Below are 72089 nucleotides of genomic sequence, written 5' to 3' on the forward strand. Positions count from 1 at the left end.
GTCTGTGTGTCTCATAACTATGTAAGATACGTCCTTATCTCGATGGTGGCCAAGGACCTCTTCAGACAAAGGGCTAAGCAGTGCTCTTGGTTTCCTTGCCAACCGGGACCTTTAGCTGGTCACTATTAAGGATCTATGCTCTTGACTATGGCCTTGATCCTGAATATCATGATCATGGATGAATGACAACACACATTTAGGTAAACATCAACCTCTTTAGACAGCAACAAAAATATAAACTCATCAGCCAGAGGTCTGTTTGCACTGTTCTTATTGTAATAGCTTCCCAATTGCTGTGTTTATACTGTTGCCAAACAAAGAAAAAACAACAGATGATAGATCTGCCCAGCATACAGACAATCACTAATTAGCATAATCCAGTCTACTGCATGTACACAGTAACCTATCATAATCACCAGTGTTAGAATCAGGTAAGGTTTGGTGTACTCTTGTCTGTCAAGTTGCCAAGCAGTATATTTGACACAGAGGAAGGGGCTATACTGGAGAAACTCCATAACTACAACCAAATGATGACAAGAGGAGGCACGAAGTACAACCAGAAAACAAATCACACTGTATTATTGTGATAAAAATCACTCATGTAAATAGACTATTGATGTACTTACTGTATCAATATTGACATGAAATGTGGACTACAAACTGACAGGCTACTGCCATTTAATAAAACTGTTTTCATTATTATTGTTTACAAAAGGAGGCATCTCCATATATTCTAAACCTATATGAAATCTAGCATTTAAAACATGCCTAAATAGCCCATCAAAGGCAAAGTAGGCAGTCCATCATGAAGCTCAGCTGTGCAAGGCCTGACTGACAACCAGATTGAACAGGCAAGTTATTTGGAAATGAAAACAAGCAAGTCACTACCCTACCCTCTGATTGTAAAGATACATCATTTTCTATATTCAGAAGCACAAACATAATTGCGCCAAATTGTTTGACATTGTCAATATATAGTGGGTTGGTTACAACTCCTTATGCATATTTGAATGGATTAACAACGATTTTGGAATGAATGTTCATGGAAAGCACTGGCCACGCCAGGCCTCTTGTCCACAGAATGAAATAGCCGACTCGTAACTAAACCCATTCACCTCGTATTTATTTCTGAATCCACTTGCACTTTTTAATCATCACCCAAAGATACATTTGTAACAGACAATTGATACATTGTGAGTCAATTGATCATGAGAATGTTTAGCTGGAACACTGGTTTCAGTCTGTGTTTCAGATTAAAATGGGGAGAAAGTGAATACATACCATCGCATTCTCCCTGAATCTGTCAGGCCAGCGCTTGCCGCAGCCCTCGCCGCCTGATATACATGGACAAGAAACAGAAATGTAGCTCGTTTGATTCCGAAACAGACACAAATAACTATACATATGTTGTTATTGTTAGCTTGACAGATTAATTGTAAGTCTATATCCCTATTTTGATGATTTCCAATTCCATTGATATTTTCGTTGTCTTTGTGATAATACAACTACTAACGTAAAAACAATGATCTTCCTGTTTTTTTTCTCTCCTCGGGAGAATAAAAGCTTGTTTCACCGTCTTCTCCTTGGTTCACCACGTTGCTTTTGTCCAATTATTATGTCCATTGTTGTGCCAACATTATGCTGGATCGATCATGCACGGGACACTGGTCGAGGTTGCTGCAATTACCGTACAAGGATTATTCTAAACTGGCTTCATGCAATAAATTGGTAATGTCCTTATCAATTTAACAAGAGATTGCGTGTGTGTGAAAGTGTTTTTTCCCCAGCTTCCCAATAATGGCGGCGGCCCTCCTCCCTGAGCTAATTCTCCTCTCCTTTTCTCGGAAAATGGGGAGCTACGGAGACAGACGCGGCAAAGACTCGCCCAGCGGTGCACACACACAACTGCAGAACGTCGCTATTTACAAAGGCGAGACGCTGCTGTCATGCCGACACGCGCAATCACCATCACTGCTACAAAGGTGACATTAGCCAATGTATGTCAAGGGTGATAATGGCTGTGATATATCTCTGTGCATTCCTGCTTTTCACAAACTAACCAATATATTTTTAATAGAGTTCTATTTTGTCTGAACAAAATGACATCACCTGCTTTGGTAGGCCTTATGTCTTTGTCTTCGTCTTATTCTTTTATTATTGTGTCCTGCTTTAAATTCACACAATGCGTCATAGTAATATTTGTTCAAATTATTATTATTAGGCTCATCCTTGTTCTGAGACCAGTCCCAAAAGAGATTAAAATACTTTCAAGTAAAAGTGAAAGGATAGGCCAACTTTTTAACATTGTCTAAAAAATAATATTTCCTATCCAACATTGTACAATATACTGTATCTTGGAGTTTCCACTAGCTTCTAGAGACTATAGCCACAAAGTCAGATCCCCCTCCACAAAGTCAAAATTGGCAAAACATTTTTTTTTTTTTTTTTTTGGTCTTAATTAAGGTTAGCAGCGTGGTTAAGATTAGGGTTATGTTTAAAATCAATTTTTAACAATATAAATTGTAGAAATGGGCGGGGTTTATGACTTTGTGGGTAAAGAACTGGTTTTAATGACGACCCTATCTTGTGGGCTTCTATAAATCTGATGCCGTAAAGGCTATTGCCGCCCCCTGGTGTAGCCTACTGTTGTGTACGTATATTTGTACAAATAAATACAGGTTTTACACGTCTATGGATGGGGCCAGTGCTACTGCAATATATATATGTAATAATTTAGCCCGAATACGCGTTGAATATATGCAATAGATACATTTGAAGTTCAGCCACAGCAGCACACGTCACACCAACATTATATATTGGATAATTGATGACGTACTTAAAAAACATTTGCGCACGGGGAGGCAAGCGTTGGAACGACAGGACAAGACACCATGGTGACAGTTCGTCTCCTGACACTTTTCTAATGCGGTTGTTTGAGTGGATTACGGAGCTCGTGTGGGATTTCATAAATAACGGGAACATAAATTAAGTATACAGCTTTAAGGTAAGCTTTAATTCAAGCATTTTCTTATCTTTGGCTATAGCATTTCTTCAATTAGCTGAAATATTACATTTATGGATAAGGTGATCAAGGCTACTCAAAGGAGGAACTCATCATGGTATTTTGTAGCTGAGTGCAACCTTTGCAGCTAACGTTAGCTTTATAATAATAGTTAACTAAATTACCCTTTATATATATATAAAAGACCAAGTCCGTTGTATGGCATGAACAGCTCAAATAAGCAAAGAGAAACCACAGTCCATCATTACTTTAAGACATGAAGGTCAGTCAATACGGAAGAATTTGGAGTTTCTTCAAGTGCAGTCACAAAAACCATCAAGCGCTATGATGAAACTGGCTCTCATGAGGACCGCCACAGGAATGGAAGACCCAGAGTTACCTCTGCTGCAGAGGATAAGTTCATTAGAGTTACCAGCCTCAGAAATTGCAGCCCAAATAAATGCTTCACAGAGTTCAAGTAACAGACACATCTCAACATTAACTGTTCAGAGGAGCCTGTGTGAATCAGGCCTTCATGGTTGAATTGCTGCAAAGAAACCACTACTAAAGGACACCAATAATAAGAAGAGACTTGCTTGGGCCAAGAAACACGAGCAATGGACATTAGACCGGTGGAAATTTGTCCTTTGGTCTGATGAGTCCAAATTGGAGATTTGGAGACCGCCGTGTCTTTGTGAGACGAAGAGTAGGTGAACGGATGATCTCCGCATGTGTATTTCCCACCGTGAAGCATGGAGGAGATGTTATGGTGTGGGGTTGCTTTGCTGCTGACACTGTCAGTGATTTATTTAGAATTCAAGGCACACTTAACCAGCATGGCTGCCACAGCATTCTGCAGCGATACGCCATCCCATCTGGTTTGGGCTTAGTGGGACTATCATTTGTTTTCAACAGGACAATGACCCAACACACCTCCAGGCGGTGTAAGGGCTATTTCACCAAGAAGGAGAGTGATGGAGTGCTGCATCAGATGACCTGGCCTCCACAATCCCCCGACCTAAACCAAATTGAGATGGTTTGGGATGAGTCCGAGCGCAGAGTGAAGGAAAAGCAACTAACAAGTGCTCAGCATATGTGGGAACTCCTTTAAGACTGTTGGAAAAACATTCCAGGTGAAGCTGGTTGAGAGAATGCCAAGACTGCAAAGCTGTCATCAAGACAAAGGGTGGCTATTTGAAGAATCTCAAATATGAAATATTCTTTGATTTGTGTAACACTTTTTTGGTTACTACATGAATCCATATGTGTTATTTCGTAGTTTTGATGTCTTCACTGTTATTCTACAATGTAGAAAATACATAGCGTAGGGGTTGGTAACGTTAGGCTCCCAAGTGGCGCAGCGGTCTAAGGCACTGCATCTCAGTACTAGATGTGTTACTACAGACCCTAGTTTGATTCCAGGCTGTATCACAACTGCCTGTGATTGGGAGTCCCATAGGGTGGCGCACAATTGGCCCAGCGTCGTCCGGGTTAGGGAGCGTTTGGCCAGGGTAGGCCGTAATTGTAAATAAGAATTTGTTCTTAACTGACTTGCCTAGTTAAATAAAGGTTAAATGAACAATATATATATTTTTTTATATCTGTCAGTCTACTAATTAACCTATACAAATAGGCCCTATTATATATCAAAATCAAATTTGCTATCCTATACTTGTAACTTGTAGGCCTCATGTGCTGCACCAGAATCACATGTTCTCTTCTGCTTTATCATAGTTTGAACGATGTGCGTAATTCCAGGCCATTTAATACAGTATAATACAATACAGTACAGTAATACAGTTCACACTAAAAAAGATTAGCCTACTGGAGCTAGTTTAATTTATTTACCCAAGAGAGCATATAGCTAGCTACATATATGAGTTTTTATGTTTTTATGTTGTGCGTAATGTGCAGTAGCCTACAGTATATCATATATGTATTGGATAATGGCACAATCATTTTGGCTTTTTTGGGCTTGGGATCATTAAATGTCGTTAATGTAGGGTTCATAAAATGTATTTAATGTATGGCTCATCAGGCTCAGGTAGCATCAGGTTTCATATCCAGACATATTCATATGCTTTATAATGCTTTTGAATGACATTTCCGGTTTTGGTGGGAAATACCGGGTTACCCGGGAGAAATACACGGGAAAATATTCAACCCTAGTGTGGACTCTGCTAGCCTCCTCTGTTAGATCAGATTGACCTTGGAATGAGCCTCCCTCCTCACTGGAAGATGATATGTGTTCTCTTTCTGTGGTGCATGAGGGAACATCATTATCTGACATATTTCAGTCAGCTGCGGAATGTCACCAAAAATGCAACTGTAATGCCAAGGTCAAACTCCTTTACAAAATTCCTCAGTTTCTTATTAGCTTATTAAATATGACCATGCACTCTGTTGTGTGAACTAAAGTTACTAAACTGCAATGCATAGGGTCACTCAGTTGCTTTTTGTCTCTAGGCCTACAGTTCATCTGTTGTTGTTGTGTGGTTTGTTGCTTGTGTTTGCATGAGCCATGTCCTATTTTTGGGCATACCACACAGTGTCTCTATTGATGCCCAGGTACCTGATCTGAGCTCACTTCCTCCTCTCCTCTATGCCACTTTCTGTTTAAAGGCCAACCATGGTGGTTTCCCAGAACCACAACCCCACAATGCACTTTCAACTTCAAGCATAAATTATTTCCTGCGTTTTCATAAATTTCAGCATTTCATGCACTCATTTGAGACAATTTCCACACTGCCACGTAGGGCTGCACGATATGGACAAATAATCTAGGCCTTATTTTTAACTAAATGTTGGAATTGCGATTTTACTTGCAATATAGATCAAAACACTTGGGTGAACTGTTGGTATCTTGGAAATATGTCTAATTCAATAGTTAGACTATAAATTATAGTGGGCACTTTGAATACAGGGTTGTTTGACATGACAACGATTTAAAATGCCAGGGAGGAGTTATTGCGACAGGGTAGGAACCAAAGTGTTAGTCAGTGTTTCCCAGGGGACCCTATAATCTTTGGTTATGTTAAATCTTTCTTCATGTAGCCAACATATTCATGCTTCGCCTATTATTCTATGTCAGAAGATACTGTTGCACAAACAACATGCTGATTTAGACCTACACCATCACTGGTATCATGCTGTATTAGCTAGCTACGCTTGCTCTGACTCAGTACATTTATTAACTAGCTAGCCAGTTAACTAGCGATTAGCAGCTAACACAATTTAGCTAAAACTTGCTAAGAAAAGACTGTTTGCAGATGTAAGAAACACAAACTAATAGAGTAATTATAGAACGCTTGTGGATTTATATTAAGAAGCAAAGTGAAAACAGCATCATTGTCATCAACATTGTTGCATGTGCTGCATTGACCGTATAGACTGAATGGAAGTGTCTCATGGTCAAGCAACAACAAATGCGCTCTTTGAGTGACGGGTCGGGACTAGGTCTGCGTGGAAAGCGCCATGGATAGAGAGTGGAGAGGGATGACTCAAGTTGCGGTTTAAACTACAAAAATGTACGTTACACATGGCATATCACATTTAACAAACCAAGCATTAAAATACCTTTTTATAGAAGGTAAAGTAAAAACCCAAACCGGTCCATGCACTGTATACCAGTATATAGTAAAATATGGTATACCACCCAGCCCTAAAGGACGTAGGCCTTTGTAAAGAGTGGGTGAGGTTTCAGAGGAACTGTTCCAGTGTTTTGTCAGGGAGAGGGGGCCTGAGACTGCTGAGGGTGAGTGAAGGTAAGGAGGGGGAGTAAAGGAGAGGGAGAAAAAGATGGTGGCTGTGGGAATCAAACACAGATGGACAGCAAGCAGGAGAAGGTGTGTGATACTATAGACTCATAGACTAGACCAGGGATTCCCAACCAGATTCCTTGGTCTATCCACAAGGGGTACTTGAGAACACTCATGAGACCACATGCTTACTGATAAAATGTACATGAGGGGGTACTTCAGGGGTACTCCGGGAAGAGCAAAATTCAGTTGGTGGTACAGTAAGCAAAAAAGGTTGGGAACCAGTGGACTAGACAGAGCCACATACATAGGTTGCTGTTTAGACAACATCACAATGACAGGGGCTCCAGAGTGGCGCCGCGGTCTAAGGCACTGCATCTCAGTGTTAGAGGTGTCACTACAGGCCCTGGTTTGATTCCAGGCTGTATCACAACCGGCCGTGATTGGGAGTCCCATAGGGCGGCGCACAATTGGTCCTGAGTTTTCCGGGTTAGGGTTTGGCCGGGGTAGGCCGTAATTGTAAAATAAGAATTTATTCTTCACTGACTTGCCTAGTTAAATAAATGTTTAAAAAAATACCAACTTTCTGTTAATACACCTATTACTTTTTTTTCTGGACAAAGCACTTCTCCCACAGAACACTGTTTAAGCGTCCGTGCTTTATAACACTAACAGACTGGGTGAAATGGAGTATAGGTGGCAGCATAAACAGGGATAGAAAAGGAGAGAGGAAAAAAAGAGAAGTCTGGCAAGAGTTGTCGTGTAGATAACGATGAGTTTATTGCTCTGTTCCAGGGATTATACCTGATACTCATTAGACTACCTCTTTTACGCTGTCACCACACATGCATTTTGTGTGTGTACCTGTGTGTATGTGTGTGTTTTTGTTACTGATGTGGTACTGAAGTCCATCTGGTCTTCCTATGAATATTTGATGTATAAACTGTGTGTGTGTGTACATGTGTGAGGGTGAATGCATACCTGTGTGTGCGTACATACCTGCATGTGTTACGCGTGGATGTATGTGCACATGTGCACATGCTTTTGTGTGTGTGGGAATGACATCCAGTGTAATAATCCCCCCTGGCCTCGCTCAGACTTCCCTGCCCCAAATATCATTATCATTCCTCCATGCCTCATCATGACAGTGATGGAAAATGCACCAGCTAAAACACAATGAGGGGAAAGAGCATAACAAACTATCGGCATAGGCCTAAAGCCTATCAATGCTGTTGCATGTAGCTTTTGTCAGAATGTCTAGTCGTTGGAGATTTAGCCAAGGCTACAGTATCATGCACAATGTTGCTGTTTTTGAGTTGGTAATGCAATTAACTGTAATTTCATAAATTAGAGTCAGTCTATGCTACTATGAGAAGGACTGAATATGGTAGGGAAGTTATTTAGGCTCTATTTGTAAAAAAGTGTTGGGATGCCTTTAAAAAAAGTATTTTATACCATTTGTAAAAACACATCCAAAGATGTTGTTTTTTGTTATTGAGTGAAAAGGGGTGGAGAGCATAGCATGCACTGTGGATCTTTTAGGATAGGTCTGGGTGGAGAGATATTGGATCTCACTGTTCTGCACACTGCTCTTATGTGACTCTGTTCAGAGTGGGAGAGAGAGAGGCTCCGTCTGGAAAACATTATTCAAATTCCACAAGGCTGGATTTCTGATGATGTTGGCAAAGAGAGAGAGGGGACTATGGGGGGAGGGGGGGGGGGGTTAAATGATAGTAACTGGAAATCAGAACAGAGGTGGAGGCGGACAATGGGGAGTGCCATCCTCAAACTGAGACCAGTGACCTTGGCCTTACCAACCCTGTCAGGGGGTGAAGCCACTGTAGGGTGAAAGAGACTGTCAAATAAGTGCACTGCTGCTCCACTCCGTGTGTACTGTACATGAGGGGTTAGGGGATATAGTTATCACTAACACACACAAAACAAATGTGTGAACATATAGCCGTAGCCTACAAACATATGGCATAGAAGGGGTAGCAGAGTAGGGGTAGCAGGGTAATGATATAAGAGAAATGTCTGTGCTGGTGTTATAAGAGAGTGATGCATCTTGTGTTTAATGGACTGTTTTTTTTTTTTTTCATGGACGGGAAGAGCCAAAGGAGAGGGTTGGGTATGAAATGAATCTCGTTGGTGTGACAGTTCTATTGCTGTCATCTCCTACAAATCTGTCTCAGCTTGTGGGAGAAGAGAAGACGGGAGGGAGGGAGGGAAATAGTGCTCTCAGGCCTCAGTCATGTGATTTTTGTAACTTTTTTATATAGTTTCAGAGCGATTACATGTTTTGTCAACATCCATGGGCTGTTTGGATATTTTTCCAAACCTTTTGAAGTCTTCCTTTTCTTTGCCCTCTATTCTTTGGTCTGGCTCAGACAGCATACTTTCCCTCGTATTTTTCTTTCTCTCCCTCTTTCTTTTTTGGAAGTTTCTCCGGTCCAAATGTGTGACGCGTAAGTGGAGTTACAGCCCGTGTTTCAGATCGGTGGTTTAAGAACTTGCGGACTAGTGGAGAAGAGGATGTTTTCTTGACCTGTCAATGGGACTAAAGGGCTGACGGTGTAAACAAGTTGAACTGCTGGTATTTAGGCTTGATGCTGTGTGTTTTGTCATAGGGTAGCAGGAGGGACTGAGAGAACAGAGAGAGAGAGAGAGAGGGAGGGAGAGCGGGGTGTGAGGGTGTGTATGTGTGTGTTTGGAAGAGAGAACCAGACTTACAGAAACAGAGACAGTATACTGTACTGTGTGCGAGAGAGAGAAGAAGGAGAGAGGAACTGTAATCTGAATCTATTGCACATGGACAGAGAGACTAACTAGAACACGTAGGGAGTCTTCCTGACGAGGAGGGAGGACCAGTGACTCCAGAGGCACCAACGACCAGAGAGCGAGATCACCAAACACTAAGCTAGGACAGGATGAGGTACCAAGGCAGGGTAAGATCCTTTTCCCTTCTCTACATGCTGCTCATAACATGTCATAGATGTCTGTTTGTGTGTGTGTGTGTGTGTTGCAGAACACACAGAGCAGATGTGTACAGAACATATTGAACATTCCTCTGAAAACCAAGGTAATGTAAGCTCATGTTGGGTTGCCCTCACAGCGACCACAGAGGAAAGGGAGACACGTTCAGTCATTCATCAATCACAAATCATGTGCTCAGCATGAGTCAGGGTGTACAGTACAAGTCAAAAGTTTGGACACACCTACTCATTCAATGGTTTTTCTTTATTTGTACTATTTTCTACATTGTAGAATAACAGTGAAGACATCAAAACTATGAAATAACACATATGGAATCATGTAGTAACCAAAAAAGTGTTTTTGGAAGAAGCGGACCACGGTGCAGCGTGGTGAGCGTACATTACTTTTATTTTAGAATGACGCCAACAAAAACAATAAACCATACAAAACCGACCGTGAAACTGAAGGGCTATAGTGCCACAAACAAAGACAACTACCCACAACGAAAGGAGGGAAATAGGGCTACCTAAGTATGGTTCCCAATCAGTGACAACGATAGACAGCTGTCCCTGATTGAGAACCATACTCGCCCAAAACATAGAAACACAAAATCATAGAAAACAAAACATAGAATGCCCACCCCAAATCACACCCTGACCAAACCAAATAGAGACATAAAAATATATTTTATATTTGAGAATCTTCAAAGTAGCCACCCTTTGCCTTGATGACAGCTTTGCACACACTTGGCATTCTCTCAACTAGCTTCACCTGGAATGCTTTTCCAACAGTCTCGAAGGATTTTCCACATATGCTGAGCACTTGTTAGCTGCTTTTCCTTCACTTTGCGGTCCAACTCATCCCAAACCATCTCAATTGAGTTGAGGTCGGGTGATTGTGGAGGCCAGGTCATCTGATGCAGCACCATCACTTTCTTTCTTGGTCAAATAGCTCTTACTCAGCCGGGAAGTGTGTTGGGTCATTGTCCTGTTGAAAACAAATGATAGTCCCACTAAGTGCATGGCGTATTGCTGCAGAATGCTGTGTTAGCCATGCTGGTTAAGTGTGCCTTGAATTCTAAATAAATCACTGACAGTGTCACCAGTAAAGCACCATCACATCTCCTCCTCCATGCTTCACGGTGGGAACCACACATGCGGAGATCATCCGTTCACCTACTCTTCATCTCACAAAGAAATGGTGGTTGTAACAAAAATTCTCAAATTTGGACTCATCAAACCAAAGGACAGATCTTTACCGGTCTAATGTCCATTGCTCGTGTTTCTTGACCCAAGCAAGTCTCTACTTCTTATTGGTGTCCTTTAGTAGTGGTTTCTTTGCAGCAATTCGACCATGAAGGCCTGATTCATGCAGTCTACTCAGAACAGTTGATGTTGAGATGTGTCTGTTACTTGAATTCTATGAAGCATTTATTTGGGCTGCAATTTCTGAGTTGCAGTTAACTCTAATGAACTTATCCTCTGCAGCAGAGGTAACTCTGGGTTTTCCTTTCCTGTGGCGGTCCTCATGAGACCCAGTTTCATCATAGTGCTTGATGGTTTTTGCGACTGGACTTGAAGAAACTTTCAAAGTTCTTGAAATTTTCCGGATTGACTGACCTTCATGTCTTAAAGTAATGATGGACTGTCCTTTTTCTTTGCTTATTTGACCTGTTCTTGCCCTAATATGGACTTTTACCAAATAGGGCTATCTTCTGTATACCAACCCTACCATGTCACAACACAAGTGATTGGCTCAAACGCATTAAGAACGAAAGAAATTCCACACATTAACTTAACTTCTTTGAGATAGAGGGCAGTATTTTCACGTCCGGATGAAAAGCGTGCCCAAAGTAAACTGCCTGTTTCTCAGGCCCAGAAGCTAGAATATGCTTATAATTAGATTTAGATATAAAATACTCTAAAGTTTCTAAAACTTTTAAAATTATGTCTGTGAGTATAACAGAACTGATATGACACTGTTTTCAATGGCTTGAACTTTAATTATAAGCCCAAGTCCTCCCAAATTGCAGTTCCTAGGGCTTCCACTAGATGTCAACAGTCTTTAGAAAGAGTTTTAGGCTGGTTTTTAGAAAATTGACCCGGAAATTGTAGTTTTTCTAGGTGGCTCCCATTTTGGCTTTAAGTGAGTCCAAGCGCGTGGAGGAAAGCGTGTTCTTTCTTGTTTATCTCCGGTAAAGACAATAACGAATAACTTGTATGGAAAAGTTTATTAGTAAAGTTTGGGATTCATTTTGTATGCATTTTGACGGAGGGAAACTGAGTGGATTATTGACTGATGCGCGCCAGCTAAACTGAGTTTTTATAGATATAAAAAAGGACATTATCGAACAAAAGGACCATTTGTGATGTTTATGGGACATTTTGGAGTGCCAACAGAAGAAGATCTTCAAAGGTAAGGCATGAATTATATAGTTATTTCTGAGTTTTGTGTCGCGTCTGGCGGGTTGAAAAATGATTGTCATGTGTTTGTTTGATGGGATGCTGTCCTCAGATAATCGCATGGTATGCTTTCGCCGTAAAGTATTTTTGAAATCTGACACCTTGGCTGGATTAACAAGAAGTTAAGCTTTATTTTGACATATTGCATGTGTATTTTCAAGAATGTTAAAAATTTACAATTCTGTAGTTTGAATTTGGCGCCCTGCACTTTCACTGGATGTTGGTCAGGTGGGACGGTAGCGTCCCATCTAGCCTAGAGAGGTTAATTAAGGCACACCTGTTAATTGAAATGCATTCCAGGTGACTATCTCATGAAGCTGGTTGAGAGAATGCCAAGAGTGCAAATCTGTCATCAAGGCAAAGGGTGGCTACTTTGACAAATCTAAACTCTAAAATATATTTGGATTTGTTTAACACTTTTTTTGGTTGCTACATCATTCCATATGTGTTATTTCATAGTTTTGATGTCTTCACTTTCCTGGGACTGATTGTAGGCTCTCCAGGGACATACTGTAGCTGGTATTTTTCCACACTGTCCAGTGCTAGCACATCCATGATAGAGAGCCAGCTGTGGGGATGATGTGTGTCCACCCATAGTAGGTTTGTCTGGGGACAGAGGAGAGGGGCACCTTATAAGGAAGAGACTGAGGGGAATCAGCCCAACTGAGCTGGCTTAAGGGGACCAGAGCCAAGTCCAGCTGAAGCCTCTCTGCTGCCTCTCATAGATCCACATCCACAACCCTTTTGGCTCCATAGGACTACAATACCCTCAACCCTCACTACTATAGGGGTTGTTCAATGTAATTTCAGCAAGCCATGACACCCACCATCTCAGATTGTTCTTAAATAGTTTCTGTAGTAGAAACAGATAAGATAAGCATTCTGGAAACATTATTTTGTTGAAATATAATTTGATCTCTGAGAAATTAAGAAAATTGATTGCACCCAAATTGGCCATTTTAATTTATAGGATTCATATAATATTAAATAATAATAGTACCTAACATCTGATTTGGACCAAACTGTTTTCTAACAATGACTAAGACATGAGGAATCCAAAGAGATGGTCAAAAGCCAACCACAGACCCCCACCCAACGCCATGGTTCCCCAACTGGTGTCGTGGACAATCGGTTCAAATATAACGCTGACAAGAACTTGTGAAATCAAACATGCTTTTAATACAATTGTATAGCAATCTGGAATGTCCCGCGGAACACACCATTTCCCAGAGCCCTAGCTCTTCTATTTATACACACATAGTATTATGTCCATCCCTTATGCAAATGAAGTTTCTCTTCTTAAGTCATTCACCACCATTATCTTTTAGTTCAAGCTTCCTACTTGTTCACGCCCAATAACGCCCATATCTGCTTTCAATTAGTTTATAATGGTGGCCGGACCCTCTATCTTAGTGTGTCAGCAGATTCTGTGTCTCTTCCTTTCATTCATTTGTCAATGTACTCTTTGTTCTGCCTTTATTGGAATCAGCCGATTCTATCCTATAAGCCTTCTTTTTAGAAGGAGCTGACTATGGGTCTTTTTATCATTAGTGTGTCAGGTCAGCAGACCATGTGTCTCTCCCTTTCATTACTGTGTCAATCTACTCTTTGTTCTGTTCTCCCCTATCCTTAGTGTGTCCAATTGTCTTAGGCGCCTATGTGTCTCCCTGTCTTCCTGTAGTCTATTCTTAATGTTCAGCTATCTTATACGTCTATGTGTTATATTTGTGTCTCATTTACTCCTACACTGGCGGTTTAATTTGGCCCACCAAGTTTTCTGAGCAACATAATTTTTTGAATTTTCATTGTTGGACATAAAATACTTTAAAAACACCAGGAAATCAGCTCCAAGTGATTTTAATTTTGGCAATCTGTTCCCAAGTAATCCCACGCATAATAGAGAGACACGTGATTGTATACAAATGTAAGCAAGGTTTGAAATTATTATGTTTTAGTCAAATATTATATAATATATCTGTTTGGGCTTCTTGCGGTCAATTTGCAGTCTGCAAATGATTTGTAATTATGTTCTGGCCCCCCAAGCATCCACTCAACAACAAAATCGATCTGCAGCTGAATCTACGGTGCCTTCGGAAAGTCTTCAGACTCCTTGATAATGACGAAGCAATTACAGGATTTTAGAACTTTTTGCTAATTTATAAATTAAAAAAATGAAAATATCACATCTACATAAGTATTCAGACCCTTTACTCAGTCTTTTGTTCATCACTACATGACAGTATGTTTTTCTTAGTATAGCTCAATTCTTGTTTTGTCTATTTGAATGAAAACACCCCTCTCTTTCTCTGAGTACCCATCGACCCTCCCTGACTCACAGTGATGCCCTCTGCCTCGTACTCCTCCTGCTCAGACTTGAGGGTGAGCTCAATGAACAGCTGCTGCAGCTTCTCATTGCAATAGTTGATGCAGAACTGCTCAAAACTACAGGGAGATGGTTAGGGTAAAAAATATGGCACAAAACAACTGTGCTACAATGTTTTTTATTTATTTATTAACCTTTATTTAACCAGGGAAACCCATTGATAAAGGGGTCTCATTTCCAATGGTTCTCTGAGAACAACAGTTCAAGCAATGTGAGCAACACATTTAAGCATGATCACCACAAAATTAGTTACAGAGCTTCAAATAAATTATATTACATTCAAAGAGCAGTAGAAACAAATATACAGTGCATTCAGAAAGTATTCAGACCCCTTGACTTTTTCCAAATGTTGTTACATTACAGCCTTATTCAAAAGTTGATTACATAGTTTTCCCCCTCATTTATCTACACACAATACCTCATAATGACGAATCAAAAACAGTTTTTTAGAACATTTTAGAAAATATCTGAAATATCACATTTACATAAGTATTCAAACCCTTTACTCAGTACTTTTTTGAAGCACCTTTGGCAGCGATTACAGCCTTAAGTCTTCTGGGGTATGTCGCTACAAGCTTGGCACACCTGTACTTAGGGAGTTTCTCCCATTTCTTCTCTGCAGATCCTCTCAAGCTCTGTCAGGTTTGATGGGGTGCGTCGCTACACAGCTATTTTCAGGTCTCTTTTCACATTGAACTTAATGTATTGGGCTCCCGAGTGGCGCAGCGGTCTAAGGCACTGCATCTCAGTGCTAGATGCATCATTACAGACCCTGGTTCGATTCCAGGCTGTATCACAACCGGCCGTGATTGGGAGTCCCATAGGACGGTGCACAATTGGCCCAGCATTGTCCGGGTTAGGGTTTGGATGGGGTAGGCCGTCATTGTAAATAAGAATTTGTTCTTAACTGACTTGCCTAGTTAAATAAAGGATAAATAAATAAAAGTATTGAGAACGCCTGTGACACTCATCTTTCTCCATTGACCGTAATGTATTGAGAGAAATGTCAGCTACCTTTTTGCAGAAATGTCCCAGAATGAGGCTTTCAGGCTGATAATGGGCTGAATCTGGGTGAACTATCCATCTAGTGGTCAGAACCTGGTAATATCAGAATGTAGGATGGGACATAAACCGAACAACTTCAATTACAAATTTCTCTGAACGGGGGGGTACATCACCAAATTAACAGAGAATGTCCATTGGTGGCTTCTGATTTCTTTTTTGGATTCCTCATGTCTAACTTATAGTCAAAATCAGATGTTATAGTACGTACTATATTTACTGAATATTATATGAATCCTATAAATTAAAATTACCAATTTGGGTGCAATCAATTAGCTTAATTTCTTAGAGATCAAATTATATTTCAACAAAATAGTGTTGCAGGAATACTAATCTTATCTCTTTTTAACAACAACAAAAACTATTTCAGAACAATCTGAGATGGAGGGTGTCGAAATCCTATTTCTTGTGCTTTTTGAGGTGGAACAACCCTTAAGGCATTAAAGAATCAATGTGCATTATTTTAAAATGACAATTGACCAGGTAAAGAGGTATGCTTAGAATATAATCTATGCAGAAAAAGATACGTAATGTTGACATGGAATTGGGCATAATGATTATGGCTCTATATTGCAGGAAAAATCTGTTTCAGGTGTTTGAAAAATGCAAAATTCTTAGAATTTCCCCCCTCCGGACTTCCCTCGAAAATAATGGGTGCATGATGCCCCTGACCTAGAGGCTTGTGCTTTTCTGATGAGTACCTACTGCACTTATCTTCTCACTGAGGGCCACAGGACAACAGCAACTAGGCCTACACTACTTGAGAGTCCACTCACAACCCTTTAAAGAGGCAGAAGAAGGATGTGAGCTAAAGCATTAGAGTTGAGATAAACACACAAAAGACACAGTCAATGGAGTTCCTTGAAGACCTGACCCTAAACCTGACCCCAAAATACTTCAGTTGTATCCTTCGGAAAATCTGACTGCTTCGCTAATCGCTATGTATTCATGTGTGTGTGAGAAAGAATTCCTCTGTTTTACTGGCTGCAGGAAGGCCACCTGCAGAAGTGAGTGGGAGAACAATACACTGAGTTAGAGGGGGGCTGGGTTGGAGCGCAGAGTGGAAGTGTCTCCGGCCTTCCTCTGCTCAAAGTTCTTGGCTACACTCCACTGTTGTCCTTGTGTTGTTTCAAGGATTTTCCACCATTAAGCGTTCAGAGATAACGACCAGTTAATTACCTTAACGAGCCCCTAACGACACCCCTGACAGGGCTGTGTGTTCCCAAAGCACCTGGCCCCATTGTTCCTCTCCCTTTGTGTGTGTTTGTGCGTGTGCGTGTGCGTGCTTGTATGTGTGTATGTTTGTGGGTGGGGGTCCGTGCATGTGTGAATGTGTGTGTTAGGGGGGGCTGGCTTACTCTGTTCAAAAGATACAGAGAGTGATCAAACAAACTAGAGGGTATTGGTTGTAGTAGTACTGTGCTGGAATATAGGATGTAGCCTAGCCTTGAAATTCTGGTCTGTACTGCTGGATTATAGTACAGTCATAGCTGGATAATCCACAGTAGGTATATTTTGATTTGTGTGTCTGTTCCCTTGGGATTTTTTTCTGATGGACATGACGGTGAACTTCTCTGGATATTAATTCCTGTCATGTTTGCCATCAGTGTACCAGTGTTTACATGTACAAACACCTCTTTAGCAGTATTGGTCAGAACCTGACTGGAGCTATGGCCTGTATTTACTGTATATACATCCCAATACGCTATCTCACAATCACACAATAGAGGAGTTTAGAGACACTGTTTATATTAGCGATTCTTGAAATGTCATCATTGTTTGATTTGTGTTCTGCATGTCTGAATGTCCTGTGTGTGCTTTCATCTGGTTGATGTGGTTGTTCTTTGACAAGCCTCTTGTGGAGGTGTTTTTGCAGTGCTGTGGTGTTGTCAGTATACACTCAATCCCAACTCGACCCTCTGCCCAACCCTCCATGCACTTGTGTTGATCTAAGAGGTTATGTAAGCGATATGGGGAAAATTACTCCAGGCCTATCAGGCCTATCAAGGGGAAAGGTGAGGATTTTAACATATTGTTTATACCTGTCAAATTCTATCGTGTCTAGATGAAGTGCATATTGGTAGGGCCAAGGGGTCAATTTGGGTTATGTGTATCTGGGGAAAGAGCAGCAGGCAATGAAGCCCCCCCCCCTTTTCTCACCCCATCCCTCTATCTCTCTCAATTCAATTTTCAATTCAATTAACTTTATTGACATGGCAAGTTCATTATTACTTACATTGTCAAAGTATCTCTCTCTCCCAACTCTCTCTCTCTCTCTCCCAACTCTCTCTCTCTCTCTCTCCCAACTCTCTCTCTCTCTCTCTCTCTCCCAACTCTCTCTCTCTCTCTCTCTCTCTCTCTCTCTCTCTCTCTCTCTCTCTCTCTCTCTCTCTCTCTCTCTCTCTCTCTCTCTCTCTCTCTCTCTCTCTCTCTCTCTCTCTCTTTCTAGGAGGTGGGAGGTGAGGGCAGAGTTCATCTAGTTATGGAGAGTACTCTGACAGCACGTGACAGGGTGGGGGTACAGGACTTTGTCCTGCTGGAGAACTACACCAGCGAGGCGGCCTTCATCGAAAACCTGCGCCGACGTTTTGGGGAGAACCTCATCTATGTAAAGAATCATATCATTATGGAAATATTGGTCCTATAAAAATGATTGTTACATGCTTCGTAAACAGCAGGTGTAAACTAACCGCCCCCCCCCCCCCCAAGTTTTTGGGGAATAATATAAAAATATAAAAAATAACACGAGAAAGGAATAAATACACAATGAGTATTCAGACCCATTGAATTTTTCCACATTTTGTTATGTTACAGCCTTATTTTAAAATGGATAAAATCGTTTTTCCCCTCATCAATCTACACACAATACCCCATAATGACAAAGCAAAAACAGGTTTATAGAAATGTTAGCAAATTTATTTCAAATTAAAAACGGGAACATCACATTTACATAAGTATTCAGACCCTTTACTCAGTACTTTGTTAGCCTCGAGCCTTCTTGGGTATTTCATTTTTATTTGATTTTTTTAACCTTTATTTAACTAGGCATGTCAGTTAAGAACAAATTATTATTTACAATGATGGCCTAAGAACAGTGGGTTAACTGCCTTATTCAGGGGCAGAACTACAGATTTTTACCTTATCAGCTCGGGGATTCGATCTAGCAACCTTTCAGTTACTGGTCCAACGCTCTAACCACTAGGCTACCTGCCGGTATGACGCTACAAGCTTGAAAAACCTGTATTTGGGGAGTTTCTCCCATTCTTCTCTGCAGATCCTCTCAAGCTCAATCAGGTTGGATGGGGAGCGTCGCTGCACAGCTATTTTCAGGTCTCTCCAGAGATGTTCGATGGGGTTCAAGTCCGGGCTCTAGCTGGGTCACTCAAGGACATTCAGAGACGTGTCCCGAAGCTGCTCCTGCGTTGTCTTGGCTGCGTACTTGGGTCGTTGGCCTGTTGGAAGGTGAACCTTCGCTCCAGTCTGAGGTCCTGAGCGCTCTGGAGCAGGTTTTCATCAAGGATCTCCCTGTAGTTTGCTCCATTCATCTTTCCCTCCATCCTGACTAGTCTCCCAGTCTCCACTGAAAAACATTCCCAGAGCATGATGCTGCCACCACCATGCTTCACCGTAGGGATGGTGCTAGGTTTCCTCCAGATGTGACGCTTGGCATTCAGGCCAAAGAGTTCAATCTTGGTTTCATCAGATCAGAGAATCTTGTTTCTCATTGTCTGAGAGTCCTTTAGGTGCCTTTTGGCAAACTCTAAGCGGGCTGTCATGTGCTTTTTACTGAGGATTCGCTTCCGTCTGGCCACTCTACCATAGAGGCCTGATTAATGGAGTGCTGCAGAGATGGGAGAACCTTCCAGAAGGACAACCCTCTCCACAGAGGAAATCTAGAGCTCTGAGTGACCATCGGGTTCTTTGTCACTTCCCTTACCAAGGCCCTTCTCCCCCGATTGCTCAGTTTGGCCGGGGGGCCAGCTCTAGGAAGTCTTGGTTGTTCCATACTTCTTCCATTTAAGAATGATGGAGGCCACTATGATCTTGGGGACCTTCAATGCTGCAGAATTTTTTTTGTACCCGTCTCCAGATCTGTGCCTTAACACAATCCTGTCTTGGAACTCTATGGACAATTCCTTCGACCTCATGGCTTGGTTCTTGCTCTGATATGCACTGTCAACTGTGGTACCTTATATAGACCGGTGTGTGCCTTTCCGAATCATGTCCAATCAATTGAATTTACCACAGATGGACTCCAATCAAGTTGTAGCAACATCTCAAGGGTGATCAATGGAAACCGGATGCACCCTGAGCTCAATTTTGAGTAACATAGCAAAGGATCTGACTATGTAAATAAGGTATTTCTGTTTTTTATTTTTAATACATTTGCAAAAAAAAATAAAATAAAAAAGTTTTTGCTTTGTCTTTATGGGTTATTGTGTGAAGATTGATGAGGAACATTTTTTATTTAATCAATTTTAGAATAAGACTAACATAACAACATTTTGTAAAAGTCAAGGGGTCTGAATACTTTCCGAATGCACTGTATGTACATATGGGTAGGGATAAAGTGACTAGGCAACAGGATAGATCATAAACAGTAACAGCAGCGTATGTGATAAGTCAAAGGACTTAGTGCAAAAAGGATCAATGCAGATAAATCGTTAACCAATAGCTAACCTGACTAACTAACTATTTAGCGGTCTTGTGGTTTGGGGTTAGAAGCTGTCCAGGGTCCTGTTGGTTTCAGACTTGGTGCATCGGTACTGCTTGCCGTATGGTAGCAGAGAGAACAGTCTATGGTGGCTGGAGTCTTAGAAAATGTTTAGGGCCTTTCTTAGACACCTCCTGGTATAGAGGTCCTGGATGGCAGATAGCTCGGCCCTAGTGATGTACTGGGCCATACGCACTACCCTCTGTAGCGCCTGCAGTCGGATGCTAAGCGGTTGCCATACCAAGCAGTGACTTTTTGAGGATCTCAGGGCCCATGCCGAATCTTTTCAGCATTCTGAGGGGGAAGATGTGTTGTCGTGCCCTCTAAACGACTGATCCTACATAGCTTCACATAATGTTTGGTTAAGGTTGATTTTATGTCAGTGTTTGAGGGGTTGGTGACGGCAGTGTGCGGGTCTTGTCTCCCTGTATCAGACCTACATAGGGTCAGTGTTGGTGTCAGTGAACCCCAACAAGGACCTGGAGATCTACTCCAAGGCGCACATGGAGCGCTACCGAGGGGTCAGCTTCTATGAGATATCACCCCACATGTGAGTCACCCTCTGACCCCTGACCCCTGATCCTGAACCTCCCTCTGACCAAGCAGGACCAGCATGTATGTGTAGATGTCTTTATGTACATACAGTAGGCCTACATATGAATCTGCATTGGGTACAATACATTTACAGTATGTATTGTGTGTTTGCTATATGATCGTGATCCACTGTATGTGAAAACACTAGTATGAGCTGGATCATTAGCTAATATCATGTTTATATCCCACCCCTCTGTTTCTCTATCCTGTAGCTATGCATTGTCAGACAACATGTACCGGGCCATGCGGACTGAGAGGAGGGACCAGTGTATCCTGATCTCTGGGGAGAGCGGAGCAGGGAAGACCGAGGCCTCCAAGAAGATCCTCCAGTACTATGCCACTACCTGCCCTGTCACTGACCACATGAGTACGCTCCGGGACCGCCTGCTGCAGTCCAACCCTGTTCTGGAGGTAAGGTATACCCCCCGCCCCCTCCCAAGATCCCCTGCCAAGGATCTCTTCCCATGAGCACCTCTAAGGCTCTGGAGGAGGAAGGACATTTATAGCAGGGGTACTGAGACTGGTGTAACATCAATGCGAGAAATGAATGGCCCACTATAAAATCATGTTGCTTCAAACAAGTAAATCTATTTGTGGATGAGGGAAATCATGTTGATACATTGCATATTTTGAACCAATCTCCGACAAAGCCATAACAATAGATACATCCTGCTGTGAACATGCTATTACTGTACTGTTAATGTTTCCTATCTCTCAGCTGTGTTTGATCTTATCTCCGTTGTTCCCCTCACTCACTTCTCTCTCTCTACAGGCTTTTGGTAATGCCAAAACACTGCGTAATGACAATTCCAGCCGGTTTGGCAAATACATGGATGTCCAGTTTGACTTCAGGGTAAGCCTTTTGTTCTTCCTTCCTTTGGCTCCTGGGTTAAGGGATTTTCCTCACATAAGTCTACTATCGCTGATACTCATGCCATACCACCATACTGTCTCTACAACACACCATTCCATCAAAAGATTGTGCATAACTAAAACATGTTGCATTCAGGTCTTACCATACAGCATGCCTTACTATGAGTCTTAAGTCATGAGGGCATAATTCAGCTAAAAGACGATTTATGGTCATTCCGCATCTGCATTGGCCGTACAGCATTTACTGCGATGCGGCCTCTGCAGAAGTCAGGGCATTCATACTTCTTGCGCTTTGCGGAGCAGAGCTGTTGTGAAGGAAGTATGGAGCCTCCAGACCGCATTATCGGATCAAGCATAAATCGGCTTTAAAGCAGCTCTAGTAGGACCACACTCAGCAGTACCTTGACTGTCCCTGTTCCTAATCTCCCCTAGGGGGCGCCGATAGGAGGCCACATCCTCAACTACCTGCTGGAGAAGTCCCGTGTTGTGCACCAGAACCACGGCGAGAGGAACTTCCATATTTTCTACCAGCTGCTCGAGGGAGGAGAACAAGACCTTCTCAGCAAGCTGGGACTGGAGAGAAACGCCCAGAAATACCAATACCTGGTCAAGGTGTGTGTTTGTGCTTGCGCACGTGTGTCTGTGTGTGCGCGCAGTTATTTGATCAGTGATGTCCTGTTCCTCTCAGGGTTGCTGTCCTAGGGTGAGCTCCATCAATGATAAGAATGACTGGAGAACAGTGAGGAAGGCACTGAACGTCATCGGCTTCCATGAGGATGAGGTGGAGGTTAGAGACATTTTAGTGTATAATAATACTGCATACCGTTTTTCACTGCAAACAAATTTCACTCAACCCAAAGTTTCACCATGAAGAATGAGAAGGTCATGGTTTAAATGTCTGTTCACTCTCCCTCTTTAGGATCTGTTGAATATAATCGCCAGTGTCCTCCATCTTGGGAACACTCAGTTTGGAGAAGGGAAGAATGGGGAAAACCAGATCACCACTGAGCCACAGCTCAAATACCTGTCCAAGGTTGGAACTATGAAGATGAACGATACCCTCCTCCCCCAACACACACACACACACACACACACACACACACACACACACACACACACACATTCCCCATTCTAAAGGCAGATGTTGATGTTGTCCTGCTTGTTCTGCAGCTGCTAGGTGTGGATGGAGCAGCACTGAGAGAGGCTCTCACTCATAAGAAAATCACTGCCAAAGGGGAGGAGGTGAGTGTCTATGGCGGGCTGTTTCACTTGATTCAGAACTATGTCTGGTAATATAATTTAATATCCCACTTACAAACAAGTGATACAGTATGCCTTTGATGTGTATGGCATGCATATTTAGATTTTGGTTTTAAAGAGAGGGTACTGATACAGTTCAGCTGAGCCCAGAGGATAACACTAAAGTTAACATTAAAGTATTTTGCATCACTAATGTGTGTGTGTGTGTGTGTGTGTGTGTCCCAGATGATAAGCCCGTTGAGTTTTGAGCAGGCTGTGGAAGCTCGTGATGCCTTGGCCAAAGCGGTGTATGGCCGTGCCTTCACCTGGCTGGTGGTGAAGATCAACCAGTCTCTGGCATTCAAGGTCTCACACAAACATCACTCACGATAGCTAGCTAGCAAAACAATTAGCTTTTTTGCTCATAGTTACTGCTCCTCTTTTTGCTAGCTACATAATGCTGCTTCCTACCTCCAAAACTGAGTGTATTGTGTGCTGTCTATCTGCAGGATGATGTGTACAACAGCAGTAAAGGCTCATCATCAGTCATAGGACTGCTGGATATCTATGGCTTTGAGGTCTTCCAGCACAATAGGTACCAGAACAAATGTTAGCTAATTTATTCAGTGCATGAAGATGTGTTGTATAGCAATGTACTGTACATTATGTAATTGTTTGGCTATGACTCAATTCAAGAATCCCTCAGTGATCTTAAATGAGTTCTAAATGTCGATAAAACCAGGTTTATGTTTTTCTCCAGGTCTCGTAAAATGTATCCTAAAGACCTGCGTATCTGTACCTTGAGAGGCGCCCAAATTGAGCTTGTCCCCCATTATAAGTATCTAACGTAAACTAACTGCATTCCGTACAAATGTGCGCAACCGCGACATTCAAACGAGGCTGCAAAGAAAACGAATGGGACTGTAGCGACTGTGTTGACTTCAAAATCTGGGGTGTGAACTACGTTTCTATTCAAGCGTTGATCGACATGGTAATGGCTCTATAGTATTGGAGAAAAGTTGAAAAAACTGACCCTCCGTTACATCGTGACGTGTAATGCCGTAACGTACAGCACGCATAAAGCAACTATTTCTGTCTTACAATCTCTCTCCACCAGGTGTAGCACTTCTCTCATCGTTTAAACACAAGAAATGGACAGTGACGAGGGTAAGGGGGGATACCGTCATTTTTTGCGACATCACTGTAAGCGATCATGACTTTCAAAGCCGCTGTTTACTTCTGAAGATCACTTTAGCACCGCCCTAAAAACCCGATTCAAATTCGACACAAACCTTCAAATAGGTATGTAATTGTCACGCCCTGACCATAGAGAGCCCTTGGTCAGGGCGTGACTAGGGGGGTGTTCTAGTTTTCCTATTTCTATGTTGGTGTACTTGGTATGGTTCCCAATTAGAAGCAGCTGATTATCGTTGTCTCTGATTGGGGATCATACTTAAGTTCTCCATTGTTCCCACCTGGGTTGTGGGATATTGTTTGTGTATGTGTTGGTAGCACCACTGAGGTTACGTTTCGTTGCTTGTTTATAGTTTTTTTGGAGAAGTTTCACTGCAAATAATGATGTGGAACTCAATACACGCTGTGCCTTGGTCCCGTCCTTATTACGAACGTGACAGAATATCCCAACCACGAAAGGACCAAGCAGCGTACAACGGAGGGAAAAGTGAGTTGGACCTGGGAAGAGATAATGAGTGGATGCGAGACCCTTCCTTGGCGGGAGTCGCAGAGGACTCAGGAAGGACAGCAACGACCCCGGGGGCCGCAGCCACAGAAACCCCAAGATTTTTTTTGGGGGGGGGGGGGGGGGGGGGAGGCACGAGGGGTGGCCCGGCTGAGCAGCGGAGAGTGCCAGAGCCCGAATGGGAGTCGATGGAGGAGTGCAATGAGGGATACCGTAGAGAAGATTTAGCGAGGAGTATGCTGCAGCGCAGGCGTGCTGAAGAGCTGGTCATCAGTCCGGTGCCATCTGTGCCAGCTCCTCGCACTCGCCCTGAAGAGCCAGAGACCGTCAGGGAGGCGATGGAGAAGTTGGGAGAGAGAGAGAGGAGAGGTGTGTTCTGCTCAACATTCGACCTGAAGAACCTTTCAGCAGTCTGGTGAAGTCTGTGCCGGCTCCACGCATCTGGCCTCCAGTGCGCCTCCCCAGCCCGGTACGTCCTGTGCCAGCTCCCCGCACTCGCCCTGAAGTGCGTGTCACCAGTCCGGTGCCACCTGTGCCGACTCCACGCACCAGGCCGCCAGTGCGTCACCCCAGCCCGGTACGTCCTGTGCCAGCTCCCCGCACTCGCACTGAAGTGCGTGTCACCAGTCCGGTGCCACCTGTGCCGGCTCCACGCACCAGGCCTCCAGGGCGCCTCCCCAGTCCGGTACGTCCTGTGCCAGCTCCCCGCACTCTCCCTGAAGTGCGTGTCAACAGTCCGGTGCCGGCTCCATGCACCAGGCCTCCAGTGCGTCTCCCCAGCCCGGTTCGTCCGGTGCCAGCTCCCCGAACCTGCCCTGAAGTGCGTGTCACCAGTCCGGTGCCACCTGTGCGGCTCCACGCACCAGGCCTCCAGGGCGCCTCCCCAGTCCCGCTCCAAGGCCGGAGCCTTCCTCTGCGCCAGTGCCCAGTCCAGGCACGGCGTCCAGTCCCGCTCCATGGCAGGAGCCTTCTTCTGCACCGGTGCCCAGTCCAGGCACGGCTTCCAGTCCCGCTCCATAGCAGGAGCCTTCCTCTGCGCCGGTGCCCAATCCAGGCACGGCGTCCAGTCCCGCTCCAAGGCTGGAGCTTTCCTCTGCGCCGATGCCCAGTCCAGGCACGGTATCCAGTCCTGCTCCAGGGCAGGAGCCTTCCTCTGCGCCGGTGCCCAGTCCAGGCACGGCGTCCAGTCCAGCTCCAAGGCCGGAGCCCTCCTCTGCGCCGGTGCCCAGTCCAGGCACGGCGTCCAACCCAGCTCCATGGCCGGAGCCTTCCTCTGCGACGGTGCCCAGTCCGGGCGCGGCGTCCAACCCAGCTCCATGGCCGGAGCCTTCCTCGGTGCCCAGTCCGGGCGCGGCGTCCAACCCAGCTCCATGGCCGGGGCCCTCTGCGCCGATGCCCAGTCCAGGCACGGCGTTCAGCCCGGCGCCATGGCCGGATCCGGGGTCTGGGCGGGGGCTACAACCCGCACCGGAGCCGACACTAGTCACCCCCCTGCCCTCCCCATTTGGTTTCAGGTTTTGCGGCCGGAGTCCGCACCTTTGGGGGGGGTACTGTCACGCCCTGACCATAGAGAGCCCTTGGTTCTCTATGGTGTTGTAGGTCAGGGCGTGACTAGGGGGGTGTTCTAGTTTTCCTATTTCTGTGTTGGTGTACTTGGTATGGTTCCCAATTAGAGGCAGCTGATTATCGTTGTCTCTGATTGGGGATCATACTTAAGTTCTCCATTGTTCCCACCTGGGTTGTGGGATATTGTTTGTGTATGTGCTGGTGGCACCACTGAGGTTACGAGGTTGTTTATTTTTTTAGAAGTTTCACTGCAAATAAAGATGTGGAACTCAACACACACTGCGCCTTGGTCCCGTCCTTATTACGAACGTGACAGTAGTGACACATTATATAAACTCTTTATATTGTTTTATTTACATTTTAGAGGCGATAAGTTGGACAGATCGAGTGAAAAAAAAAAACAGTTTTCCCACACATCATGACTTTCAAAGCCGCTGTTTACTTCTGAAGATCACTTTAGCACCGCCCTAAAAACCCGATTCAAATTCGACACAAACCTTCAAATAGGTATGTAATTGTCCTCTCCTCTCCTTCTCACTATCACGCATTAGTTTCGCTTCCCCACCCGCCACTTTTAAAAAGACCCGAAGGAGCTCATTGCCTTCTTGAATTATGCAGAAACGGGCAGCGTGGAGGTCATTAATTTTGTTGGAAAGGGGAAAAAGTGTGCTTTACAATGGTATTGACATTACAGTTGATCTGGAAGTATTACGTTTTTGGGGCGCTAAAATAAGGTCAATTGTACGGACCAAGGTGATGTACAAAAGTGAGTGAGTTTACGTTAGGTATTTGGATTGACGGTAAACTGTCCTTTAAAACACACATTGATAAACTGACTAAAAAAATGCGAGTAGGGATTTGGTTTCCTGTATAGAAATAAATCCTGTTTCTCTTTTGAAAATAGGAGGAAGATTGTTCAAGCAACACTCCCAGAAATTGACTATGGCGACTCAATCTAGATGCACGCGCAGATTCTGTTTTAAAACCTGTTTAAAGTCTACCACTCAGCCTTGTGTTTTATCACTAGCACGTATCACCACGTCTGTAATTTAAGTCCTTTCTGAATCTGCTATGTCGGTCATTTTTACATCGGAGAAGAGTAATAATTCCAGCCGCAAAACACCTACTGTTTTTCGACTAACTCCAAGGTCCTCTGATAATACTATTCCTGTGCGAATCGACATCCCTGTCTTTTGAAAATGTCTGAGTTTGACAGGTGTTGCCTGCGGTTTGAGCAACAAAACAATAATTGATTCGATAAATTGATGCTTTAAACGAAGTGCTGCGTATAGCGTATATATGAAGGTCTACATGTATGTGTCAACTTTCACAGTGAATGATTTTGTTTATACGTTTTGTGCCATTGAATTGAACATCGGCAAATGCGTCAGTAAATACATATTGTTCCTATTTAATACAACCCTTGCTCTTAATAGATCGCAAAGCAGCATTACAACTGAGCTAAACTTTTGGATTTACCAGTTCACTTTCTCATCCATAACCTAAAAACACATCTCAAGTGCAAGTGTGCTGTTTAGCTCACATCTGCAGGCTGGGGGCATTTAGGATGTCTTCTACTGCAGATCGCTAAAATATCCTAATCTGATTATAATCACATTTCCGCAATTAAAATATTATGGCGACATTTTGTTGTGTTACAGACAGAATTCAAAATGTATTAAAAAGATTTACCTCATCCATCTACACACAATACCCCAAAGTGAAAACATGTTTTTTTAGAAATGTTTGCTAATTTATTAAAAATAAGAAACAGAAATACCTTATTTACATAAATATTCAGACCCTTTGCTATGAGACTCGAAATTAAACTCAGGTGCATCCTGTTTCCATTGATCATCCTTGATGTTTCTACAACTTGATTGGAGTCCACCTGTGGTAAATTCAATTGATTGGACATGATTTGGAAAGGCACACACCTGTCTATATAAGGTTCCACAGTTGACAGTGCATGTCAGAGTAAAAACCAAGCCATGGGGTCAAAGGAATTGTCCGTAGAGCTCCGAAACAGTTTTGTGTCGAGGCACAGATATGGGGACGGGTACCAAAACATTTCTGCAGAATTGAAGGTCCTCAAGAACACAGTGGCCTTCATTCTTAAATGGGAGAAGTTTAGAACCACCAAGACTCTTCCTATAGCTGGTCGCTCGGCCAAACTGAGCAATCGGGGGAGAAGGGCCTTGGTCAGGGAGGTGACCAAGAATCGGATGGTCACTCTGACAGAGCTCCAGAGTTCCTCTGTGGAGATGGGAGAACCTTCCAGAAGGACAACCATCTCTGCAGCACTCCATCAATCAGGCCTTTATGGTAGAGTGCCAGACATTAGCCACTCCTCAGTAAATGGCATGACAGCCCGCTTAGAGTTTGCCAAAAGGCACCTAAAGACTCAGACCATGAGAAACAAGATTATCTGGTCTGATGAAACCAAGATTGAACTCTTTGGCCTGAATGCCAAGCGTCACATCTGAAGGAAACCTGGCACCCACCCTGGATGTTTTTCAATGGCAGGGACTGGGAGACTAGTCAGGATCAAGGCAAAGATGAACTGAGCAAAGTACAGAGAGATCCTTGATGAAAACCTGCTCCAGAGCGCTCAGGACCTCAGACTAGGGTGAAGGTTCCAACAGGACAACAACCTTCCAACAGGACAACGACCCTAAGCACTCAGCCAAGACAACGCAGGAGTGGCTTCGGGACAAGTCTCTGAATGTCCTTGAGTGACCCAGCTAGAGCCCGAACTTGAAACCTGTCTAACATCTCTGGAGAGACCTGAAAATAGCTGTGCAGCAACTCTCCTCATCCAACCTGACAGAGCTTGAGAGGATCTGTAGAGAATGGGAGAAACTCCCCAAATACAGGTGTGCCAAACTTTGTAGCGTCATACCCCAGAAGACTTTTGGCTGTAATCGCTGCCAAAGGTGCTTCAACAAAGTACTGAGTAAAGGGTCTGAATACTTATGTAAATGTGATATTTCAGATATTTTCTAAAATGTTCTAAAAAAACTGTTTTTGATTCGTCATTAGGAGGTATTGTATGTAGATAAATGAGGGGGAAAACTATGTAATCAACTTTTGAATAAGGCTGTAACGTAACAAAATTTGGGAAAAAGTCAAGGGGTCTGAATACTTTCTGAATGCACTGTATATTTGTTTCTACTGCCCTTTTGAATGTAATATAATTTATTTGAAGCTCTGTAACTAATTTTGTGGTGATCATGCTTAAATATGTTGCTCACATTGCTTGAACTGTTGTTCTCAGAGAACCATTGGAAATGAGACCCCTTTATCAATGGGTTTCCCTGGTTAAATAAAGGTTAATAAATAAATAAAAAACATTGTAGCACAGTTGTTTTGTGCCATATTTTTTACCCTAACCATCTCCCTGTAGTTTTGAGCAGTTCTGCATCAACTATTGCAATGAGAAGCTGCAGCAGCTGTTCATTGAGCTCACCCTCAAGTCTGAGCAGGAGGAGTACGAGGCAGAGGGCATCACTGTGAGTCAGGGAGGGTCGATGGGTACTCAGAGAAAGAGAGGGGTGTTTTCATTCAAATAGACAAAACAAGAATTGAGGTATACTAAGAAAAACATACTGTCATGTAGTGATGAAGGTGTAGTTCGGTAATGATACTGTATATTTCAGTGGGAGCCGGTGAAGTACTTCGACAACAAGATCATCTGTGACCTGGTAGAGGAAAAGCACAAAGGCTTGATCTCCATCCTGGTGAGAATAACTGCCATTCACTTCAGTTTAGTAGTGTATCTGACTCACTTTAGCCTTTCACCTCTCTCTAATATCGCTCTCCTTCTGTACTCTTCCTGTCTCTAGTTGAATGTTAAGGTATAAATGTGTTTTAGGATGAGGAGTGTTTGAGACCAGGGGAGCCCAGCGATATCTCCTTCCTCGAGAAGCTTGAGGACACTTTGGGAGGCCATGCCCATTTTGTCACGTGAGTCTCTTTTACACACACACACACACATGCACAAAACACATGGGTGTCTTCACAGTTTGTTTGTGTATTTGCACCATGTTCCAAATATGTTTTTGTGTGTATATTTGTGGTTCTGTATCTAAGATATGATTTGTCTGTCAGTCACAAGTTGGCGAATGGGAAGACTCGCAAGGCAGTGAGCAGAGAGGAGTTCAAACTGATTCATTATGCAGGAGAGGTCAACTACAGTGTCAATGGTGAGCTAGCTAATCAATCTGGCAATAGTGTAACTGCAGAAAATAATTAACTGATTTCATCCTCACACATACTGTTTGTAATATTTTGTGTTCATCTGCATCAAAGGGTTTCTGGACAAGAACAAGGACCTTCTCTACAGAAACCTGAAAGAGGCGAGGCTGGAGCAACAATAGAGAAATGAGAACACACAGACCACACACTCACACTCACACTCACCACACAATTACTACAGGTTTCCCATGATCTCTCTCGGAATTCTCACACATGGTTTATGTGTGTACACTACAGTAGGTATAGAGTGTGGTGGATGTTTTGGTGTGTTGTGTTTACATGGTTCTGTGGTGTGCTTTCTCTGTCCAGGTCATATGCCAGTCAGATAGCCAGGTCCTGAGTCAGTGCTTCCACAGAGAGGAAGTGACTGACCAAAAACGCCCAGAAACGGTGAGATGTACACACACACACACACACACAGATGCAAGCAAGCTCACACACACACACACACACACACACACACACACACACACACACACACACACACACACACACAGTTTGATATGTCACCTCTCTGCTTCCCTCTGTAGGCTGCCACTCAGTTTAAGAACAGCCTGGCCAAACTTATAGAGATACTGATGTCCAAGGAGCCATCCTATGTGCGCTGTATCAAACCCAACGATGCCAAGCAGTCAGGTAATCATACACCCTGTGAAGTCAATCAGTCCAATCAATCAATCAGTCAATTAAATATTCTCACTCTCCCCAGGGAGGTTTGATGAGGCTTTAGTCAGACACCAGGTCAAGTATCTGGGTCTGATGGAGAACCTGAGGGTCAGGAGAGCTGGGTTTGCCTACCGCCGACACTACGAAACCTTCCTACAGAGGTGTGTGTGTGTGTGTGTGTGTGTGTGTGTGTGTGTGTGTGTGTGTGTGTGTCTATATTATGCCACTCTGTTTACATGTTTCTATAACCACAGTTTCTATATTAACTATATACATTTCTGTAACCACAGTTTCTATATTAACTATATACATTTCTGTAACCACAGTTTCTATATTAACTATATACATTTCTGTAACCACAGTTTCTGTATTAACTATATACATTTCTGTAACCACAGTTTCTGTATTAACTATATACATTTCTGTAACCACAGTTTCTGTATTAACTATATACATTTCTGTAACCACAGGTACAAGTCTCTGTGTCCCGGGACGTGGCCTAACTGGCAGGGCAGACTGGCTGATGGAGTAGCCACTCTGGTCCAACACCTCGGCTACAAACCAGAGGAATACAAACTGGGCAAGTAGGTACACAGAGAGAGAGAGGGAAGTAAGGGGACATACATTTCCCTTAGTCATGTTGTGAGGAGAAACATGAGACAGTATGTTGTTGATGTATAATTCCCTATCTCTTTGCAGGACCAAGATCTTCATCCGCTTCCCTAAGACTCTGTTCAGCACTGAAGATTCCCTGGAAGCCAGGAGGCCTGCCCTCGGTGAGACTATACAGCAGGGAAGATGATGACAAGGCCATTTGGGGGAAATTAATGTAATTCATGTAATTAGCTAGGAGAATAACATAGATCATGATAAACAGCAGAGTAGCAGTAGCAGTGGAAAACAGGGAAGTGCCCACTTGGTCAACTAAGCAGCAGCATGAGGATGGATAATACAGTAAGCTAATGTAATTATACTGAACAAAAATATAAACACAACTTGCAACAATTTCAAAGATTTTACTGAGTTACTGTTCATATAAGGAAATTAGTCAATTGAAATTAATTAATTAGGCCCTAATCTATGGATTTCACATGACTGGGCAGGGGTGCAGCCATGGCTCCCACCCACGTAGGGAGCCAGGCCCAGCAAATCAGAATGAGTTTATCCCGAGTTTATTACAGACAGAAATAGCTCAGAATCTCCTTAGCACACCTCCCCCCTATCCCCCCTCAGACAATTCCGCAGGTGAAGAAGCCGGATGTGGAGGTTCTGGGCTGTCGTGGTTTCAGGTGGTCTGTGGATGTGAGGCCGATTGGAGGCAGCTTATGGTAGAGAAATTAACATTAAATTCTCTGGCAACAGCTCGGTTGGACATTCCTGCAGTCAACATGCCAATTGCATGCTCCCTCAAAACTTGAGACATCTGTGGCATTGTGTTGTGTGAGAAAACTGCAAACTTTAAAGTGGCCTTTTATTGTCCGAAGCACAAGATGCACCTGTGTAATGATCATGCTGTTTAATCAGCTTCTTGATATACCCACCTGTCAGGTGGAATGGATTATCTTGGCAAAGGAGAAATACTCACTAACACTAACAAATGTGTGCACAATTGTATTTGAATGAAACATGGGACCAACACTTTACATGTTGCATTTATATTTTTGTTCAGTGTAGGATCCAATTAAACATTTATGTTCTGTGGTCCAACCATTTTGTCTCCTCTGTTCCTGTTCTCTGCTCTAGTTCTCACCCTACAGACCTCATGGAGGGGTTACAGAGAGAGGGCCAAGTACCTCCGCATCAGACAGGCAGGTGAGGGTCTGGATCAAAGAGCTGACACTATTTCTCTGCTTCTCAATTACTGCCTCCTGAAGCAGTTACTCTGTAGCCACTTTCTTGATATCTGCTGAATCTATGAATGAAGTAATGCAGAGGATATTACTTTGTTGTTTGTTCTTATGAGCTCTGCACAGTTGTAGCTTGTTGTGGTGTGTCTGTGACATGACTGATTGTGTCCTCTATCCATCTATCTATCTATTAGTTCTAGTGATCCAGTCTGCGTGGAGAGGGATGAAATCCCGCCAGAGGGCCAGGCGTCGCAGACACGCTGTGGACATCATACGCAAGTTCATCAAAGGCTTCATCTACCGCCACTACGAGCGTTGTCCAGAAAACGAGTACTTCCTGGACCATCAGCGTTTCTCCTTCCTGATGATGCTGTTTAGGAACCCACCTAAGAGTGTCCTGGACAAAAGCTGGCCCATCCCCCCACCTAGCCTCACTGAGGTACTGCAACCAGCCCAACAACACTCCACACAATACGCACTGAGGGACATTAAGCGTAAGCCAAGGGGTGATGGTGCAATGCATCTGACTGTTGTACATTCAATGTGTCAATGTTTTATTTGTATCTGTCCCTATGTCTGTGTAGGCGTCAGAGCACCTGTGCAGGCTGTGTATGCAGAACATGATGCGGGCCTACTGCAGGAGGATCCAGCCAGAGTGGAAAAAACAGGTAGGCTACTGTCTGTTACTGTCACTCACCTGACGGGAACACATAGAAAGGATATTTCTGTCCTCTTTCTATTCGTTTTTTAAATCTCACACACTCTCTCTGTCTCTCTCTCTCTCTCGCTCTGTGTATCTCTGTCTCTGTGTCTCTCTGTCTCTGTGTCTCTCTGTCTCTGTGTCTCTCTGTCTCTGTGTCTCTCTGTCATTGTGTCTCTCTGTGTCTCTCTGTCTCTGTCCACATTTCTCCATTCTCCATCTCTCTCACTCTACAGGCATCTCTTCTGTTCTCTTTCTATAGATGGAGCAGAAGGTGGTAGCCAGTCAGATATTCAAGGACCAGAAGGACAGCTATCCCCAGAGTGTCCCTAAGCTGTTTGTGGCCTCCAGACTAAGTAGGGTCCACTCACTAACACAGTGTGCACACACTTCCAAACTTCACAGACCACGTACTTCACAAACACGCCACTGACAGATGTTCTCTCCTGTATACAGACAGTGAGGAGTTCAACCTCAAAGTGATACAGACTCTGGGCAATGACAAAGTGAAGGTGAGTAATATGATATTGTAATACTATCCCCCTGTCGTGTTTGTGAGACAGTGTTTGCGACCTCTGTCTTACCTCTGTCACTCTGCTGTTGTTGGCTGAGTAGTTTAATCCTGCTAATTGTCTGTTTGCTGTGTACATCATCTTTACAATGTCATGTATTGCTTTGAATCAGTATTGATACAGTTAGACTTCAAACTTTGGGTTTTTATGACAACCCCTCCCTCTTTCTGTCTCTCCCTCTCTCTCTGTCATTCTCTCTCTTTCTCTCTCAATCCCCCTCTTTTTCTATCTGTCTGTGTCAGTATGGAATTGCGGTGACTAAGTATGATAGGAGGGGTTACAAGGCACGGCCTCGCCAGCTGCTCCTCACATCCTCCTTTGCCATGCTGGTGACCGAAGCCAAGCTGAAGCAGAGGATCGACTATGCAGCCCTGAGGAGTGAGTCTCTGCTGGGGGCCATAGGGGATTGAGGGGCTAGGGGTGGTCAGCCAGGGGGGGGGGGGTTATAACCTTGGTTATAAGGTAGTTGTAGTGTATGTGTCCACTGTATAACACGGTTCTTCTTTTTCCAGGCATCTCTGTGAGTTCTCTCAGTGATGGGTTCATGGTTCTCCACGTGCCCAGTGAGGACGACAAGCAGAAGGTAACAGGATGACCTCATCCTGGTTATTCTATCTAGCAGTTGTCATGGCGACTTACTGCCATGCCATAAAGTACAGTACCTAACCTCTGACCCCTTGTCTGCCCTGTAGAGTGATATGGTGCTCCAGTGCGATCATTTGATCGAGGTGGTGACCAAGCTGGCCACTATGGCGGACAAGAAGATCAAGGTCAACATGAGCCAGGACAGGTGAGTTTGGCTCCTCTGATCATCTGGACACTGGATAGCTTCATCAGAGTATCTTTGAGAGCCTGCTGACATTTGTCAACCCATTCCAACTGTCACCCACTGTTAGTGATCATGATAGTGTTCTCTCTCACCCCCTACCCCTTCCCTCCTTTCCTCTGGTACTCTCCTCCTGTCTGTTCCTGTGTGCAGTATTAAGTTTGCAGTGGCTCAGGGGAAAGAGGGGGTCATTGACTTCACCAGTGGACCAGAGCTGAAGGTGGCCAAAGGCAAGAAAGGACACCTGCTAGTGGTGAGTAAGGGGACGGAAGAGACCCATTATTATGAGGACAGCAGGGCTGAGGAAGGGAGGATGAGAAAGGGGGATAGAGGAGAAGAGAGGACTTGTAGATGGAGCATGAGGAGGACTGGGATTGTAAAATGGAAAGCAGTAGAGTTTAAAGATAGCCACCTCTTTCATCTTTATATTTTCATTGGAAGTTTTGACCAATAATCCACATTAGGTAATAACAATGACGCCATTTGTAAATTGACTTGTTTTGCAGACGGCTCCTAAACTCAACCCATGATGATGATGGGAAGGAATGACCGCCTCGCTGTAATCGACAGCGAACCAATCATTCCACAGGATGATTTCCTGCCATAGCCAATCAGATTATAGCCACACAGAAGTTGTATTTCTTCTTTAAATGTGAGACCATAGCCATACACTCACTGCAAAAAATATAATGATTATTTTCTCTTTTAACACAATTGCACTTATTAATCTGCATTTTTATATAGTTATTGATTTAGTTATTGACGACATATCATATATAATGGATTCAGAGGTTTTGCCGGCATTCATAATACTTTGATGTTTATTAGCAATAGTCGTATTAAATGAAACCACACATTTTAAATCTTATGCTTCATCTTTATTTTGTAGTCCTGTTTACAATATATTAGCTCTTGTATGTAATAAAAATACAAAACAATATTTATATTTCCATAGTAACAACAATAAACAGCATTTTCAAATAAATAAGTAATAAATAAGTAAATAAATAGGCAAATATGCATTGAAGTCAGTGAGGGCTGTGGAAAAAGGGGATGTTGGGTTGTGTTTCTCAACACTCTTCCGGTTCTCGGCTGTTAGTCAGAGAGAGTGAGAGACAGAAAAGATGGAAACTCAGGGAGAAACCCAGAGGAGAGTAAGGCTGTACAACTTACAGTAATACTCTATGTAACAAAGTGAACATAGCATCTCTCAAAGATAAGAAATCATGATCTTAGGGTAAATACCAGAAATTAAACTCCATTGAAGTCTTTCTGTCAAAAGTAATACTGAATTATTTATAAATATGAATAATATGAATATCATTATTATTGGTATTAGCTGTATTAACTTGTTACTGCTTAAATAAACGGTGTGCATTGACAACATAAAATCCTGTTGTGTTATGATTCATAACAATACGTAAATTCTCACATCCAATATTATCCCTCGTCCACAAAATAAGTTAAAAGCCACTCTGACCACAACTTTTCCAGGCTAGTGCAGTACTATTACGCATTATGAATATGAATCCATGCACACCGTGTTTATCTGCCACTGGGCTGGGCACTTGGAGGACCACTGTGTTTGGTCTTCAAGAGGATGAAGTCTCTGGCCAGCTTGGTGAGGTAGCGCTCCAGGTCCCTGAGGATGACGTAGCCCTCCAGGCGGCTGGTCCACAGGGACTTTGATAGGGCCTGGTGGCTGGAGGAAGGGCTCACTGCACGGGTCAGGGTTGGGGGAGAGGTGGGGCTCACACTGGAACTGTTCACACACCTCAACTGTAAAGACCACAGAGAGGTTTATCAGACTGAGCTCGTAACAATATTCTCCTCACGGTGGATATACAGTAGCTGCTGAGTGATGGGTAGCTATGTGAACACCTAATTTAGTGTGCAAAGACAATAAGTATACACACAATGTGTGAACACCTCAAATGTGTATCTGTGCATGTGTTCGTTCATTCGTTTATATGGTGGGCATTGTACCTGAAAGTTGACTTTTGTCATGAGATCCCGCAGGTCTGTCTGAATGCGGTGTATACCCTGGGGTATGGTGGTTTTAGCCTTCCCCCTTGTCCCCATCCAGTGGGCTGCTCTCTGTTCCACCTTATCCACCTCCATCTCCTTTCTCTTCATATCCAGGTGAGCCCAGAAAGTGTGCAGGTCTTGAGAGGCAGCACTCAGACGCTCCCAGTCCTGTACAGATCGTAACATTATACACAATGTCCCTCCTGCTCCATCGTACCTTTTTAAAGCATTAAACCACCACAGGTTAACAGTGATTCATACACAGGTCACACACAAACCTTCATCTGAAGCCAGTGGTAGAAGTCTGTAGAGAGTGATGGTATGGTCTGTAACTCCAGATCTCTGTCCTCAAACTGCTTGTCATCCAACAGCTCCTCTTTCTGACAAGACAAATGAGGGTACATTATGATAACAGCCTGTAGTAGGTGAGGATAGCTGTTGTCTCTGGGCATATAAGTGCTAGCAGACTAGCCACCAGTAACAGAGGAATAACAGAGGAGTTAACTCACATATCTCATGAGCAGCTGCTGAACCCGGGCGTGGGTGCACCTGGTGGATTTGAGGGAGTATGAGTAGGCCTGGAGTAGGCCTGGAGTGGAAGCACAACATGGGTACACACAGCTCAGGGTGAGGAAGAACAGGGGAAACAGAACGCACCACCAAACAGCCATCTGGAAGAGACAGGGAGAGGATGAATGTATGCTGAACTGCACAATCATGTCAACATTTATTCTAATCAATATTCATTACATGTTGGCTACTTGTGGAAATCTCTGTAATGGCTCTATTCAATCTGTATTGCAGGAGTTCAGCTTTATAGCGTGATTGAAATTTAAAGGCAATGTTCTGGCTTTAATGGAGACTGCACTGACAGATGGTAAACGCTACATATTTCGTCTCAATAGGAAATTACCTTTACATTTCTATAGCGCAATCTGTAACGCTTCAGCAATACAAATTGAATAAAGCCCTAAATATGTATTACTTTACAACAACAACACAAAGACAGTACAAATTGTAGATCCTTGACAATCTAGTACCTACTATGGAAAACTGTAGAATTTGACAAGCTCCAAAAATCCTTGCTTTCTAACCTAGTATCATTCTCCCATCGCACTAACACAGACTTCTTAGTATCTAAGCCTTATAGCGATAAAGGAGTATACCACAGGTGGTCCAGCTATGGAACACCTGTAAAGCTCAACACTAGTTCAGAGAGTGAGCTCGAGAGAGAGAGAGAGAGAGACAGAGCAGACTTACCTTTTAGCGATAACAATCTGTGATTGACATACATCCTAGCTGCATCCTTTGATATTTATATACGTCCTTAGTTTCTCTTGTGGCCTGGAGTTTTTCTCAGCAGCTTGAGTAGGGGTTCCTGCATGGATGATTCATCTCAATTGCCAATTCTGTTTAGAAGTTTGTAAGCACATAATTGCTAAATTATTCCGTTTTCACTATCATTTTGAGATAGAAGGGCCTAATATGATGTCTAATTTTGCTAATAAATCTTATCTTGATCAAACTCTACTTTTTACAGTGTAATTGTAATCTAGCCTAATTAGTCATTATATATGATATTCTGATGAGTTTAGTGAACTACATTTTATTTTTGCATCTGATTTATTAGACCATTGGATCAGTATTGGGTTTAAAGACCTACAATCCCTCCTTTACTCTTTACATTAGTAGTGGGCCAAATTATTTTAAACGGGGCGTATAATTAGTTTATACACTGTTAGTTACTTGTTAATCTTTTATAAATAATTAATATACAGTTATAAAACAATGATTGAAATTGTGTGATTTGTCATTTAGCTGGTTGCCAAATACTGTCATATAACCAAAATAACAATCACACAAATTCAACCATTGGATTCCTAGCTGTTTATTACTGATGTATAAACTACAGGTATCTGCTGAAATAAAGGAAACAACAACATGTGTCTTAATAGGGTGTTGGGGCACCACGAGCCAGAACAGCTTCAATGGTGTTTTGTTGATGATGGTGGAAAATGCTGTCTCAGGCACTGCTCCAGAATCTCCCGTAAGTGCTCAATTGGATTGAGATCTGGTAATGAAGACGACCATGGCATATGGTTTACATAGTTTTCATGCTCGTCAAACCACTGCGCTTTGGAAGGGGGCATTGTCATCCTATGGAGGCATAGCCATGGCAGCCAAAATAATGGCCTGCCCAGCATTTTTATACATGGCTCTAAGCATGATGGGATGTTAATTGTTTAAATAATTCAGGAACCACACCTATGTGGAAGCACCTGCTTTCAATATTCTTTGTATCCCTCATTTACTCAAGTCTTTCCATTATTTTGGCATTTACCTGTAGCTCAGTATTTGAATCATTTTATTTTATACAGTCATTATTGCTCATCTTTATCAACGGTGTTAATCATTTCGGACCCCAATGTCTTTATATATTCATATATGTGACACGCCCTGACGAATCCCGTCGGTAGTCTGAAAACACGCATTGGAAATAAGCTAAAGTAGAAATATCAAAATCTGGTCAAAAATATTTAATGCATAAATACCTACATCAACATGTAATCTTGAATTTTGTCACATTTTATATGCATACAGCACCTCTTATAATGGGGCATACATTATGGGTTTGGCTATAGGATAGCACTAGCTGAGACGTTGACAATAACAAGTTTACCAGAAACAGCTGATTCCACATGCAAATTGTTGTTTTAATCCAAATTAAGAGTTAAAGGTAAATTAAACTAATCCATTTATTTTTCAGAAACCTTTATAATAGTATACCTTATACTATGTATAGTGTTTAAAAAAAATTGTGAACTTGGATGGACGGATGACCAAGACGTAGGGGGGTGGCTATAGAAGAAGAGGATGAAACAGCATTATTATCTAAATTACAGTATTTTGTTACAGTAATAGAGAACTAATCACAGCCTAAAATAATCGTGGAAACTAAAGCTCCATTGGGCAATTACATTTTTTATTCACTTTGTGTAACGGCTGTCGAAGTCGTTCTCCTCCTCAGACGAGGAGGAGCATGGATCGAACCAACACGCAGAGTGGAAAGTGGTCATCTTTTAATGAACGTAGACTGAACACTTACACATACAAAAACAACAAACGTGACAAAACCGAAAACAGTCCCGTGTGGTACGAACACTGACACGAGATACAAACACCCACAAAACACACGTGAAACCCAGGCTGCCTAAGTATGATTCTCAATCAGGGACAACGATTGACAGCTGTCTCTGATTGAGAATCATACCCGGCCGAACACAAACATCCCAACATAGAAAATAACACATAGACAACCCACCCCAACTCACGCCCTGACCAACTAAATAAATACAAGAAAAAGGAAAAACAGGTCAGGAACGTGACACTTTGATGTTACTGCACAGCCCACCAAGGTAGTTGTAGAGTATGAAAAACATATCACATTTTTGCCCACCTGAAATAATATCTCAAAATGCAATTGATAGTAATTTTGAAAGTGAATAATTGTGAAAGCACTGTTCTCATTCAGGATGCCGTACTTTAAGTCTGGCAGCACAGTTAATACAATGGTAAACCTAGGCGTACAGAGGCCCATTATCAGCAACCATCACTCTTGTGTTCCAATGGCATGTTGTGTTAGCTAATCCAAGTTTATCATTTTAAAAGGCTAATTGATCATTAGAAAACCCTTTTGCAATTATGTTAGCACAGCTGAAACTGACAACTGGCCTTCTTTAGACTAGTTGAGTATCTGGAGCATCAGCATTTGTGGGTTTGATTACAGGCTCAAAATGGCCAGAAACAAAGTACTTTCTTCTAAAACTCATCAGTCTATTCTTGTTCTGAGAAATGAAGGCTATTCCATGCGAGAAATTGCCAAGAAACTGAAGATCTCGTACAACGCTGTGTACTACTCCCTTCACAGAACAGCGCAAACTGGCTCTAACCAGAATAGAAAGAGGAGTGAGAGGCCCCAGTGAACAACTGAGAAAGAGGACAACTACATTAGAGTGTCTAGTTTGAGAAACAGATCCTCAACTAGCAGCTTCATTAAATAGTACCCGCAAAACACCCGTCTCAACGTCAACAGTGAAGAGGCGACTCCGGGATGCTGGCCTTTTGAACGGTAGTGTATATTTTTGTATAATTAACAACAAAAGTGTAGAAAGCACCTATAGATGTTATCAACCATTTTTTACAGCTTACCTGATGCTGCACGGTATGAGATGATAAGTCACAAGACAACATTTCACAAAGACAGCCAGCGTTCTTGCATTCACACACACACACTGTGTCAGTCATTATGATGCGTACTCAGTCTGGTCGTTGCACCATATAAATTATGTACATTACAGGGAAAAGGTGTGCAGGGAAAATGTGGTAATCATACAGTGAAGGGATCAAAGGTCACTCAATAACCCTTGTGCCTAGACAAGAATGACCCACCACTGCACAATCATTGCTGCAAATGCAGCAGTTTACTGTTTTTGGTGTTCTGTCTTGCCATTTATTTATACAATTTGACAGTTGAGATTTTTGGAAAATAAACATTTCAGGCAGTTTTAAAATATACTCTTGATGATAAAAAATATATTTGTAGGTTGTTGTATCATAGTGCCGTCTTGAGAGAGCATTGCGTCACATTTGTGTGTCATAGACAGTCTGAGTAATAGTGGTCTCCCTCTTTTCGCTTTCTCTCTCCATCTACTTTCTCAATTACGAGCGAGCGATAGAGAGAGAGAGAGAGAGAAGGATAGGGCTGAGTCATTTTCTGGATTGCGGAAGCAGGCCGTTTCATCACAGTCTTATGCAGAGAGTGGCAGGTGATAAAAAGAGCAGAGAGGAGTTTCTGTCCTGCCAATCTCCTGGTGATCCCCCAGAATCAGCAGCCTGCAGGGGGACTGCCATGGGAATGTCTCAGAGTACATCATCAGTACCATTTTTACCACCTTTACCACCACTGTCATGACCATCATGACTATCCATCCCACTTTCTGTTATCAAGAAACATAGTAGAGATATGATATGGCACTCTGGCATTACCCTAAAGCCAATGGTCATAAATAGTCATAATCAAGATTCAAATGAGAGTTAAAAGATATATTAAGCAGCCGCTTAATCGATTTAGTGATCAGTCAAAACCAGCCAAGTATGGGCACAGCTTTGGTACTATCTGAGTGTGTATCTGTCGTGTCACTGTTGTGGCACTACTGGCCCGTGCACACAGGTCAGATTCAGACCTGGAGAGAGGAAGTGGACAGTCAGGACAACAGTGCTGATGGACAGATACAGTATCTACTTCCTCTCCTTGCGGAGCAGAACACTCTCACAGTGATGCGGTATCGGGAGGGGCTGAGTGGGAGTGTGTGGATGTGTGTGTTGTGTGGAAGAAGATCTTTATGAGTCACATACATACATACTACCCCTTTCAAATCACACACATGACTCACCAGATGGGCTTCCCTCATTCTTATGACTTCCGCCTGTGCTCTCTCAGTTTGAAGGAACACTGACAGAGATTCCCCCTGTCTCGGTCACTTTTAGTTTCAAAACATCTATTTTAATTTCATTACCTTTCCTTACCATTTTTCAAATCAAATCAAAAATCAAATCAAATTTTATTGGTCACATATACATGGTTAGCAGATGTTATTGCGAATGTAGCAAAATGCTTGTGCTTCTAGTTCCAACAGTGCAGCAATATCTAACATGTAATCTAACAATTCCACAACAACTACCTAATACATACAAATCTAAGTAAAGGAATGGAATAAGAATATATACACTACCTGTCAAAAGTTTTAGAACACCTACTCAGTCAAGGGTTTTTCTTTATTTTGACTGTTTACTACATTGTTGAATAATAGTGAAGACATCAAAACTATGAAATAACACACAGGGAATCATGTAGTAACCAAAAATGTGTTAAACAAATCAAAATAGATTTTATATTTGAGATTCTTCAAATAGCCACCAATTGCCTTGATGACAGCTTTGCACACTCTTGGCATTCTCTCAACCAGCTTCACCTGGAATGGTTTTCCAACAGTCTTGAAGGAGTTCCCACATATTCTGAGCACTTATTGGCAGTTTTTCCTTCACCTTGCGGTCTGATACATTCCAAACCATCTCAATTTGGTTGAGGTCGGGGGATTGTGGAAGCCAGGTCATTTGATGCAGCACTCCATCACTCTCCTTCTTGGTAAAATAGCCCTTACACAGCCTGGAGGTGTGTTGGGTCATTGTCCTGTTGAAAAACAAATGATAGTCCCACTAAGCGCAAACCAGATGGGATGGTGTATCGCTGCAGAATGCTGTGGTAGCCATGCTGGTTAAGTGTGCCTTGAATTCTAAATAAATCACAGACAATGTCACCAGCAAAGCACCCCCACACCATCACACCTCCTCATCCATGCTTTACAGTGGGAAATACACATGCGGATATCATCCGTTCACCCACACGCATCTCACAAAGACACGGTGGTTGGAACCAAAAATCTCAAATTTGGACTCCAGACCAAAGGATAAATGTACACCGGTCTAACGTCCATTGCTTGTGTTTCTTGGCCCAAGCAAGTCTCTTCTTATTGCTGTCCTTTAGTAGTGGTTTCTTTGCAGAAATTCGACCATGAAGGCCTGATTCACACAGTCTCACACAGTCTTTCATCTTATTCAAATGATTGTTCAGTTCACTTACAGGTTACAGGTTGACCTTAAAATAAGGGACAGGTTGTTGTTTTTTTTACCTTCAAATGAATCACTAAAAACATTAAATAAATAATAATCTTTAGAAATGACTGTCAAATCAACAAAATAACTAGGACTTTACAATCATGGTGAAAACTTGGAGAAATGTTGGGGTTAAGTAGGTTGAAATCTCCCTTGAAGTCACAGATGGTGCACGGAGAGACTTGTCAACATGTTGAATTTTGGCAATTTAGCAAGTCATTATTCATATAAAAAAAATGATTTATTGAATTCTCCACTCCATTGAATATAACATGTTTTTAACATTCAATATTGGTGCACAATTTGTACTTAAAATATCAAAAGGATGCCAAAGGCACTCATTTCATGGAACAACTCAACTATTACAGTGTATCCAGATTTTTATCCTGAAGCATGTGGATGTCCATGCATGTCAGATCACTGATTATAGACCAGTCAACATGCTGTGTTACCTGAGCTGTGGAGCAGTGAAATATGATGTATATCAAGGTAATATCTCACCATTTTACCACTTTTTCAACAAATCCCTTTTAAGTTGAAGATTTAGTGGAATGTAACCTATTCAGCAATGTGATCATATTCATCCTCTCAAAGGAAAGACACATCTGTTGTCTTATAGAGTTTGCTGTAGAGCAACAGAGGACAGACAGCAGAAGACAGTGGGCCAACCTCATTTCACTCCTACAGAAAGTGAGTCATGTGGCAGACAGGCATCGAGGCATTAAGTTACTGTTCGATTGAACGTTAGAATGGGCAGAACAAGTGACCTAAGCAACTTTGAGCCTGGTATAATCGTCAGTGCCAGGAGCGCCGGTTCCAGTATCTCAGAAACGTCCGGCATCCTAGGCTTTTCATGCACGAGCACGACAGTGTCAAATCACACACATGACTCACCAGTAGGGCTACCCTCATTCTGTTTGAAGGAACACTGACAGAGATTCCCCTCTCGGTCACTTTTAGTTTCAATACATCTGTTTTAGTTTAGTTTAGGTTTCATTCCCATTTTTGGTAAGCAAGAGAGCACTGACGATACCATGGAACACCAAAACGCTTGCTCTGCTCATTTGCAATGTACGGACAGTACCTGACCCCAGCAATCCCTTTCCTTATATCTCTATCTCCCACTGTACATCTGTACCCTGCCACATTATTTGCACTAGAGAAGCCCTAAAGACAGTAAAAAATAATAAACTGTCAATATTCAGTGTGATTACGTACTCAAACCTGTAGTATCGGTGATCTATAGTGCCAGTCAAAAGTTTGGACACACCTACTCATTCAAGGATTTTTCTTTATTTGTACTATTTTTTACATTGTAGAGTAATAGTGAAGACATCAAAACTATGAAATAACACATATGTAATGACCAAAAAAGTGTGTAACAAATCAAAATCTATTTTATATTTGAGCCACCTTTTGCCTTGATGACAATTTTGCACACTCTTGGCATTCTCTCAACCAGCTTCATGAGGTAGTCACCTGGAATGCATTTCAATTAAACCATCTCAATTGGGTTGAGGTCGGGTGATTGTGGAGGCCAGGTCATTTGATACAGCACTCCATCACTCTCCTTGGTCAAATTGCCCTTACACAGCCTGGAGGTTTGTTTTGGGTCATTGTCCTGTTGAAAAAACAATGATAGTCCCACTGAGCCCAAACCAGATGCGATGGCGTATCACTGCAGAAGGCTGTGGTAGCCATGCTGGTTAAGTGTGCCTTGAATTCTAAATAAATCACAGACAGTGTCACCAGCAAAGCACCCCCACATCATCACACCTCCTCCTCCATGCTTCACGGGGGGAACCACACATGCAGAGATCATCTGCATACATACTCTGCGTCTCACAAAGATACGGCCTTTGGAACCAAAAATCTAAAATTTGGACTTGTCAGACCAAAGGACATATTTCCACCAGTCTAATGTCCATTGCTCGTGTTTCTTGGCCTAAGCAAGTCTCTACTTCTTATTGGTCTCCTTTAGTAGTGGTTTCTTTGCAGCAATTCGACCATAAAGGCCTGATTCACACAGTCTCCTCTGAACAGTTGATGTTGAGATGTATCTGTTACTTGAACAAGACAGCTGATAGGATCAAACGCATTAAAAAGGAAAGAAATTCCTCAAATTAACTTTTATTTTCTTCCTTTTTCATGGTATCCAATTGGTAGTTACAGTCTTGTCTCATCGTTGCAACTCCAGTATGGACTCGGGAGAGGCGAAGGTCGAGAGCCGTGCGTCCTCTGAAACACAACCCAACCAAGCCACACTGCTTCTTGACACAATGCCCACTTAACCCGGAAGCCAGCCGCCCCAATGTGTTGGAGGAAACACCATACACCACCGTATCACTGCGCCCGGCCCGCCACAGGAGTCACTAGTGCGCGATGGGACAAGGATACCCCTGCCGGCCAAACCTCTCCCCTAACCCGGACGACACTGGGCCAATTGTGCGTTGCCCCATGGGTCTCCCGGTTGCGGCCGGCTGCGACAGAACCTGGACTCGAACCCAGAATCTCTAGTGGCACCGCTATCACTGTGATGCAGTGCCTTAGACCACTGCGCCACTCAGGAGGCCCAAATTAACTTAAATTCCACACATTAATTTTTAAGGAACACCTGTTAATTGGAATGCATTACAGGTGACTACCTCGTGATGCTGGTTGTGAGAATGCCAAGAGTGTGCAAAGCTGTCATCAAGGCAAAGGGTGGCTACTTTAAAGAATCTCAAATAAAAAATATATTTTGATTTGTTTAACACTTTTTTGGTTACTACATAATTCCATGTGTTATTTCATAGTTTTGATGTCTTCACTATTATTCTACAATGTAGAAAATATAAAAAAATAAGTAAAAACCTTGAATAAGTCGGTGTGTCCAAACTTTTGACTGGTACTGTGTCTGCCTATATTAGTTACTATGCTGTTACTAAGCAGTAATGAATTACGGCACTGTTATGTTATGACACCTAATAGGAAGTGCACATGCTACTAATGTAAGGCATGAGATATATTTACTAAACAGCACTAAACTGTACTCCCGTCTCCTGCCTGGTAATTTTCTCCACAACACAAATATTACAGTGGCAATGAGGTGATTAAGCTTCTTAAACGGACATTGCTTGATGGGAAGAATGTTGCGTGAGTAATTAAACTCAATATAATGATGTAAATCGTCCGTTGTTTCCTACAGTAGAAGACTGCTTATGCTAAGCACTGCTAGCAGGAACAGTGTTCAAGAGCTGCCAAATAGCAAGCCTATGGGAGTCCAGAATAGCGACAATGTCCTCTGCTGGTGATCATAAGAACTGTCATTGAACCCATTGAAAATAGACAATCTCAGTGGAGAAATAGTGTAAAAATAATAAAGATGAAACGTAACACAGTGTGCACATTATTACAAATGAGCGCAGATAATGAAAACATTTCAGAAACTTCTGAAATGGAGAAAGTGAAGAATTAGATGACATTTCTGAAAATGAAGGAATACAAGGAATGTGGAAACTGAACAATTAACTGTGAAAATGGCAACCATTGGTCGAGTACCAGAGTTTGAGGCTGTCACGCCCTGACCTTAGTATTCTTTGTTAGTGTTCTTCGTGTTCAGTCGTCTTGTATTAAAATTTTGTATTCACATCCCGCTGCGCTTTGGTCTCCTCACTACGACGTTCGTGACAGAATAACCCACCAAACAAGGACCAAGCAGCGTGAAAGGGAGGAACAGCACTTGGTGGAAAATTGGACCCGGGAGAAGGATGAGTGAGTAACAACCTGGAAGGAGATAGAGAGATGGTCGATCGATCCAGGGAGAGTGCCAATGGAATTCAATGGAACCGTGCGAGGGGGGATACAGGAGAATGGAGGAACGGCGACGATATAAAGGTACGCGGCTTGCACGGAAGCCCGAGAGGCAGCCCCAAGATTCTTTTGGGGGGTGGCACACGAGGCGATTGGCTGAGTCAGGTAGGAGACCTGAGCCAACTCCTCGTGCTTACCGTGGGAAGAGTGTTACTGGTCAGGCATCTGTTATGCGATGGAGCGCACGGTGTCTCCAGTGTGCTATTCTAGCCCGGTGCGCTCTATTCCAGCTCCTCGCATTGGCCGAGCTAGAATGAGCGTCCAGCCAGGAAGGAGGGTGCCGGCTCAGCGATCCTGGTCTCCAGTGTACCTCCTTGGACCAGGATATCCTGCGCCGGTTTTGCGTACGTGCAATTGCAGGGCGGAAATAAACATCCGGCCAGGTCGGGTTGTGTCAGCTATAAACTCCAGACCTCCAGTGCGTCTCCACGGTCCCGTGTATCCTGTTTCTCCTCCCCGCACTCGCCCTGAGGTGCGTGTACTCAGCCCGGTACCACCAGTTCCGGCACCACGCACCAGGCCTACAGTGCACCTCCAGGGTCCAGTATGCCCTGTTCCTCCTCCCCGCACTCGCCCTGAGGTGCGTGTACTCAGCCCGGTACCACCAGTTCCGGCACCACGCACCAGGCCTACAGTGCGCCTCCAGGGTCCAGTATGCCCTATTCCTCCTCCCCGCACTCGCCCTGAGGTGCGTGTACTCAGCCCGGTACCACCAGTTCCGGCACCACGCACCAGGCCTACAGTGCGCCTCGACAGTCAGGAGCTGCCAGAGCCGCCCGTCAGTCAGGAGCCGCCAGAGCCGCCCGTCAGTCAGGAGCCGCCAGAGCCGCCCTCCCGTCCGGAGCCGCCAGAGTCGCCCTCCCGTCCGGAGCCGCCAGAGTCGCCCTCCCGTCCGGAGCCGCCAGAGTCGCCCTCCCATCCGGAGCCGCCAGAGTCGCCCTCCCGCCCGGAGCCGCCAGAGTCGCCCGTCAGTCCGGAGGCGCCCTCTACGATGGTCTTCAGTGCGGGGCCCGATGCGCCACCTAAGTGGGCCAAGACTGAGGTGGAGAGGGGTCCACGTCCCGCACCCGAGCCGCCGCCATGAAGAAGGCCCACCCGGACCCTCCTCTTTAGAGTCAGGTTTTTGCGGCTGGAGTCCGCACCTTTGTTGCGGGTACTGTCACGCCCTGACCTTAGTATTCTTTGTTTTCTTTATTATTTTGGTTAGGTCAGGGTGTGACGAGGGTGGTATGTGTGTTTTTTGTCTTGTCTAGGGTTTTTGTATGTCTATGTGTGTGTGTCTAGTCTAGACATATGTAGGTCTATGGTGGCCTGGATTGGTTCCCAATCAGAGGCAGTTGTTTATCGTTGTCTCTGATTGGGGATCCTATTTAGGTTGCCATTTTCCTGTTTGGTTTGTGGGTTATTGTCTATGTTGATGTTGCATGTTCTGCACTCCGTGTTTATAGCGTTCACGTTCGTTTTGTTATTTTGTATAGTTTGTTATCGTTCTTCGTGTTCAGTCGTCTTGTATTAAATTATGTATTCACATCACGCTGCGCTTTGGTCTCCTCACTACGACGTTTGTGACAAAGGCTACAAAAGAGGATTTTGATTCCTATTTAGAGTGTTTTGAGCATTGGCTGGCTGCAAATGAAATTAAAGATGAAAAGAAAGCAGATGTATTTCTCAGTGTTTTGGGTCCAACTGAGTATGGATTGCTGGAAGGTCTCATTAAACCAATAAAAGCAGTGGAGTTGACCTTCAGATTCTACCAACTTTTCCAGAGTCCAGGGGAAACCGTGGCTGACTACATCCTTGCTTTGAAACAGCTGGCAAGTACATGTGAGTTTGTACAATTTCTTGATGACGCTCTCCAAGACAAGTTTGTATGTAGTCTCACAGGTGAAACATATCACAGACGGCTTATGTCAGTGAAGGACTTGACTTTCAAGAAAGCCTGTGATATCGCACTTGGACTCGAGCTTGCCCACAGGGATAGTATTGACCTATCGGGACATACAGATCATCAGAAAGGAGTTCACAAGGTGACACAGTGACACACGTGAAGCAAAATGCTCACATAATTCACACTTTTCTCAGTCCCATCCTCAAGGCAACACAAGAACACAGCAGCCCACATCACAAAAGTCTAAGCCAAGTTGGTACAGCTGTGGGGGAGATTATCATCAGCACAGTGCATATCGATTCCAAAATAAAAAGTGCTACAATTTTGGAAATGTTGGACATTTACAGAGAGTATGTAAAGCTCCAAAACTCACAGCAAGAGCGCACAAAGTGTCAGACGCAGCACAAGAAGAGGAAGGTACATCTGAAACAGTATTGGAACTGTTCACAGTGTACACAGCTCAAGAACAAAAATATGAAATCTATCTCAGCATGGAGTTAGCTGGGAAGCCAATAAAAATGCAGCTGAACACCGGAGTATCTGTATCTTTTGTTCCAGAGAGAATCTACAAAGAAAAACTGATAGAGTGCCCTCTTCAGCCAGCATCCATCCGCCTTTCATCATACACTGGTGACATTATTCCCATGTTAGGGCAGATCCAGGTACCAGTTGTCGTGACTTTAATACTTTATTTACTCTGATAACTGTTATTTATCTAATCAACTAACTATGTTCAATTGTCACCCGATTACATTCATCATGTAACAATTAACTCATTAGGATTTGGGGCACCACGAGAGCGGCTCTAAAGAGTTACCATCTCCCGAAATAAACTCTAAAGGGTCTTTACCTATCACTTCCATAAACAGTCAACTTATTAATCATATCCTTGTATCATATCATCATTCTGAACAGTCTTAACATCCTGCATCTGCAAAAACCCCAGCCTTACTTATGATTCAGTACTACACAAATTGGTTTAATTATTTATTTACTAGCTAAGTAAATGGTAACACAGGATAAACATACACACTTAATACATTAAAAACAGGTCCCTAGCGGACTGACACAATATTGCAGCTTGTTACAAAAGAGATGGGGGGGGGGCAGAGAAGGACAGAGATATAATACTTTGGTACATTTAGAAACTACTCTCACAGTAATTGTATACTTTGCACATATACCGCCGCCCGTTTGGAGTAAGAAATCATGAATGTATTTACATGGTAATGCCTTGGTTTTTTGTGTATTTCTCCTAACGGAGCATTCTTGGAAAGGGATTGGTTGGGCCTTTCCACGGCACGAATGTAAGGCTCTGATTGACCAAAAGGGGTCCCCACCCGTCTTCTACTGTTGCTCTCCTCCGCCGTTGCCCGGCATCCGGCGACCCGTCGTGCAGTCCTGAACAGAACTACAAAGCTCGCTCTACTTCCACTCGCTCTGGAAGAGGATTATTTGAAGATAGGCTAGCCAGCCGTGTCGATGGTTCTCAGTGAGGTGATGAGAGTAGCGTACTACGGTGATTTGAGAAGAGTATGAGAATGGTCACACTTAAATTCACTTTTCTAGATACTTTACTTAGGACAGCTAATCAGCCGTACCAGTGATTGTCTGGGAGGTGACTTCATCGTCTCTACCTCGTGTTGAGATTTCAGAGTTCGAACAACTTTGGACGTGAGCTGCAGCTACATGCCTCTCTGGTCTGATATGTTAATTCTTAACCCATCGTTTTATACAGTTCGTTCAGAAAGGCCTGTTCGTGAGGCTGACATGCTCTCTGACCTCACTCAAGGGGGCGGTGACAACTTACTTGTACAAAGTTATATAAACAATTTCCTCTTATAGTTTGTAAAATCACATCCTTCTCTTAACAAAAACACTTCAATACATTTTCATATTTCATGCACAATGCATCAGATGGACACTTCACACACATAGTGTGTATACTTTTCAAGTTATAGTATTTTATAACACCATTAATGACATCACAAAATAACACTCAAAATGTCATTGGGTTAGTTCTGACAATTCTCCACGTTCTATGTTAGAAATATTGTTCCAGTGTTCGCTAACGTGTTAGAGCTTTGTCTGGAAAATGTCTGTGAAACAAAGGCACATTCCTGTGTAAATCTGGAGAGGGAGATAGCTGAAAGTTATTGTCCTTGATTTACAACAGGGTGTGAGCTGTCAACCCCTCACCAGCTCCCTTCTCTCCCATCTGCGGGTGAGAGGGGGTCTGGCTGAAGTTATTTATTTCTAAGCTGATCTGACCTATTTGAATCCTTACAGGACAGTCATGACACAGTCCGCTATGAGGGAAGGAGTGGATGCTACCGCTTATCATTGTTAAAGGAGAGAAACCAGCTTTTCTAGGCAGAAACTGGCTACAGAAGATCAAGCTGAACTGGGGAGAAATCTTCAGTCTGAGAAATGAGAAACCAGTGAGTCAGGCTACACTCACTAACATGCTGGAGAAGCACAAATTAACTTTTCAAAGATGGATATGGCGAGATACAAGACTTCACAGCAAAAGTCAGAGAGCAAGAAGGAACCAAGCCTATCTTTCACAAACCACGTCCAGTTTCCTATGCTCTTAAGGAAGCAGCAGAGAAAGAACTGGAGTGCTTACAGAAATCAAATCAAATCAAGTTTATTTTATATAGCCCTTCGTACATCAGCTAATATCTCGAAGTGCTGTACAGAAACCCAGCCTAAAACCCCAAACAGCAAGCAATGCAGGTGTAGAAGCACGGCGGCTAGGAAAAACTCCCTAGAAAGGCCAAAACCTAGGAAGAAACCTAGAGAGGAACCAGGCTATGAGGGGTGGCCAGTCCTCTTCTGGCTGTGCCGGGTGGAGATTATAACAGAACATGGCCAAGATGTTCAAATGTTCATAAATGACCAGCATGGTCAAATAATAATCAGGAGTAAATGTCAGTTGGCTTTTCATAGCCGATCATCAAGAGTATCTCTACCGCTCCTGCGGTCTCTAGAGAGTTGAAAACAGCAGGTCTGAGACAGGTAGCACGTCCGGTGGGCAGGTCAGGGTTCCATAGCCGCAGGCAGAACAGTTGAAACTGGAACAGCAGCAAGGCCAGGTGGACTGGGGACAGCAAGGAGTCATCATGCCAGGTAGTCCTGACACATGGTCCTAGGGCTCAGGTCCTCCGAGAGAGAGAAAGAAAGAGAGAAGGAGAGAATTAGAGAGAGCATACTTAAATTCACACAGGACACCGGATAAGACAGGAGAAGTACTCCAGATATAACCAACTGACCCTAGCCCCCCGACACATAAACTACTGCAGCATAAATACTGGAGGCTGAGACAGGAGGGGTCAGGAGACACTGTGGCCCCATCCGATGATACCCCCGGACAGGGCCAAACAGGAAGGATATAACCCCACCCACTTTGCCAAAGCACAGCCCCCACACCACTAGAGGGATATCTTCAACCACCAACTTACCATCCTGAGACAAGGCCGAGTATAGCCCACAAAGATCTAGCGTACGTGTAGGTATGTACGGCAGGACCAACTCGGAAAGATAGGTAGGAGCAAGCCCATGTAACGCTTTATAGGTTAACAGTAAAACTTTGAAATCAGCCCTTGCCTTAACAGGAAGCCAGTGTAGGGAAGCTAGCACTGGAGTAATATGATCAAATTTCTTGGTTCAAATCAGGATTCTAGCAGCCGTATTTAGCACTAACTGAAGTTTATTTAGTGCTTTATCCGGGTAGCCGGAAAGTAGAGCATTGCAGTAGTCTAATCTAGAAGTAACAAAAGCATGGATTAATTTTTCTGCATCATTTTTGGACAGAAAATTTCTGATTTTTGCAATGTTACGTAGATGGAAAAAAGCTGTCCTTGAAACAGTCTTGATATGTTCGTCAAAAGAGAGATCAGGGTCCAGAGTAACGCCGAGGTCCTTCACAGTTTTATTTGAGACAACTTTACAACCATCAAGATTAATTGTCAGATTTAACAGAATATCTCTTTGTTTCTTGGGACCTAGAACAAGCATCTCTGTTTTTTCCGAGTTTAAAAGTAGAACATTTTCAGCCATCCACTTCCTTATGTCTGAAACACAGGCTTCTAGCGAGGGCAATTTTGGGGCTTCACCATGTTTCATTGAAATGTACAGCTGTGTGTCATCCGCATAGCAGTGAAAGTTAACATTATGTTTTCGAATGACATCCCCAAGAGGTAAAATATATAGTGAAAACAATAGTGGTCCTAAAACGGAACCTTGAGGAACACCAAATGTACAGTTGATTTGTCAGAGGACAAACCATTCACAGAGACAAACTGATATCTTTCCGACAGATAAGATCTAAACCAGGCCAGAACTTGTCCGTGTAGACCAATTTGGGTTTCCAGTCTCTCCAAAAGAATGTGGTGATCGATGGTATCAAAGGCAGCACTAAGGTCTAGTAGCACGAGGACAGATGCAGAGCCTCGGTCTGACGCCATTAAAAGATCATTTACCACCTTCACAAGTGCAGTCTCAGTGCTATGATGGGGTCTAAAACCAGACTGAAGCATTTCGTATACATTGTTTGTCTTCAGGAAGGCAGTGAGTTGCTGCGCAACAGCTTTTTCATTTTTTTTTGAGAGGAATGGAAGATTCGATATAGGCCGATAGTTTTTTATATTTTCTGGGTCAAGGTTTGGCTTTTTCAAGAGAGGCTTTATTACTGCCACTTTTAGTGAGTTTGGTACACATCCGGTGGATAGAGAGCCGTTTATTATGTTCAACATAGGAGGGCCAAGCACATGAAGCAGCTCTTTCAGTAGTTTAGTTCGAATAGGATCCAGTATGCAGCTTGAAGGTTTAGAGGCCATGATTATTTTCATCATTGTGTCAAGAGATATAGTACTAAAACACTTAAGTGTCTCTCTTGATCATAGGTCCTGGCAGAGTTGTGCAGACTCAGGACAGCTAAGCTTTGGAGGAATACGCAGATTTAAAGAGGAGTCCGAATTTGCTTTCTAATGATCATGATCTTTTCCTCAAAGAAGTTCATGAATTTATTACTGCTGAAGTGAAAGCCATCCTCACTTGGGAAATGCTGCTTTTTAGTTAGCTTTGCAACAGTATCAAAAAGAAATTTTGGATTGTTCTTATTTTCCTCAATTAAGTTGGAAAAGTAGGATGATCGAGCAGCAGTGAGGGCTCTTCGATACTGCACGGTACTGTCTTTCCAAGCTAGTCGGAAGACTTCCAGTTTGGTGTGGCGCCATTTCCGTTCCAATTTTCTGGAAGCTTGCTTCAGAGCTCGGGTATTTTCTGTATACCAGGGAGCTAGTTTCTTATGACAAATGTTTTTAGTTTTTAGGGGTGCAACTGCATCTAGGGTATTGCGCAAGGTTAAATTGAGTTCCTCAGTTAGGTGGTTAAGTGATTTTTGTCCTCTGACGTCCTTGGGTAGGCAGAAGGAGTCTGGAAGGGCATCAAGAAATCTTTGTGTTGTCTGAGAATTTATAGCACGACCTTTGATGCTCCTTGGTTGGGGTCTGAGCAGATTATTTGTTGCGATTGCAAACGTAATAAAATGGTGGTCCGATAGTCCAGGATTATGAGGAAAAACATTAAAACTTCTTGTCAATAGGGGGGCGCTGTTTTCACTTTGGAAAAAATCGTGCCCAAATTAAACGGCCTCGTACTCTATTCTAGATCATACAATCTGCATATTATTATTACTATTGGATAGAAAACACTGTGAAGTTTCTAAAACTGTTTGAATTATATCTGTGAGTAAAACAGAACTCATTTGGCAGCAAACTTCCATACAGGAAGTGAAAAATCTGAAAACGAGGCTCTGTTTCAGGGCCTGCCTATTCAACTGGCTTTTATTTATCGATATGTATGCACTTCATACGCCTTCCACTAGATGTCAACAGGCAGTGGAAGGTGGAATGGGGTGTCTAGCTTGATCTGAGGTCGAATAAGAGCTTTTGGAGTGACAGGTCCGGTATTTTTCTTTGTCTTCGACGGCGCGCGGGGGAGCTCGACATTGTCTTCTGAAAAGTGTTTGGTATACACGGCGAATATCTCCGGCTCTGATTTTATTTGATACATATGATAAAAACATCATAAAGTAGTTTTTTTCAACTGAGTTTTATCAGTTTATTCAACGTTTATTGGGACTTTTGGAGTTTTCCGTTCTTTGCGCCAAGAGAGGATGGGAATGTTAGCAACCTTGGCTAGCATTGTGGCGCGAATTCGACAGAAGAAATGGACATTCTAAAACCAAACAACGATTTATTCTGGAAATAGGACTCCTTGTACAACATTCTGATGGAAGCTCAGCAAAAGTAAGAAAACATTTATGATGGTATTTCGTATTTCTGTGTAATATGTTGATGCCTATTCTCTGCCGTGTTGGTGAGCGCTGTCTCACAATAACCCAAGCTGTATGTTGTGGTAAAGTTATTTTAAAAAATGTAACACAACGGTTGCATTAAGAACCAGTGTATCTTTCATTTGCCATACAACAAGTATTTTTATGTAAAGTTTATGATGAGTTCTTTGGTCAGATTAGGTGAGTATCCAAAATATCTCCTGACATTCTGGGGAAATGTTGCTACGTATTCACAATGTATAACCACGATTTGCAGCTCTAAATATGCACATTTTCGAACAAAACATAAATGTATTGTATAACATATAACATGATGAGTATTTATGTATTTCACGTTGCTCTCTGTAATTATTCTGGCTGCTTTTGTGCTATTTTTGATGGTTGCTGCAATGTAAAACTATGATTTATACCTCAAATATGCACATTTTCGAACAAAATATAAATGTATTGTATAACATGTTATAAGACTGTCATCTGATGAAGTTGTTCAAGGTTAGTGATTCATTTTATCTCTATTTTGTCGGTTTTATGAAAGCTACCTATGCGGTGGAAACATGGTGAAAATATGCGGTTGTGTGTTTGGCTATTGTGGTTAGCTAATAGAAATACATATTGTGTTTTCGCTGTAAAACATTTTAAAAATCGGAAATGATGGCTGGATTCACAAGATGTTTATCTTTCATTTGCTGTATTGGACTTGTATTGGAAAATTATATTATATGATATCCCTGTCCCGTTAGGCTAGGCTATGCTAGTCAGCTTTTTTGATGAGGAGGATCCCGGATCCGGGAGGGTGATGAAGTAGTTAAGATCCACAACATTTTATTCCATGGGACAAAACTAGGTCCAGAGTATGACTCCATATTCCAACATGCAATGGATCAGATCTTGGATGGATAGACAATGGTGTGTGCTTCATGGACAACATCCTTGTCAGCACCAACCATTGAAGAGCACCTTGCTCCTGAACTATTACAGAAAGTTTGTGGCAAACTTGTTATTTATTATTCAAATATATCAACTATTATTATATTTGGTCACCTACAAACAAGCAAGATTTCTGGCTCTCACAGACCTGTATTAATGGCACCTGTTTGAACTTGTTATCAGTATAAAAGACACCTGTCCACAACCTCAAACAGTCACACTCCAAACTCCACTATGGCCAAGACCAAAGAGCTGTCAAAGGACACCAGAAACAAAATTGTAGACCTGCACCAGGCTGGGAAGACTGAATCTGCAATAGGTAAGCAGCTTGGTTTGAAGAAATCAACTGTGGGAGCAATTGTTAGGAAATGGAAGACATACAAGAACACTGATAATCTCCCTCGATCTGGGGCTCCACACAAGATCTCACCCCGTGGGGTCAAAATGATCACAAGAACGGTGAGCAAAAATCCCAGAACCACACGGGGGTACCTAGTGAATGACCTGCAGAGAGCTGGGACCAAAGTAACAAAGCCTACCATCAGTAACACACTACGCCACCAGGGACTCAAATCCTGCAGTGCCAGACGTGTCCCCCTGCTTAAGCCAGTACATGTCCAGGCCCGTCTGAAGTTTGCTAGAGAGCATTTGGATGATCCAGAAGAAGATTGGGAGACTGTCATATGGTCAGATGAAACAAAAATAGAACTTTTTGGTAAAAACTCAACTCGTCGTGTTTGGAGGACAAAGAATGCTGAGTTGCATCCAAAGAACACCATACCTACTGTGAAGCATGGGGGTGGAAACATCATGCTTTGGGGCTGTTTTTCTGCAAAGGGACCAGGACGACTGATCCGTGTAAAGGAAAGAATGAATGGGGCCATGTATCGTGAGATTTTGAGTGAAAACCTCCTTCCATCAGCAAGGGCATTGAAGATGAAACGTGGCGAACGAAGGAGTGGCTTCGTAAGAAGCATGTCAAGGTCCTGGAGTGGCCTAGCCAGTCTCCAGATCTCAACCCCATAGAAAATCTTTGGAGGGAGTTGAAAGTCCGTGTTGCCCAGCAACAGCCCCAAAACATCACTGCTCTAGAGGAGATCTGCATGGAGGAATGGGCCAAAATACCAGCAACAGTGTGTGAAAACCTTGTGAAGACTTACAGAAAACGTTTGACCTCTGTCATTGCCAACAAAGGGTATATAACAAAGTATTGAGATAAACTTTTGTTATTGACCAAATACTTATTTTCCACCATAATTTGCAAATAAATTCATTAAAAATCCTACAATGTGATTATCTGGATTATTCTTCCTCATTTTGTCTGTCATAGTTGAAGTGTACCTATGATGAAAATTACAGGCCTCTCTCATCTTTTTAAGTGGGAGAACTTGCACAATTGGTGGCTGACTAAATACTTTTTTGCCCCACTGTATCTGTGGTGGCCTGGACTGGATCAGGACATTCAGCAGCATGTAGGCCACTTTTCACCCTGTGAAGCTGTTCGCAATAAGCCTGCTACTGCACCTCTTCATCCATGGTCCTGGGCTGCAACACCATGGGGATGCATCCATGTGGATTACGCCAAGATTGACAAGCAACATTTCCTTGTCGATGTCCATTCCAAGTGGATTGAAGTGTTCCCTACTCAACTGACCACAGCTGAGAAGACCATCAATCTTCTCAGACACCTGTTCGCATCCTTTGGACTAGTCAAGGAGCTCGTCTCGGACAATGGCCCTCCTTTCACATCGAATAATTTAGAAATGTTTCTCAATAACAACGGAGTAAGGCACATCCTGTCACCACCTCACCATCCGGCATCAAACAGAGCAGCAGAGAGAGCCGTGCAAACCTTTAAGAAGGCCTGGACTAGACTCGAGGTTCAGTCTGTGCCAACCCACCAAAGGCTTCCCCTTTTCCTGTTTACTTACCGTAACACACCACGCACAGTAACGGAACGTACACCAGCTGAACTGTTTCTGAAACTCCAACCACGTGCCCTCCTGACATTGTTGAAACCAGACTTGTCAAACACTATGGCAAAGCACCAGCTACAGCCGAAGAAAGCTCATGACAGACACTCAAAGACTGTCAGAGAATTGATAGAGGGAGAGAAGGTGATGATACGGGATTTCAGATACACCAAGCGCCTGTGGAACTCAGGTGTGATCTTGCACTACAGAGGACCTTTGACTTACAAAGTCCAAGTTGGTCATCGCCATGTCAATGTTCATGGGGATCATCTGCTACGGTCCAATGCCCCAGCAGAGACATGCCGAAAGAACAAGAACAATAATGACCCCCAGGACTATTCTCATGACTGTGGACGTATGGGAGAAACAGAGCCTGGCCTTCCATCTGAACCTGACCTTCCACCCAAACCTGGCCTACCACCAGAATTTCAGGAGGAGCGGAGATATCCTGTTCGACAGCAAAGGGCACCTCAAAAGCTTGACCTGTGAGTTGAGCTATTTCAGGAGGTAACAAACTGTAAAAACAAACAAACACTTTAATATGTCCTAGATAAAAGGAAATAAAAACTACATTACCTGGGTTAGTTATTAGGACACAAGTTCCATCTTCTGGGCAAAATATCCCCTGGATTTGTGCTGGGATCTGAAAAGTCTGCTTCAACCAAGTAATTGAGAAATGTTCAAGAATGTATTGTTCAGATATTGCTTGAGTATTTCACAAATGTATTTACCTTGTTCTCTGGGAGTTGAAAGATATGGGGAGGAGTGTAGTATTGGTGATCTATATCTGTCTATATTAGTTACTATGCTGTTACTAAGCAGCAATGTATTATGGCAGTGTTATGTTATGACAACTAATAGCAAGTGCACATGCTACTATTGGGCCGGGAGCTGTAGGGCACGAGATGTTTTTACTAAACAGCACTCAACTGTACTCCTGTCTCCTGCCTGGTAATTTTCTCCACAACACAAATATTACAGAATCTATATGCACTAAGATGGGCTCTCCTTGTCCAAGAAAACGTTGTTTTTGGACGTGATCCTGTCTCTCTCTGTATGCCAGGGTCAGAATTTTTCATGGACAGTACTGTCTGGATTTTTATCTTGTGTAAACTTTGGACATGTACATATATTACCCACATTAAGCATCTCCAATCCAAAATGAAATCTAGAATCGGCTTCCTATTTTGCAACAAAGCATCCTTCACTCATGCTGCCAAACGTACCCTCGTAAAACTGACTATCCTACCGATCCTCGACTTTGGCGATGTCATTTACAAAATAGCCTACAACACTCTACTCAACAAATTGGATGCAGTCTATCAGTGCCATCCGTTTTGTCACCAAAGCCCCATATACTACCCACCACTGCGACCTGTACCCTCTCGTTGGCTGGCCCTCGCTTCATACTCGTCGCCAAACCCACTGGCTCCAGGTCATCTACAAGTCTTTGCTAGGTAAAGCCCCGCCTTATCTCAGTTCACTGGTAACCATAACAGCACCCACCCGCTGCATGCGCTCCAGGAGTTATATCTCACTGGTCACCCACAAAGCCAATTCCTCCTTTGGCCGCCTTTCCTTCCAGTTCTCTGCTGCCAATGACTGGAACGAACTGCAATAATTGCTGAAGCTGAAGACTCTTATCTCCCTAGCTAACTTCAAGCACCAGCTGTCAGAGCAGCTCACAGATCATTTTATCTGTACATAGCCCATCTGTAAATAGCCCATCCAACTACCTCATCTCCATACTGTATTTATTTATTTATTTTGCTCCTTTGCACCTCAGTATCTCTACTTGCACATTCATCTTCTGCACATCTATCACTCCAATGTTAAATTGCTATTGTAACGGCTTTCGTCGGTGGAAGAAGGAGAGGACCAAAGCACAGCGTGATTAGTGTTCATCATGTTTAATAAAAGACAATAAACTGAACACTTCCAAATTACAAACACCTGCCTCTGATTGAGAACCATATCAGGCCAAACACAGAAATAGGAAAACATAGAAATATAAACATAGACTGCCCACCCCAACTCACGCCCTGACCATACTAAATAAAGACAAAGGAAATAAAGGTCAGAATGTGACAGTACCCACCCCCCCCCCCCAAGGTGCGGACTCCGGCCGCAAAACCTGAACCTATAGGGGAGGGTCTGGGTGGGCATCTGTCCGCGGTGGCGGCTCTGGCGCTGGACGTGGACCCCACTCCACCATTGTCTTTGTCCGCTTTCCTAGCGTCCTTTGAGTGGCGACCCTCGCCGCCGACCTTGGCCTGGGAACCCTAATAAAGGGCCCCACCGGACTGAGGAGCGCCTCTGGACTGAGGGGCGCCTCTGGACTGAGGAAACTCCTCCGGACTGAGGGGCAGCTCCGGACTGAGGGGCAGCTCCGGACTGAGGGGTAGCTCATGACTGAGAGGTAGCTCATGACTGAGGGGTAGCTCATGACTGAGGGGTAGCTCATGACTGAGAGGTAGCTCATGACTGAGGGGTAGCTCATGACTGAGGGGTAGCTCATGACTGAGGGGTAGCTCATGACTGAGGGGTAGCTCATGACTGAGAGGTAGCTCATGACTGAGAGGTAGCTCATGACTGAGAGGTAGCTCAGGACTGAGAGGTAGCTCAGGTGGCTCCTGACTGGCGGGCGGCTCTGGCGGCTCCTGACTTGCGGGCGGCTCTGGCGGCTCCTGACTGGCGGGCGGCTCTGGCGGCTCCTGACTGACTGGCGGGCGGCTCTGGCGGCTCCTGACTGACGGACGGCTCTGGCGGCTCCTGACTGACGGACGGCTCTGGCGGCTCCTGACTGACGGACGGCTCTGGCGGCTCCTGACTGACGGACGGCTCTGGCGGCTCCTGACTGACGGACGGCTCTAGCGGCTCCTGACTGGCGGGCGGCTCTGGCGGCTCCTGACTGACGGACGGCTCTGGCGGCTCCTGACTGACGGACGGCTCTGGCGGCTCCTGACTGACGGCTCTGGCGGCTCCTGACTGACGGACGGCTCTGGCGGCTCCTGACTGACGGACGGCTCTAGCGGCTCAGGACAGACGGGCGGCTCTGACGGCTCAGGACAGACGGGCGGCTCAGATGGCGCTGGACAGACGGGCGGCTCAGATGGCGCTGGACAGACGGGCAGCTCAGACGGCGCTGGGCAGACGGGCAGCTCAGAAGGCGCTGGGCAGACGGGCAGCTCAGAAGGCGCTGGGCAGACGGGCAGCTGGGCAGACGGGCAGCTCAGGCGGCGCTGGGCAGACGGGCAGCTCAGGCGGCGCTGGGCAGACGGGCAGCTCAGATGGCGCTGGGCAGACGGAAGACTCTGGCCTGCTGAGGCGCACAGTAGGCCTGGTGGCCTACCACTGGGCGAGTGCGGGGAGCAGGAACAGGGCGTACAGGGCTCTGGAGACGCACAGGAGACTTGGTGCGTGGTGCCGGAACTGGTGGTACCGGACTGGAGACACGCACCACTTGGTGAGTGCGGGGAGGAGGAACAGGGCATACTGGACCCTGGAGACGCACAGTAGGCTTGGTACGTGGTGCCGGAACTGGTGGTACCGGACTGGGGACACGCACCACAGGGCGAGTGCGGGGAGCAGGAACAGGGCATACTGGACTCTGGAGACGCACAGGAAGCCTGGTGCGTGGTGTGGCACTGGTGGTAGTGAGCTGAGGACACGCACCTCAAGGCGAGTGCGGGGTGCTGGAACTGGAGGCCTGGTACGTGGCGCCGGGACCGGAGGGCTGGTGCGTGGGGCTGCCACAGGAGAGCTAGTACGTGGGGCTGCCACAGGAGAGCTGGTGCGCTGAGCTGGCACAGGACGTGCAGGGCTAGGGAGGCGCACAGGAGGCCTGGTGCGTGGGGCTGGCACAGTCTTCACCAGACGGCTAGCACGCACCTCAGGACGAGTATGGAGAGCTGACTCAGGTGACATCAAATCCTCGACACTCCGTCGGGCGGATGTCGTGCCTCATGCACCAAACCAGCACCTCCCTCATAACTCTCTCCTCCAATCTCCCCATTTCTGGCTGCAAGCCCGACGTCGGTACACTTATGACAACAGCCAGCTCAAGTGCAGGGCGCGAAATTCAAAATATATATTTTTAAAATATTTAACTTTCACACATTAACAAGTCCAATACAGCATATGAAAGGTACACATCTTGTGAATCCAGCCAACATGTCCGATTTTTAAAATGTTTTACAGCGAAAACAGCACGTATATTTATGTTAGCTCACCACCAAATACAAAAAAGGACAGACATTTTTCACAGCACAGGTAGCATGCACAAAGCCAACCTAACTAACCAAGAACCAACCAAACTAACCAACAAACAACTTCATCAGATGACAGTCTTATAACATGTTATTCAATAAATCTATGTTTTGTTCGAAAAATGTGCATATTTCAGGTATAAATCATAGTTTACATTGCAGCTACAATCAGAAATTGCACCGAAAGCAGCCAGAATAATTACAGACACCAACGTCAAATACCTAATTACTCATCATAAAACATTTCTGAAAAATACATAGTGTACAGCAAATGAAAGACAGGCATCTTGTGATTCCAGCCAATATTTCCGATTTATTAAGTGTTTTACAGCGAAAACAGAATATAGCGTTATATTAGCTTACCACAATAGCCAGAAACACTTGGGCGCCGACGACTAGTTCACATCTACGACAGATATATGAAATAGCATCATAAAATGTTTCTTACTTTTGCTGATCTTCCATCAGAATGTTGGACAAGGTGTCCTTTGTCCAGAACAATCGTTGTTTGGATTTAGAACGGCAACTTTCCCTCTTGATTTAGCAAGCACACTAGCCAAGTGGCACGGATCTCTCCATCGTCAACAAAGTCAGAGAACGGAACACGGCAAAACTCCCGAAAAAATTTCAATAATCTGATTAAACTATATTGAAAAAACATACTTTACGATGATATGGTCACATGTATCAAATAAAATCAAAGCCGGAGATAGTAGTTGCCTATAACGGCAGCTAAACAGAAGGCAATCCCACTGTCCACCTCGCGCTCCCCAGAGTACCGGAAATGAGGGACACGTCATACAAAGAGCTTGTATTCCACTTCAGACCAAGATAAACACTAAATTTCTTCTCTCACAGCCTCTTGACATCCAGGGGAAGGTCTATGAAGTGCACGTATACTCTTACGTATCATGCCCATTTATAGGCAGGAAGAAGAACAGAGCCTCGATTTCAGACTTTCCACTTCCTGGTCAGGAAGTTTGTGCCAAATGAGTTCTGTTTGACTCACAGATATAATTCAAACGGTTTTAGAAACTAGAGAGTGTTTTCTATCCAATAGTAATAATAATATGCATATTGTACGAGCAAGAATTGAGTACGAGGCCGTTTGAAATGGGCACCTTTTATCTGGCTACTCAATACTCCCCCTGCAGCCAGAAGAAGTTAACTCCTTTACTGTCTCTGCTGTCTCCGCTCACCTCCAATACCGCCCTGACCGGCTCTGGTTCCATCCTTGGCTCCTTACGGTAAGCAGGGGGAGTTGGCTCAGGTCTGACTCCTGACTCTGCCACACTCCCCGTGTGCCCCCCCCCCCCCCCCTCCCCCCAATACATTTTTGGGGCTGCCTCTCGGGCTTCCAGCCGCTCTGCCGTGCTAGCTCCTCATAATGCCGCCTCTCGGCTTTTGCTGCCTCCAGCTCTGCTTTGGGGCGGCGATATTCCCCTGGCTCTGCCCAGGGTCCTTTGCCGTCCAACTCGTCCTCCCATGTCCATTCCTCCTTCTCGCGCTGCTCCTGCTACCGCTGCCTGTTACCACGCTGCTTGGTCCGGTTTTGGTGGGTGGTTCTGTAACGACTTTCGTCGGTGGAAGAAGGAGAGGACCAAAGCGCAGCTTGATTAGTGTTCATCATGTTTAATAAAAGACAATAAACTGAACACTTCCAAAATACAAAACAAACAAACGTGAAAACCGAAACAGTTCTATCTGGTGCAGACACACAAAGACTGAAGACAACCACCCACCAACCACAATAGAACACAGGCTACCTAAATATGGTTCCCAATCAGAGACAACACAAAACACCTGCCTCTGATTGAGAACCATATCAGGCCAAACACAGAAATAGGAAAACATATAAACATAGACTGCCCATCCCAACTCACGCCCTGACCATACTAAATAAAGACAAAACAAAGGAAATAAAGGTCAGAACGTGACAGCTATATTGTAATTACCTCACCACTATGGCCTATTTTATTGCCTTACCTCCCTTATCTTACCTAATTTGCATACACTGTATATATACTTTTTTCCTACTGTATTATTGACTGTATGTTTGTTTATTTCATGTGTAACTCTGTGTTGTTGTATGTGTCGAACTGCTTTGCTTTATCTTGGCCAGGTCGCAGTTGTAAATGAGAACGTGTTCTCAACTAGCCTACCTGGTTAAATAAGGTGTAATTACTAACTGGTCCAGTCCAAAATAAAATAATAATTACTAACTGGTCCAGTCCAAAATACAATAATAATTACTAACTTGGACCAATTTGGTGCCTTTTGATGTGTAACTTGGTGAAAGAAAATGTTTGATTGCACCTAATTTTAACTTTGTCATGAAAAGCACGTTTTTTTTATTAAGTTGAAGATGTTTTCCCATCTAGAGAGGTGAAATAAATGAAATACTGACTATTAAGTGCCAATAGTGTTAAGTGTTACGCTCAACCAACTCAGTTTTCCACCACAAAAAAAAACTTGAACATGGCCAAAAATAATCAAAAATGCTTCACTAATCACATTGAATAAATAATCTTCAGAAATGACCTTGTCCAAGCAACAAAATAAGACTTTACAATCATGGTGAAAACCTGAAGAGTCAGAGGGACATGTACAAATGATTAATTTTAGCACTTTAGCAAGTCTTTATTCGTATAAAGAACGTTTTCCATGTGGTCTATATTAAAGGGCACTTCATTTAATATAAACAGACTTCAAATTGAATATTGGTGCACAATTACTTAAAATATGAAAAAGCACTAATTTAGTGGAACAACTCAACTATTACAGTGTTTGGATTGTGTCTATTACAGTGTATCCAGATTAGAATCCTGAAGCATGTGGATGTCCATGCATGTCAGATCACTGATTATAGACCAGTCAACATGCTCTGTAACCTGAGCTGTGGAGCAGTGAAATATGGTGTTTATCAAGGTAATATATCTCCATTTTACCACTTTTGCAACGACGACGCAGTGAGTCAGGAAGCAGGTGCAGATGGTGCCTTTAATAATAACAAACAGAGTGTAAGGTTCTGTATTTATTTTCTTAGTCAACCTTGTGTTCTGTTTCTTTGTGTTCTTGAACGTAGCCCTGTCTTTCATTTTTGTTCATTGATTTCACCGGTGTTAGTTAGTTACTCACCTGGTCTCATCAGCTCCTTATTTAGTTCAGTTCATTCTGTTTGTGCCTTTGTGAGGTATTGTTTGTTTTGACTCTAAGCCTTTCATTAGCTCGTTTGAAAGAACCAGTTATAGCCTTCAGTCCTAGTTTTGATTCCTGCCTGTTTGCCTATCTGTGTCTGACCCTTGCCTGCGACTACGATTCCTACCTTCTGCTAAGGCGAAATAAAAACCTGCCGCGCTCGAATCTACACCTTTTTCTCCCTGAGTATTCATTACACAGAGTTACAAAACAAGAAAAGCTTCTGGACATGAAAACAGAACCAAGGTAGATACGGTAACATAACAGCACTTTTATTTAGAGAAAAAAAAACAAGCAATTGATCAGCAACAACTAATCGTGAACTTAAAGACCCTTGTTCACACACAGACGCACGCTTTAGACCACTCTGGCGTACTTCTTTCCCACCACAGCAGATCTTGTCTTTGTCTTTTGTCAGCCAGCAACAATGTAGAGAAATCTGAGAGGGAAAAAAGATCAGGCAAGGTTGAAAGGGGTTAATGATACAGTATATCATAATCTTGCAACTCATGTTCTGTCGACTCCCGGGGGAATTTTTTGTTTTCATGTGTGTAACGACGCAGGGAGTTAGTAAGCAGGTGCAGATGGTGAGTTTAATAATAACAAACAGAGTTACAAAACAAGAAAAGCGTCTGGACATGAAAACAAAACCAATACTGCCTGAGGTTGGTGAGGGCTATATGAAGGGAGAGTAATCATGGTGGTGATGAACTCCAGGTGTGCTTAACGATGGGGAGCAGGTGTACTCAATGATGGTTGCCAGGCGTGCGCAATATGGGTTGCCAGGACCGGTGGTTAGTAGACCGGCGACGTCGAGCACCAGAGAGAGGGAGCACAATACCCCACCTGACATGCGGTTTCAGCCGCAGAAAGACGCCGGCCAGGAGGACGGCCGCGAGGAGCGGGTTGGTCGGCGGGGATGGAAATTCTGGATGATGTTGGGGTCCAGGATGTCCGCCAACGGGACCCAAGAGTGCTCCTCAGGACCGTACCCCTCCCAGTCCACCAGTTACTGGATCCGACCCCCAAAACGGCAGGAGTTCAGGAGGGACCTAACAGCATAGGCGGGGCTTCCCTCAATGTCCACGAGAGGTGGAGGGGTGTCATGGGGGACGGAATCAGCCAGGGGAACAGGAACCACCGGACTGAGGGGAAAAATGAAAAGATGATGAGATCCCGTAGTTAGTGGGGAGTTCTAAACGATGGGTTACCTCATTGACCCTCTGGAGGACCTTGAAGGGCCCCACAAACCGGGGGCTCAGATTCCGGCAGGGCAGGTGGAGCGGGAGGTTCCTGGTGGAGAGCCAGATGCAATCACCAGGATGGAACACGGGAGCCTCACAGCAGTGGCGGTCCACCTGGTCCTTCTGACAGCGGAGGGCAAAATGGAGCCTCATGTGGGCGGCGTTCCACACCTTTGCGCGACGGAAACACTCGTCAACTGCTAGGGCCCTCGTTCTGGCTCAGAGTCCACAGAGCCAGGGCTGGCTGATATCCCAGGACGCACTGGAATGGAGTCAGCCCGGTGGAGGAGTGACCGAGTTCTGGGCACATACCGCCCAGGGAAGGAACTGGGCCCACTCCACCTGCCGGACCTTGCAGTGACTCAGATGTGAGGCTGACCGTGGCCCCCAGCTTTTCCATAAAGGTTTTCCAGACCCATAAAGTGAATTGGAGACCACGGTCGGAAACAATATTCTCCGGAAGGCCATAGTGCCAGAGGACCTGCTGGAATAGTGCCTCAGCAACCTGGAGAGCGGTAGGTAGACCAGAGAGCGGGATAAAACGGCAAGATTTGGAGAATGTCAACAACAATCAGAATAGTGGTAAAACCATCAGAAAGGAGGAGATCCGTTACAAAGTCTATGGACAGATGTGACCAAGACCTCTGGGGCACGGGAAGGGGAAGTAGTTTACCTGCTGGAGAGTGCCAGGGAGATTTGGATTGAGTACATGCCGAACATGAGTTGACATAGTGGGCAAAGTCCTGCGCCAAGGTGGGCCACCAGTATTTATCGGAGAGGGATTAGATGGTGCTGATGATACCTGGGTGTCCAGCGGTGAGGGATGTGTGTGCCCAGGTCAACAGCCAATCTCTCACCCCGTGGGGACGTAGGCGCACACGAGGGCAGAAGCGGGTTCCCTCCAGAGCCTGGCAGATGTCCACAGCTACCTCCCAAAACACGGGGCAAATGATACGGGAGGACCGCTTGATAGGGGTAGAAAAACAGGGTGTAGGAAAGCAGGTCCTCCGGCATCCTGGTCCCCAGGCGGTGATTCTCATCTTTGATCAGAAGATGGTGGGGTTATGGAGTTGGAGCCACGGTAGGCCGAGCATGACTTTGTGTACGGGTGCGGTGATGAAGAAGGGAAGGCTTTGCTGGTGCTTGGGTCCCATGGTGAGGGTAAGTGGTGCTGTGACGTGAGTAATTGTGTAGGATCCCAATGGTCGCATATCCAGCTGGTGCCCCTCGTGACTGCAATAGAAACAGAGCCCTAGCTGTCTCCAGCGACGCCTCTGGGAGGTGTGTATCCCCTACCTCCTTGGGTTCAGGCTCTGCCTCAGGACAGCCAAAGGAGGGAGGTGAGTGGTGAGGTGGACACCGACTCGCCCGAAGAAGGTTATCCAGACAGATGGCCATCGCGATGAGAGCGTCCAAGGATATGTTGTCATCCCGACATGCCAACTCCATCTGGTCCTCTTCGTGCAGTCCACTGCAGAATAGAGTGTGGAGTGCCGGTTCATGCCATCCGCTGGAGGCTGCCACAGTCCAAAAGGCGAGGGCGTACTCCGCAGCGGTTTGGGCACCTTGGTGGAATTGGAAAAGTCACGCACCTCCTTCTCTGTCCTCTGGAGAATGGTTGAAAACCACCTTGTACAGAGCCATGAACCTCTGGTAGGAACCCAGCTCCTCCTCTCTCCCAGACGGCCGTAGCCCACCCCAACGCCTGTCCGGTCAGCAGGGAAACGACCGTGGCAACCTTGGACCTCTCGGTGGTGGGGGCTCCTGTCTGACAGGTGAAATAGAGGGAGCACTGGAGTAGGAAGCCATGACATTTTGATAGAGTACCATCATACTTCTCCAGAAGGGACAGTTGGGCATCACGGACCTGGGAGGATGGCTGGGTAGGCTGGGGGACTGGCTCACTGATGACCCGTGGTAGGAGGCCGTCCATCAGAGGTATGGAGAACCTCGCTGCTGGTGTCGAGGCGGTGGAGAACGTGGAGGACCTCCTTCATGGTCGTACCCAGTAGAGCCAGCTGGTCGTGGTGTTGGTGGAGAAGATGACCCTGTTCCTTGACCATTTGGAAAATGGTGTAATCTGCTGCTTCCATAATTTGAGGCAGTATTCTGTAACAACGAGTCAGGATGCAGATGGTGAGTTTAATAATAACGAGCGTGTTACAAAACAAGAAAAGCATCTGGACATAAAAACAGAACCAATACTGCCTGATGACTGAGGTTGGTAAGGGCTATATGAAGTGAGTAATCAGGGTGGTGATAAAGTCCAGGTGTGCTTAACGATAGGGAGCAGGTGTGCACAATGATGGTTGCCAGGTGTGCGCAATATGTGACAACTTTTTCAAAACATACCTTTAAGTTGAAGATATAGTGAAATGTAACCTCTTCAGCAATGTGATCATATTCATCCTCTCAAAGGAAAGACAAATCTCTTATCTTATAGAGTTTGCTGTAGAGCAATAGAGGACAGACAGCAGGATGACAGTGAGCCGACCTCATTTGACCAGGGCTTTCAGTGTTTGGATTGGACTCCCCCTTAGTTAATCAGAGGATCACTGGATCGTTCACAGCCATAGAGACAGAAACTGCACAGGAAGCACTATTAATATACTGTAAGGGCATGAATAAAACTTTCGGTAAAGTTTTAGAAGATCTTACACAGTAGATATTCTAGTTTGAAAAGTGCACCATATTCTACGCAGTTTACGCAGTCTATTACAGTTTATTGTTGAGACGCCATCGAATAAAGTATGTAGGCTGTCTTATTTACATTGGTCTCATCAGCAGGGAAACGACACAAGACACAAGTCTTTAAATGCTGTGACACCCTGTGGAGATTGGGCCTGGGAGTGTTTAGGATACTGTAAACTTTGTATCTTTTGATTGGTCAATGGTGGTTGGTTTTGGGTTGAAAGGTTACACCTTCAGATGTTAGAAATGGAATTAAATGCCTTTGTTCTCTCTCCTATCCTGTATCCAGTCCATGGGGGAAGGTTATATGATCAGTTCCAATTTCCTAGGCGTGTAGGCCTCCCGCCTAATAAGCATCACTTTGTTCATGCTTTGTCCGTTAAGTTAATGCTTTGTAACTTAAGCTTTATCCCTTGTATGTGAATCCATTCATTGTACAATGTTAATTAAATATCTACCTTTGGTGTAGGCAATTCTCAGACGAATTCTTGCTAGTCAACGTCAAGCATGATGCTTGCTTGTATATTTTAATTATCTTTATGGAGTCAGATAAACATTTATTACCAGTCGCATGTGAGGTATTTATAATATCATATATACTATATATACACATGTCAAATATTACTGTCCACTACAAGTACATTTATGACCAAGCAGTAAGCATTCATACAGTATGATTATTATCTGAATATTGTCTCATGGCTTACAAACTAATTGGGTGGACCATACCCAAGGAATCATAGAATATACAGTTGAAGTCGGAAGTTTATATACTCGGCCTTGTCTCAGGATGGTAAATTGGTGGTTGAAGATATCCCTCTAGTGGTGTGGGGGCTGTGTTTGGCAAAGTGGGTGTGGTTATATCCTTCCTGTTTGGCCCTGTCTGGGGGTATCATCGGATGGGGCCACAGTGTCTCCTGACCCCTCCTGTCTCAGCCTCCAGTATTTATGCTGCAGTAGTTTACGTGTCGGGGGGCTAGGGTCAGTCTGTTATATCTGGAGTACTTCTCCTGTCTTATCCGGTGTCCTGTGTGAATTTAAGTATGCTCTCTCTAATTCTCTCTTTCTTTCTCTCTCTCGGAGGACCTGAGCCCTAGGACCATGCCTCAGGACTACCTGGCATGATTACTCCTTGCTGTCCCCAGTCCACCTGGCCGTGCTGCTGCTCCAGTTTCAACTGTTCTGCCTGCGGCTATGGAACCCTGACCTGTTCACCGGACGTGCTACCTGTCCCAGACCTGCTGTTTTTTAACTCTCTAGAGACCGCAGGAGCGGTAGAGATACTCTTAATGATCGGCTATGAAAAGCCAACTGACATTTACTGCTGAGGTGCTGACTTGCTGCACCCTCGACAACTACTGTGATTATTATTATTTGACCATGCTGGTCATTTATGAACATTTGAACATCTTGGCCATGTTCTGTTATATTCTCCACCCGGCACAGCCAGAAGAGGACTGGCCACCCCTCATAGCCTGGTTCCTCTCTAGGTTTCTTCCTAGGTTTTGGCCTTTCTAGGGAGTTTTTCCTAGCCACCGTGCTTCTTCACCTGCATTGCTTGCTGTTTGGGGTTTTAGGCTGGGTTTCTGTACAGCACTTTGAGATATCAGCTGATTTAAGAAGGGCTATATAAATACATTTGATTTGATTTGACCTTAGCCAAATACATTTAATCCTAGTATAAATCCCCTGTCTTAGGTCAGTTAGGATCATCACCTTATTTTAAGAATGTGAA

The 72089-nt window shown here is 44.0% G+C and overlaps 3 protein-coding genes across 4 annotated transcripts in view; 1 reads left to right on the forward strand and 2 right to left on the reverse strand.

Moving 5' to 3' along the window:
- LOC120045116 (rho GTPase-activating protein 35-like) overlaps positions 1–1935 on the reverse strand; it is a 12967-nt gene extending 11032 nt beyond the window's left edge. The window contains exons 1-2 of one of the 2 annotated variants that reach the window (XM_038990007.1): positions 1514–1935; positions 1282–1334 (exon numbers count right to left, since the gene is read on the reverse strand). The gene's annotated coding sequence lies outside the window, so the exon portion shown is untranslated. Of the gene's footprint in view, positions 1–1281 lie in introns of both variants that reach the window. The other variant, XM_038990006.1, reaches the window with a different exon arrangement.
- A 16159-nt stretch (positions 1936–18094) lies between these two features.
- Positions 18095–36576, forward strand: LOC120045117 (unconventional myosin-Ic-like). The gene is made up of 30 exons (XM_038990008.1): positions 18095–18247; positions 20788–20903; positions 21160–21358; positions 21720–21800; positions 22253–22432; positions 22509–22607; positions 22740–22853; positions 22991–23062; positions 23306–23425; positions 23569–23654; positions 29731–29836; positions 29984–30064; positions 30199–30290; positions 30435–30529; positions 30636–30682; positions 30891–30971; positions 31112–31217; positions 31291–31408; positions 31718–31831; positions 31947–32023; positions 32991–33059; positions 33289–33533; positions 33679–33762; positions 34057–34150; positions 34251–34306; positions 34609–34744; positions 34879–34949; positions 35059–35156; positions 35346–35445; positions 35699–36576. The coding sequence occupies exons 1-30, from the start codon at positions 18122–18124 to the stop codon at positions 35720–35722; spliced, it is 3087 nt and encodes a 1028-aa protein (XP_038845936.1). The 5' UTR covers positions 18095–18121; the 3' UTR covers positions 35723–36576.
- Positions 36577–36737: 161 nt separating this feature from the next.
- Positions 36738–37939, reverse strand: LOC120044290. Its single transcript, XM_038988900.1, has 4 exons — positions 37730–37939; positions 37499–37600; positions 37179–37388; positions 36738–36971 (listed from the first exon to the last, which is right to left on the reverse strand). The coding sequence occupies exons 1-4, from the start codon at positions 37937–37939 to the stop codon at positions 36738–36740; spliced, it is 756 nt and encodes a 251-aa protein (XP_038844828.1).
- Positions 37940–72089: the final 34150 nt, after the last annotated feature.

This window comes from Salvelinus namaycush, chromosome 3 (genome assembly GCF_016432855.1).
Source record: "Salvelinus namaycush isolate Seneca chromosome 3, SaNama_1.0, whole genome shotgun sequence".
Classification (NCBI taxonomy): domain Eukaryota; kingdom Metazoa; phylum Chordata; class Actinopteri; order Salmoniformes; family Salmonidae; genus Salvelinus; species Salvelinus namaycush.

Bases quoted from the DNA above. Each gene is read 5' to 3' on its own strand.
- LOC120045117 (XM_038990008.1), top strand. From the start codon at position 18,122: ATGGAGAGTACTCTGACAGCACGTGACAGGGTGGGGGTACAGGACTTT. The intron at 20,904-21,159 runs GTGAGTCACCCT...TCTATCCTGTAG, and splicing joins TATGAGATATCACCCCACAT to CTATGCATTGTCAGACAACA. The intron at 21,359-21,719 runs GTAAGGTATACC...CTCTCTCTACAG, and splicing joins AGTCCAACCCTGTTCTGGAG to GCTTTTGGTAATGCCAAAAC.
- LOC120044290 (XM_038988900.1), bottom strand. From the start codon at position 37,939: ATGATTGTGCAGTTCAGCATACATTCATCCTCTCCCTGTCTCTTCCAG. The intron at 37,601-37,729 runs GTGAGTTAACTC...TTGTCTTGTCAG, and splicing joins AGCAGCTGCTCATGAGATAT to AAAGAGGAGCTGTTGGATGA. The intron at 36,972-37,178 runs GTACAATGCCCA...TGGTCTTTACAG, and splicing joins TGACAAAAGTCAACTTTCAG to TTGAGGTGTGTGAACAGTTC.